Source organism: Ambystoma mexicanum, chromosome 1q (genome assembly GCF_040938575.1).
Source record: "Ambystoma mexicanum isolate Mex_15411 chromosome 1q, UKY_AmexF1_1, whole genome shotgun sequence".
Classification (NCBI taxonomy): domain Eukaryota; kingdom Metazoa; phylum Chordata; class Amphibia; order Caudata; family Ambystomatidae; genus Ambystoma; species Ambystoma mexicanum.
The window spans coordinates 910,674,654-910,746,742 of NC_090922.1; positions in this window are offsets into that span (position 1 = coordinate 910,674,654).

Genomic DNA, 72,089 nt, shown 5'->3' on the forward strand with positions numbered 1-72,089 from the left:
CAAACTCCTCAACATAGAGAACTTTACTACATGTGCCTACTCCAACTTTTTAAACCATGGAGAAAAGAAGAAGATTTATTAGGCACCCATTACTCCTTTGAAGAAGTGTTCAATGCAAATGAAAGCAGTATGACAAATAGCAATTTCAAACAGTACAAACACACAATGGACAATGAACACCAACAAGAGGAAGAAGTTCAAGAACAACTAAATGAAGACACTCCTGAGGGCAGTCAACCTTCTTTTACAGGAACCCAAGAACCACTTGGAGAGGTACTCATAGTAAATGAAGCAGAATCAGCCATGACTGAAGTAGAAAACACCATATGTCAATATGACGAATCAGAAGAAAACTTTTGTCTGCTGAAATCACAACTGACTGATGAGCAATGCAGCATTTTCCTAGCAGTAACTAAAGGAATTGAACATGCTTTGCGGCATGAAAGTAAAACTTGTAGCTGTCAACATTTTACACCCGTACTCCTCTATGTAAGTGGTGAAGCTGGTTCAGGCAAAACATTCTTAATAAAAATCATCATCAAATTCCTCCAAAAACTAACAAACAAGCTTGTAACAGCCCCCACAGGTTTTGTTGACCACAACATAGGAGGTGCTACTTTACATGGACTGCTGCTCCTTCCAGTAGAACCCCAAAACAAATTAGAGTACTACAAACTTTCAACAGAAACTGCTGTAGAGCTATGCAGGATTCTGAAACAAATGAAAATGCTCCTAATAGATGAGGTTAGCATGGTCTCCAATCTAATGTTGTCTTTGATTCACCTCAGATAACAAGAGGTCCTTAAAACTTTTGGAAATCTCCTATAATTAACACCAGTAAAAGGTGAACCTATTTTTAAAACCTTAGGCCACAAACAGTGCCATAACATACTTGATAGCATAGTAAATGTAAATCTCTGGCTACATTTCCAATACAGAGAACTAACTCAAAACATGCGTCAGTCTGCAGAACCTATGCTATTATTCTAAAAAACATTCGGATTGGTCTTCTTTCTAAAGATGCACAGTCTATCTAACATAGTAGACTCATACATGAGCTGTATGTGCATGACTGCTCCTGATGTCATGGAACAATTAGCACACAAAATGTGAAATGTATGTCCTTAATGCCAACCCTAGCAAGCTGTACACAATTCAATGAAACATTGTTAAAAAAAGAAATGCAACCACTAGTGCATATTAACTCCACAGAAAAACTGGAAGTGCACAGCATGACACTCCCTATGTGTCAACACGCAACAGCACAACTGAATAGCTTAGAAAACTGTTTCTCCAACACAGCTGGTTTGGAGAAAATGATAACATTGTGTTTAAACTGTAGAGTAATTCTGAAACGTAACATTGATTTGGAGCAATGTTCAGTTTTAGGCTTCCAGACATATCCACGTCACAACAGCATTCAGTTTGTCAACATCCACTTTGACAAACTTTCAGAAGTTAAAAGATAGGACGCTCAACGGCACAATCACTTCCTTTCAAAGACATGTATGTACGCAGAGAACAATTCTCTCTGTCTCTTGCATATACAGTTACTATCACAAATCGCAAGGTATAATCCTAGATCAAGCATTGATTGACAATGGCAGCGCAGTCTTTAAAGAAAGTATGAGTTACATAGCACTGTCACATCTACGACACTCAAAGGACTATTTCGAGTTCCTCCAGATCCAAATGCTCACACTACTCTAACCAACTGAACATCCCTACCATCAAACATGCCAAGGCGGGTGGCAACAGCTTCTCCTTCATAGCTCAAAAACAATGGAATGCCCTCCTAAATACCCTAAGGAACGAGACTTCTCACCTGTCCTTCCACAAAGCCTTCAAAACAAGGTTTTCAACTAGTTCACTCTACAACACCAGGCTTGCCCTCTCGATACCTGTGTTCATAAGGTACTAGGTGTAACTGGCTCTACTGTAACCCTTCATCCTTAGAGCCCCTCTTCCTCTGTAAACAGTTCACGCTTACCCGTTACCTATCTGTCATTAGGTTCACTGTAACTACGAACCACATACAGGCTGTACTTCTTACTGTCTCCTGTAACTAAGTCTGCATGTTACAGCACCACAACGCCTTACGGCTGCTTTGTGCGCTTTATAAATGTAAAAAATAAAATAAATAAATATTCAATTTTGATACAAAGTCAAGGGTGACATTCCTTGCATCGTGGAGTACAACAGACAATGTGCCCTCTACACACCCCATCTCGATATATATCATGTTCCTCAAAAAGGAAAACTTGTTAAAAGAAAAGTAATGCAAACAGAACTTATAAGAGATCTGTCAACAGTACACCAAAGAAAGTGAAAGCAGCTGCTACTCCATCAAGTAGCACAACTGAACAACTATGTAGTGCAAATGCAAATGCACATCCAACAACATAAACAAAGAGGAAGATGTCTTTTAAAAAAAACAAGTGGAGTTTGAGCAAATGATCCAGACACAGAACTCTCTGGTTGATTTACATTTTCCAACACAACTGGTGTAAATTGCTATGCAAATGTAGCAATGAATTTTCTGTTCCAATTGCCAACAATTGTTCAAAAGATTTACTTAAACGGTGCAGACCAGTTGTGCTTTTTGAAATGCTCCTCATTCATAGAAAGGCAGCAAACAATCCTGAAAACACTTACATTGCCTGAAGAATAAGGCATGAATTGGACTACTGTGTAGGTATGGTAAGATTCACCATTAACAGACAGGAAGATCCACAAGAATTTCTAATGTATTTACTGCAAGTGCTAGAACGCAAAAATATACCTATAAATGATATACTCTAGATTTCATATAGGTGGAAACATGCATGCACTCTCTGCAACCATCTTGCGCAGGAGCAAGTCCCTAATGAACGATATGTGTATGTATCTATACCTAATTGTGAATCCATTCCAATTGAACAGCTTGTGCAAAAAAATGCAAATCATGCCATATTATGTACAGTTTGCAATTTAGACAATCATTCCACCTTACACATAAACTCACATAGCCAATATGTAATAGTAATGCTTTTAAGATATAACACAAATTGTACCAAAACGAACGGCAAGCTTACTAGCTTCACACATAGGCAAGTATTACTTGGCAAGAAAACCTTCACAAGAGTAGGCACAATCTACCACACAGGTGCTACAACCAGTGAAGGTAACTATACTGCATACATTTTAAAACAATGTGGTTGGTTTGAATGCAATGACACTTCCATTACTCCAAAACATAGATCACCAGCAAATCTAATGAATGCTTACTTAATATTCCTTAAACTAAAATGTACTCACTGACATGTAAAACCAGCATACGTCACTGCACGATAGACACCAACATTCAAGTAAGCGTTAAAGAAAAACACCCTTCTGAACTGTAAAAGTATAAAAAAGTTAGCATACACCAACTGGTATGTGAGTGCATCCATACCGCTACAATGCTGTCTGTGAAATGGAAAACAGTTTCAATATGGCAACAGATGTGCATGTTGTACACTTTTGATAATGCTATACAGTTTTGTCCCCAATGATTATGCACACAGAAACAACTGTGCAAAACACGCACGAATATTGTTTCACCCATAGTACTTAAAAAGTACTGATTAGGAGGGTCTACAAACTTTAGGCACTAACCTGTAAAACTATCAACTGTTGTCTAACTGCACCCATACCACTGCAATGTTACTTTCCAATAGTGAAATAGTTGGAATCCACCATCAGCAATGAAAGTGCTTCAAAACTATAAAAGTAGCATCAGGTAGAATACACCAACTGGTATCTAACTGCAGCCATAATACTGCAATATCACGTTCCAGTAGTGAAAGACTTGCAATCCACCAACAGGAATGAATGTGCTTGAAAACATACCCCGAAAAACGTTAAAACTGTGAACAGTTAGAATACACCAACCGGTATCTAACTGCACCTATAATACTGCAATATTAGTTTCCAATACTGGGAAAGTTAAAATCCACCAGCAAGAAGGTAAGTGCTTCAAAGCATTGCCTTCCAGACTCTTAAACTATCAACAGTCAGAATACGCCCACTGTTATCTGACTACACGCATAGTACTGCAATATTACTTCCAATAGTGAAACAGGTAAAATCCACCATCAGGATTGAAAGTGCTTCAGAACATACCCTTGAAAACTGTAAAACTATCAACAGTTACAATATGCCAACTGGTATCTAACAGCACCCACAGTACTACAATATTAGTTTTCAATAGTAAAGTACTTAAAATGCACCAACAGGAATCAAGCTGCAACAAATGATATTCATAAAAATTGCAAAAACGATAACTAGTATCTAACTACAACTATACCACCACTACTTTCGAAAAGCAAAACACATGCACCATTTCAATTCCTCCTACTGTAACAGTGCTTGTAACAGCAAAAGTTCACAAGCCACTACATACTAATTGACTTAGACCTTTGGAACGCCAAGTTCTGGCGCATTGCATTTCAATTGGCATTGATATTTAGGGGGTAATTCATAGAATTTAGCGCACAAGTGGTGCAAGCGGCTAGTGCACAGTGTGCGCGTGCGAACCTCTGTGCCAGCCACGTGCGCTAAAATCCATTTCTGCGAAGAGCGTATTCATGGATTTCAGCTACCAAAACCAGCCGTGGCGCACAGTGGCCCAAAGACCCTGCAGCAGTGCCAGTTACGTCCCCAAGAATGCCCCTCGCGCAGGTAAAAGCCATCAAAATCCCCAATCCAGCGCAAACGGCTGCGCTAACCCTGTACCAGCACGGCAAGCGGGATACGTGTATTACTGGGGTTCGCGGGAAGTTTCACACGAGATTGGCCCTGTGCGAGCGGGGTACGTGTATTTCAGGGGTGCGCAGGACGTTTCACACGCGATTTCAGCAGGGTACATGTATTTCAGGGGTGCGCGGGAAGTTTTATACGCGATTGGCCTGGGTACGTGTGTTTCAGGGGTGCGCGTGAAGTGTTACACGCAATTTCAGCAGGGTACGTGTATTTCAGGGGTGCGCGGGAAGTTTACACGCGATTGGCCTGGGTACGTGTATTTCAGGGGTGCGCGGGAAGTTTCACACGCAATTTCAGCAGGGTACGTGTATTTCAGGGGTGTGCAGGAAGTTTCACACGCGATTTCAGCAGGGTACATGTATTTCAGGGGTGCGCGGGAAGTTTTACACGCGATTGGCCTGGGTACGTGTATTTCAGGGGTGCGCGTGAAGTGTTTCACGCGATTTCAGCAGGGTACGTGTATTTCAGGGGTGCACGGGAAGTTTCACATGTGATAGGCCCTGTGCGTGTGGGGTACATGTATAACTGGGGTTCGCGGGAAGTTTCACCCGCGATCTCAGCAGGGTACGTGTATAACTGGGGTTTGCGTGAGGTTTCACACGCGATTGGAGCATGGTACATGTATTACGGTGTTCGCGGGAAGTTTCACACGCAATTTCAGCAGGGTACGTGTATTTCGGGGGTGCCTGGGAGTCCTACACGTGATTTGGGAGTGTGGGTCCTCCCATGTGTTCCCTCTACACCCTCCACGGCCCCTGCAGGCAGCCCACACCACAGGGGACTACCCTGCACCCCTGGTCATGTCCCGCAGGCAGCCCACCCAACATGGGCATGTCCACCAGCAAAGCCACATGTCTCCTTGCACTACGGATCACCAACACATGTCCCTTTGCACCCCCACCTCCCAGCAGTGCAGGGAACCTGCCAGCAGGACCCCACTCATGTCCCCCTGAACCCCCACCCCCCAGCAGTGCAGGGCACCTGCCAGCAGGCCCCCACTCATGTCCCCTTGCACCCCCACCCCCCAGCAGTGCAGGGCACCTGCCAGCAGGCCCCCACTCATGTCCCACTCATGTCCCCCGGCACCCCCACCCCCCAGCAGTGCAGGGCACCTGCCAGCAGGCCCCCACTCATGTCCCCTTGCACCCCCACCCCCCAGCAGTGTGGGGCAACTGCCAGCAGGCCCCCACTCATGTCCCCTTGGACCCCCATCCCCCAGCAGTGCAGGGCACCTGCCAGCAGGCCCCCACTCATGTCCCCTTGCACCCCCACCCCCCAGCAGTGCAGGGCACCTGCCAGCAGGCCCCCACTCATGTCCCCCACAACATGTCATCACAATCCACAATCATGGGCCTAATGGCCACCCAAATCCCACCCCACGCCACCCCAGTCGAAACACACAACCAAGTATTACATACACCCCACATTGAAATCCCCATCACATGAAACATCCCAAATAGCAAGTATGCACATCAATACATGTCCATCACACACAATGGGTGCAAGTGAATGAGAACACATGCATCGTGACATGCAGGAAACCAAGGAAAGCATACCACACAATGCAGTATCAAATAAAAATGTATTAGACACAAAGGCAAGGGAATGAAATGACATCACACAATAATGTAAATAATAAATAAAAAGCTGCATGTCCAAAATATGAAAAAGAAGATGTGTAAAACCAGAATAAAAATCAATCCAAATGCAAATGGGTCCAAAGAGTCTGTCCGTCAAATCAAATCCAAAGTGCAAAATAAGAAAAATCCATTGATCCATGGTTAAAAAAAATGGCAAATGAAGTGAAATCCATTGTGGAACTATATACAAAGTACAAATCCAGGGTCCATGAGCCCAACCATTGAAAGGAAACCTACAAAAACCCTACATAATGAACAATTATATACACAAAGGTGGGGCATTGTCCAAGTGCCCCAAATGAAAAGAAAAACAAAGGAAACCTAACACTATATAACTATTTACAATGGCAGCGGGCTAGTCCAACGGCTCACTTTCTGATTTCCCGGGCCAGGGCATCATCGAACTCCTGCTCGATGTCCCGGAGGCGTTGCTCTTCCATGGCCTTGAGTGTTCGCAGGGACGATGACATCTGGACCTCCAGGTCCCTGCGAATGGCCTCAAGGAACTCGGCCCGCCTCAGGGCTCTATGCATGAAGTTCTCCGCTCTGACCATCGTGAGCCGTGCCTCTTCCGCCCGCTGCCGCTCCGCATCTATAGTATGGCCCAACCGCTGCCACACGAAGACACTTCCCGTCCTGGGTCCTCCTGCACTCTGGCTGATGCCTGCCCCTCCGATGTTGAAGGCCCCGAGCCATCATGGCTCCCACCTTGTTGCTGCTGCTGCTGTGCCTCTGCCTGTGCCCTGGCTCCTGCTGCCTGCACATCCTCCTCCAGCTGGGGTGCAGTTGTTGATGTGGCCACCCCTGCTGGACGTCCGACTCCTGACTGTGGAAGGGATGTGTCCTCCACCAGCCTGGCCGCAGGGTCAGAGGCAGCTCCACAGGGCACCCAGGTGACACATGAGTGGGATGATGGCACGGAGGACGACTGGCGCATAGGGGGTTCAGTTGAGGAGGGGGTCAGAACAAGGTCCAGAAAACGGAGAAATCCGGCCCTGGTGAGCTGTCCCAGTGGGTCAACGCGGTCAACGAGCCATGCGAGAAGACGTGCAGTCTCCTCATGAAAAGGCTGCATTCAGCTTGCATGGCACGTTGACGCAACGCCACCCCACCCAGGACAGGTTCAACCCGGTGCCGGAGAGCCACATCCGCAGGGAGAGGAAGGCCAGTTGGTGTAAGCCGATCCCCTCCCTGAGAACGGGTCTGGACGTAGGCATCCCTGCTGGTGTGGGATGATGCAGTGACAGGATCGGGGACAGGATTACACACAGGCACCTCCGCGGCGGCCTGTGCTGGCTCCTGTCCCTGCCCCTGCACTGCACCACTAGCAGCAGTGGAATCCCCACCTCCAGACCCCGTCTCTGTCCCTTGCATGGCCTCCTCCTCTACCAAACCCCCCAGCAACCTGGATGACTCCATGCCATCTTCCTCCGTCGGGCCCTGTGGGGTCTCAGCTGCCCCTTCTGCTGCCTAGGAGTCCAACTCCGACCTCTGCCTCTTGGACCTACCCTCGACAGCTGCGGCCTGGGATGCGGCACCGAACTCCTCACTCCCCAACGAGATCACAACCTGGGAGGGGAGCCGGGCCTTGCGTCTCCGGCTGGTGGTGCGATCCCTGCCGCTGGGCTCCACAGCACCCTCTCCGCCCTCTTCATCAGTTGATGCTGCAGACAGGGAGAGATAGGAGACAGGCATCAGGGCACTGTACAATGGACTGATACACACATGACAGTTCCACATGAGTGGCAGTGTCAAACTTCAGACATGGCATCACAATCCCCAACACACATGTCATTTGAAATCACACACATGAGCTATTCCACAGCCATATCCCAACGGCCAGCACCATCCATACACATACAACAGCATGAGCAGCCAAAGATGAGCCAGACATCACATGAAACACAGGGAATGCACTAGACATGCACACACGCCACCACACTTACATGCATGTGTACACCTCCACCAACTGTCACAGTGATGAGATCGGCATCCATGTCACATCTGGCAAGAAGCCTTCTACATATCAGTGTCACATGCATCCATGTTGCATCACTGTTGCACCCTTGTCAAATACACACACATGCACATGTATACGGTGCAGATACATGCAGCTGGAACCAACATCCATGTGTGACACCACTACCATGCCAACTTACATACACAGTCATTCAAACAGGTGTGCTCACACATATGCATTTGGCCTGCATGCTTACCCACACATACACCATCCATGTGTCTCACACATGAGAGGACTCACATGTGTTAGCCTCACGGCCCTATACATACACATCCATACATGGCCCTACAAAACCACATGTGCAACCTGCACACTACTGGCACACAACCACACGCACAGCTTCCAATCAGTATGCATGTTCACTTACCGCTCGACTCCAGACGGGTCTGCCTCTCAAGGACCTGGACATGGAGCACTGGGCATATGCGTTCCAGGACCCTCATCTGGTGTTCCGACAGGTGGCCCCGGCACCCCTTAGCATCCGCTGCCTTCAAGAGGTGCCGGGCCTTCCTGAGGGTCATGGACCTGAAGTCCTCCCAGCGCTTCTTGACATGTTGGAATTTGCGGACTGGCACCCCCTCCGCGTTGATGGCAGTCACGATGTCCGTCCAGATCCTGGTCCATCCTTCCTTGTCGGCGCGCAAACTTCCGAAGAGGGCATCATACTGCCCCAGGACTTGCTCCACCAGGACACCAACTTCGGTGGCAGTGAAGCTGGTGGCCCTCTGCCTCTCTGGCTGGGGTTTGCCAGTGGTCTCAGATGGTGGTGTGCCCGACATGGCAACCCCAGAGGCAGGTGTGGGTGGGCAACTGGGTCCTGGGGCTGGGCTGTGGAGCGATGGTATCCCAGTCGGGAGTCTTCAGTTCCAGCAGGGGTGGTCACAGCAACTGCACCCCTGGCTGATGTGCAGGCAGCAAATAGCAGGGCAAGTGGGCAGCAGGCAGGCAGGCAGCAGCAGATGGCAGGTGGGAGCGTGCTCGGGGCTCTGGGGGGCAGGAAAATGGCCTTCAGGGAAGGAGCGTGGTCTTCCGTGTGTTTTCGCGTGGCCAGCTTGATACGGAGTGATTTGGCACGTGAACATTTTGCACGTCAGCGTGTAATTCGAGGAAAGACCCTTAGCGTGTGAGCATGTCAGCGATTTCATTGGACCAAAGGCCCTTTGCGTGTAAGCGCTTCTGTGACGTGAGGCGCGGGGGCGTGCGTGGGCGTTTCCCCCATGACGTGGGCATAGTGGATTAGCACGCGCGCAAAAAAATGCACGTCCCTGTGTGAATGTGTGTAATCCGAGGAAAGGGCCTACGTGCGTAAGTGACGTGACACGCGTGGGCATTTCCCTCAGCATGGGTTAAAGGTGAGCAGGGCCAGCAGTTCGCTGTTCGTGCCTTTCTTGGAGACCGACGTGTGTTGCTGCTTCGTGTTGTTTAGCGCGCCATCACAACTTCACAGCTATCAAGGACGTATCTCTTATTTTGGCGGGGGTATTGGCTACACGTGTTTTTCTGCATCACGCTAGTCAGACGGTGAGTCGCGCACGCTGTTTTTCCCACTGCTGGTGCCCCTGTGTATCACACCGTTTTTTATGTCATAGCGTGTCCCACGCGTACGCGATTTCCGTGTTACTGGGTGCCATTGCGTACTGCGGGAGGTTGATTCCACGCACGTAGGCTGCAGGGTTGCGTGCACGGTTTTCCAGCATTTTTGAGGTGCCTGAGCGTTGCGTGACCCGTCACTACATCACCGGGGTCACATACAGCCGTGCAGGTGCAGGGGGGCTGTTAACATCTTTCTTCCTACCCCCTTCCCCCAATTGCCCAGGTCAATTGTGGTGTACACCTCCCATTGGCACTACTCCATCTGTGACGGCACTACTACATCTGTGCCATGGTTGGGAGGACACCAAAGGTGAGGGGCACCTCAGCTGGGCGTACTCGTCGTGGCGGGTGTGGTCAGGGACATGGCCGGGGTGACCAGGGAGTAGGGGGACTCCAGGGTGTCCAGGGCAGCCGCAGATGGGGAAGAGGCAGGGGTGCGCCACTTGAGCACGATGTCGTGCCATGTGTCAGTGCAGTCATGCCACCACCCCCTGTGGTTCCGGGAGATGCAGCTTCTGCATCTGGCACTGGTGCCCATGTGACCCGACAGTCCGTTCCATCGACTGCCATGGGCCCAAGGGTAGTGGTAGATGCAGGTGCAGCTGTGGACACCGCCACCCAGGCTCAGGGTCTGCCAGCGCAGCCTGCGTTGGCACTGGAGGAGCCCTTGGAAGATTTCCAACAGGCCAGGAGGGAAACCGTAGGGGCACGCAGGGCTGCCCTGACCAAGACACGTGTCCCTGGGGCAGTTATGTCATCTGCTGCCCCAAACAGCCGGGTGTTGGCAAGTGCAGGGGTAGATGCACCCAACAACACCCCGGTTGTGAGTCTGCTAACCAGGACAGTTGCGGTCAATGACCCTGCCACAGCGGATGTTGCTGCGCAGGGTCCATTAGAGGGCAGAAGTCAGGCCTTTGGTCGTCCCTCCACCTGCCACTCCCTTGGCTCAATCCACAGAACTCACTGGCCATACTGGTCAGGGCGGCGTTAGCCAGCCAGGGTCTGAGCCACAATCCAAGAGGAGGAAGGTTGCACCTGCAGCACAGGCTGGGACCTCACACACAGCCACGACCTCCTGCACGTCGAGGAAGAAGCCTTTCTGCAACCAGGAAATGGACTTCCTTGTGGGCTACGTGCGGGGCACAGCCGTGACATGCTAGTGGGTGCCAATAGTCAGACTACGGCTGCCCAACGTGATACCCACTGGAAGCATGTTGCGGAAAATGTCAGTGCATTCGGCCATGGGGTGCGCATGGCGCAAGAGTGCAAAAAGCATTGGAATGACATCAAACGCAGCGCTAAGGCTAAGCATGCCTCAAATTACAACTTGACTCTGGTGACTGGCGGTGGGCCTGCACCAGAGGAGGAAGTCCCTACTCTGCATGAGTCACTTGTTGCGGAGTTCATACTATCTGAATCAGTCGAAGGAGTGGGAGAGATGCCGGACTTTGATGCCTAGTCCAGTGAGTGTTGATGCGTGTTTGTTGAGGACGTGTGTGTTTTACTTGTGGGATGTGTTGTGCATGATTGCCACTACATGTGAGGTGTACATGGTTCGGATGTGCAAGTAATGCAATGCTTCCGTGATGCATGTCTGCTCTGCTGGATGGTGGACATGTGGAGCAGACGGGAACTGTCGGCATCAACACTATTGCACCCTACTCACATGCTGGTTACCAGTATGCCCCTCCGGTCCATGTCCCAGCTCACTGGCCCTTCTGCATGTAGCGTGGGGTGACCTTCCTCTCAGCCCAGGCACGATGTCATAGCATGACTGATGTGCATGTGTCCTCAGCCTGCATGCGGGTACCCCATGTAGGCATGCTCCCTTGCCCCTCCACCCCTCGCTCTGCACCCCAATTCCACCTTTGCACTGGTCTGCTTCAAGATTACTGTTGAGTACTTCCCTGTTAATGCATCCTGTGTACATGCTAACTTCCCGCAACCAATCTGCCAGACGTATGCTGTGTGGTACAGCATTAGTTCTTGATGCAGGGTATCTCACTTGTACTGTGCAGAGGGCAGCTGCCCCGCAGGGACATGAGTGCCATTCATGCTCCATGTGCATTGCACGCATGCCCCTATGTGTCCTTGACTGGATGATCACTGTAATACAAGTCCTGGCTGACATACATTGCATGGCATTTCATCAGCCTTCCCATGTCTACTGTGGCTCAGTACTGCGTTGCACACATGTTTAGGGTCTGACAATCTGGGTGGGTCACAGGCCTCAGCCTGTTTAATGGCCAATGACTCTGTTCAACTGGTGTAGTGTCCTCTTCCCACGTCGGTGGCCTCCAGACATTTCATCATGTGTCCTGCTTACTGTCCCATCATCATTTGCAGTGTTGTCACTTGACTCACATGAAGCTGTTGATGCTAGTTAACACTGTCTGTCAATGCACAAGTCTATGGTCAGCCTTTTGATACCATGCTATGCATCCATGCTTTTGCACTTGGGTGGAGGGGTGCTTTGCTTGTAGATATGCTACCCATTGAATGCACATTGCACGTGATGCCTGAAGTTGACCTTGCACTGTCTTCACATTTTCTGACACACACCATGAAGTACTTGTACATGTAGGTAGTGAGTGACATACACATTGGCTGCACTGCATAGACCCACTTCAATGCAAACTGCCACCTTTCAACAGGTCTGATCACAGAAGCAATTCCAAGTTGAACCAGCATGCATTCCAGGTTCTATTTTGTGTGTCACATGTCTGCCTGATGTTCAGTGTGTGTGTGTGTGTTGTATGCTTCTAAACATGTGTAGTGATCTTTTTTCTCTCTATTTTTCAGATGATGACGCAATGGAGCCGGAGGATGGTGTTGTCATGCCAGGCACAAGGTTGGTATCACTACACCAATCCGGCACAAGTGGGGGTCGTGGGGTGGCAGGCCACGAAACCCCGCACGTGCTACAGGCCATCTTGTCTCTGGCCGCCTATGAGTCCAGCCCTGATGACGACTCTGACGTCCATGTCTAGTTGGATGAGCATCAGGTCCATGTGTCAGGGGTGAATGATTCTGATGTGGACACTCCTCTGTCCGCGACACCTGCACTGAGGGGTCAGACAGTCTTGGAACCTCTGCCCGTGGTGGATCGGGATGCAGGGTCCCCCTCCACACCAGTCACTGATGTGCCTGGGACATCACGTTGACGGGGGCATGTAGTTGTGCAACCGCGGGCGGTGCCAACACGACGAGGACAACTGGTCCTTGGGTCCCGCAAGGGTCAAGCCCAGCAACGCGGTCGCCGCACGCAACCGCTGTATACTGATTGGGAGCAAGACATGACTGCCAATTCAGAACGGCAGGGGGCAGCAATGGAGAACATCGCTGAGAGCATGGAGCGTGTGGACCGATCCGTGTTCCCCCCTGCTAGGCAGGTGCTTCTCCAGCAGCAGGCGGCACGGTCCACGGCCCGCTCGCTCAGGCTGGGCATGGCGGCCTCAGACAGGGCACGCCAGGCTGAAATGTCGTCTCTGCGTCAAGCAATTGCTGCTCACGCAGAGGCACACATGGAGGCCCTGAGGGAGGAGTATGCTTCCCTCAGATCCACTCTGGGTTTCCTTCTGATGTCCCAGAGGGAGCGGTCAGAGGAGAGGTTTGCACAGCTTGAGCGTACCATCTCGGCTGAGCTACAGGCTTGCTGGGAGGTGCAGCGGTTGTCCAGCCAGGCCTTGCAGGAGGAACTCCGTGTTACACATGCTACCTTGCAAGAGGAAGCACGTGTATCACGGGAGGTTCTGCATGCAGACCTACGTGTCATCGCCACACAGACCAGGCTCACCCGTCCGGCAGACTTGCTGCCGACGAGGGGCAAGCTGCGGCTAGGTGTGGCCAGGCTACTGTGCCACGTCCTCCATTCCAGGATGAGCCAGACTCGGGCGACCATCTATCTCCCACATAGGTCGGGCTGTGCAGGCGTTGAGCCCATGGAGGGTTTTTTTTTGGCTTAGCATCATCGCATGTGGGTGTTGAGCAGCACCCTGTACCTCCCCCCTCTTGGGTGCCTCCCCCATCGGGTCGTATGTGGCCATTTTTTCTTTTTCTTTTAGTTTAGTTAGTTAAGTTTCTGTTTGATAGTTAGTTTAATTAGGTAAAGTAGGTTTTTTCGTAGTTAGTGTAATTAGTTAATATAGTTTCAAATTGCTTGTCTATTGTGCTTTCATGTGACAGTGTGGTGCTTTGTGGCTTTTGAAATCATCCACTGTCTGTTCCAGCTGGGCCCTTCAGGCTTGTCTTGTGTATGTGTTTGCTGCTTGGGGACCTTGACTCACATATGCCACTCCTGCTTCCCTTATCAATGGGCTTGCAAGGATGGTCCGGTGTAACAGCCTATTACACAAGGGCTTTGGACTGTCATATCTGTGGCATGTCTGTTTCTGTGGAACTTGTGTTAACACCCCTAGTGGGGATGATTGTGGTGTTATTGACCACTGTTCTGCTTTTGCTAGATGGGGTGTTTCATGATTCATGTGTCCATTCATTGCTATGCATCGTTCCACACTTTGGCTGTAAAAGACGGACTGTGGTGTGATTTCTGATGTCGTCTCTGACATGGTCCAGTGATGTGATGCCTGAAGAGACACACACAGATGAATCTAATGCATTAATCATGTGTTTCATGCCCTTTCTGCAGGGGTATGAGCCTCCAGACCACCTTTGCCAGCAGACATGGGCCATTGGACGTCTGGAATCTGGACAGGTTTGGTGGTGCCCACATGCACATGTGTGCGCAAGCAGAGGCACAGGGATTGCAATCATACATCCGAAAACTGCTGACGTGTTTCAAGGGACTCCAGGCAAGGTGAGCAGCACAGGGGGGCCACAACACAGCAAACCTTCCATCAGGCCAGTTGCACATGCATGCTTAGTAGCAGCACTGAGGGTGAGCTTGGACGAATATTGGTGTTGAAAAGCACAATACAGCTCAGATGTGTTGGTGGACTCATGGCTAGTTGATTGTAACGTTGTCTGGGGCACCTGCAGGGGCAGTGGCACATTCCATCCGGTCCACCATAGTCCATTGAGGCACTTGTATCACCCAAGTAGCGTTCCGAGACATGGAAAGAAGCAGCTGACAGGGACAGACGGCAAGGGACAGACTCGGGTGCAGTGCATTTCATTTCCATGTAGAATTTGAAACATGCACTGCCTACTTTATTTGGGTCATGGTGGAACACGACTTGTTTGGAAGTCATACCTTGCTATATGCATCTGTCTGCTTACCCAGGGAACATTGCATGTTGTGTGATTCATGACACATTCGTGTTCCATTTGCCACGCACCCACCGGCGCCTGACTTACTGCATTGACTGTGTATGAACCATCACAGGGGTAATGTTACGTATGGGTACGAAGCATCCACACCAGATTGTCTGTTTGTAGAGTAGTTTGCTACTTTGGGGCATATTTGGTGGTGTGTGTGTGTGTTATGGGCATGCACAGATTTTTAACTGTGGCTCTCTTTGCCGCATTGAGGTGCTCCTGTTACCGGACCTGAGAGTGCGCAGGCAGGAGGCCAGCACTCACCCCAGAGATAAGTTTCTCTTTGACTTCCATTTCAGTGAATTGCTGCTATGTTTATGATGAACAAGTTTGGTATGATTGTGTATGTGTTAATGTGAGTACTACATTCTTGGCCATTCCCTACTTTCCTGTGTCAATCCTACTCCCCTCTCCTGCCCCTCATTCCGGTTATCCAGTATTCCAACACCTGACCCTCCTTCCCCACCAGGGTCTCAGAGGCCTGTGTGAGTTTGACCTTGCAGCCACCCAGAGCACAGTGGGGGTGGTTGGTTCGTGCCACTCCTGCACCTGTACACGGGAGCAGTGACAGTACACATCCGTTTGTGGTGCTTCTTTCTATGTTATGTATCACACATGGTACACATCCTGTTGTGACATTGTTTTACTGTGCTACCTTGGTTGTTATGTCATTGTGGTAGTACTTGGCCTTTGTGAGGTACTGCTACTTCAAGTCATCTACTGGAGGCTGTTCTGGTTAGTTTTTCTGCCTGCAGGCCTTTTGCTTGGCTTCTGTGTTAGCCTTCTTTGAGTTCTCTTGGATGTAGTGTTTTTGCAAATCAAGGTGGACTCTGAGGGTGCAGGCAACTTTTTACACACAAGGTGGGAGATGGTGACAAAGGGGAAGGGTGATCCTGTGGCCAGGTGAAATTCAAGGATGTAGGCTCCATAACCCTGGTGCAGTTGTTCAGTGAGTCATGATGATTTGTGAGGGAGGGGTGGTGTTTGGTTGGTGATAGTTGCCTTGCCCTGCAGTGTGATGGGCACCCTGACATTGTAATTGTGGTATCCTATGTACATGATGTATTCTGCTGATCAATGCCTGTTCATGTGTTGTGTTTACCTTTCAGGTGTGAGGGGATAGTTGTGGTTTGACATGCTGGGATGTACACATGGTGAATCTTCACATGTGATGTGTCGAGGACACTGATGGTCACTTGATTGCACATGCATATGTTGAGTGCATGTCCCTACTGACCCACACACTCGCACTATAATGCACTACATGTACAACCACCCTTCCATGTCCACTTGTACACTCTGTTTTCCTTCTGGTGCCCACTGTGTCCCTGCAGCACATGTCCTATGATTGTGGATCCTGTACATGCCTAAGTTGCTTTTTGATGTGGTTTGTCGCTTAGATGTGATGCTCAGGGTGTGCATCACACGCAATGGCTGTTAACTGTGCTGTGCACTGAGCAGTGTGTTGCAGGAGGTGGACACGGCACACAGAAGCTGCAGTGTTGATTTTTCAATGCACAATGTGCTTGTAGACAGGCATTCATTGTTATGTTACAACTTCAACTTACTTTTGGAAAGCCTTTGGGTATGACTTCTTTTGGGTGAGAGGTTGTTGGTCAGTCATTTCATCTGATTCCATGTCAGGCATCATTGTATGATGGCAATTTACATTTTTCACATGGCATTGTGTACCTTATTGGTACTGTGTTGGTGTATGGCTATTGCTTCCATGTCATGGTGTGCTTTGGGAGGGTTTGAGTGACATACCAGTGATAGTCATGGCCTGTTTTGCAGGTGTGTGTGATTTACACCTATGCATGTGTGCCTTTTGGTCACACAGGATTGCTTGTGTTTAAGTAGCTAGGGATGCACACAATGTGGCACTTCCATGGCAACAATGAAAGGGTGGTAAGGTTGTGACAGTTGACTGTCTCTTTGTCACCATAGATTGTCACGTGGTATGTGCCAGGCCTGTGGGCACTCCACAGGGATGGGCGTTTAGGTGAAAAATGTGTCCACAAGCTGGGTCCGGGCATCCTCGCCACGTGCCCTATCCCCACCCATAGGCAGCGCCTGTGTCTGTGGTTGGGGATGTGGGGGCACCACCATGTACAACGGTATGCCCTGCCGTGTTGCAACATTGTGCAGGACACATGCTGCCACAATGATCCTGCACACTACTGGGGGTGCATAGAGGAGCTGCCCACCAGAGCAGTCAAGGGAGCGGAAGCGTGACTTGAGCACTCTGAATGTGCACTCCACTATGGCCCTGGTTGCAATATGCGCCGCGTTGTATCTTACCTGGGGTGGTGTGGTGGGGTTTCGGATTGGCGTCACCTTGTGGTTGCTCAGAGGGTAGGCACTGTCCCCTGGAGAGGTGATAATGGTTGTGATTATTGGGGTTTGTGTATTTGTTTGTGTGTGTGTGTGTGTGTGTGTGTGTGTGTGTGTGACAGGCATGCATGTGCAAGGGCATTTGTACTCACCTAGGAGCCATGTGTCGCCATGCTGCCCAGCTTCCAGAGCCCGGCTCAGGGCAGACATTCTGTATATGAAACTGTCATGGGTGGAGCCAGGGTAGTTTGCATAGACAGAGGTGATGATTCCCTTTGCATCGCATACCACCTGTACATTGATGGAATGCCAGTGCTTGCGGTTTCAGTAGATGTGCTCAGTGGCCCTAGTTGGACGTAGGGCCACATGGGTGCAAGCTAGGGCACCGAGCACTTTGGTGAAGTGTGCCACCCTGTAAAAGTCCAGGACAACGTCCTGCCTTTCTGCGGGTGTTCTGGGCATGTATATGTGTCATGATCTCTGCTTCCAAAAGGTCAGGGTTTTCCCAACTCCCTTGGAAGCAGATCCATAACCCAGGTTCCGAGTGCCAACCAGTCCCAATTGGGACCTTTTGGACCCAGTCCTGGCACCAGTGGCACCAGGCCCATAAATATGCCCAGTCCCAGCGCTGGAAGCGCTGGGCTCATAATGCTTGGGTGGACTTACCTTCAGCAGACCATGCTGCTTACTTGCCTGCCAGTTGAGCCTCTGATCCTCTTCTGTTTGGAACTACTTTTCCTGTTGGGTGGGGCTGGAGCCACTCCCTAGATTCAGAACACTGGAACTCTTCTGGAAGGCAGGCACTCTTTTCTTACCAGGAACTCTTTTCTTACTTAGGCGTGGCTGTGGAAGGAGGCACCTAAGCACTACAGGAGGCTATTTAAACCACACCCGGTGGATGAATCTTGCTTTGCGTTATTCTGCAACCTCTGCAGCAGAACGCTCATCGTGTCTTCTGCATCCGGTCCTGGGCCTAAGGAAAAAGGCTTACCATCCTGAATCCAGGCTTCAGCAACACCTATAAAGACAAGAAAGAACAGGTTAGCATTCCGGCATCTGAAAGGCAAAGGCTTACCATCCTGAATCCAGTCTTCAGCAACACCTATAAAGACAAGAAAGAACAGGTTAGCATTCCGGCATCTGAAAGGCAAAGGCTTACCTACTCTTCGTGCGCTCCGGAGGTCTTCACACTGCATTCCGGCATCTGAAAGACAAAGGTTTACCAACTCTTCGCACGCTCCGGAGGCCTTCGGCGCTGCATCCCGCATCTGAAAGACAAAACAAGGTGCGTTTAAAGACATTGGGGAACTTTAATACTCACGTGCCATTACTCCTTTCCACATCTAATCCAGTGGGTATTCCGGCACCCTGCAGCCGCTCCGAACTCGTACCTGCAAAATAAAAAGACAGTTAGAGCGCATAGTGAAGCAGGCAACAAGCGCTTACTTACGTGCTTCCAGGCGCTTCTATTTATCACACGGGCTCCATCTTCAACTCACTTCAGCCCGTCATCCGCCATCGCCGGAACCCTGCAAAACAAGAGACATCATTACTAAAGACTTTAAAGACATTTGAATGACTCGAAACTTACCGTTCGTGCAGTAAACGACGGACAGCAGTCCTCTGAAGTCAAGAGGCCTGCGCTACCTATCCAGTGAAGAAACTGGTTACAGCACCCTGCCCCGAGGCAGATGGAGAGCTCGGCATTCACTTACCTAAGGTGAGAGCGTTAACCTTTGGGGGTCTACAGGAGAGGAGAAGAGGAAAGAGATAGGGACACCCCAATAACCCCAGTTCATTAACCCCATATTTTCTATCTGCAGACATCTTACTCTACACGTCAGGCATACAGTGCACAGAGGTCCAGCCCAAAGAGCCAACCGGGTGCTACACATCACCTTTGAAGATACGGTAGTCGCCCAGTCAAGACCGGCGCCTCTGCGAGAATCAGGTGAGCGTTACAATATGTGCCTGCAGACTGAGGGGCGCGCTGTCATGATTGCCAAGATCTGGTGTAGGCAGCGTGACTGTGTGGCCTGTGAGACCCCCCCACTATGGCAGTAGTCCGCTGAAATGACCCAGTGGCCAACAAATGCAGGACATTGAGCACCTTCCCCAAGGGGCTCAATGCTTGGGAGCAAAGGGTGGGGGATTTAAGGTCATCTTCCCACTCCCTGACCAGGTCTAGGATGATACAGGGTGGAAACCTATACCTGCCATAGACCTGGTTGTCAGGCATCCCAAAAAGGCTTGTCCGTAGTGAAAAAATGCATGCCCTGGCTATTCTCCTCCTCCTGCGGTGTCCCACGATCAGTGCTGCGACAAATGGGGCATTAATCGTAGCTGTATATACGTGTTTGTTGTTTGCGCGCACTTTTATACTGTGCGCGGGGACGCTTCCGCCTGCCTTCGTGTGGCGGACGCATTCACGCCTGTGTGCGTCTTTTGCTGTGCGCGGGTTTCCTGTATTCGTATCCATGAATACGGGTTGTTCGATTGCGTGTGGGCATTCTGTGTAGTTCCCTGCAGTATTTCCCCAGTTACGCCTTCTTTTTCACGCGTTATTCCCCATTCTGCATGTTACACCCACTGCCCCGACCTACTTTTGTTCTGTGAGCTGCGCTATGTGCGCTTTTTCTGTGCGCATAGCGCACGCCGTTTGATGACGTGTGTGCCCGCATGCGACATGCACCGATTTGGCGCACAACCAGTGGGAAACAAGCGCAGCGCCTTCCTTGAATCGCACGCTTTCTCACACTTGCGCCACCTTGCGCCTGCTTGTGCTCGAATTTTCGGTGCACGTTTGTTCCATGAATCGGCCCCTTAATCTTCATGCACCAGAAAACTTCCTTACCGCTATTTCTAAAGCAGCAATTTCAGTTGATCACTCAACCATAAGAAGATATCCTTGATAACAACGCTTTGGTCGAAACACGTGTTGGCTGACGCAATTAAACAATAAAAAAACAGACTTGATTGGAACAAGAATCTGATTGTACTTATAAATGTTAACAGTAATATAAAAGGGAAGAGCGCGATGCATGTCACAATCCAATACAGTTGGTTAATGACATCACTATCTAGATGTGACACATGCTAAACTTCCCAATTCTATCTAGATGTGACTAATGCTAATCTTCACATTTATATCTAGATGTGACACATGCTAATTTCTAAAATTCTATCTAGAAATGATGCATGCTAATCTCCAAAATTCTATCTAGATGCGTGTCATGCTAATCTTGACAGTTCTATCTAGATGTAATGCATACTAATCTCCTAAATTCTATCTAGATGTGATGCATGCTAATCTGCACAATTATATTTAGATGTGACGCAAGATGATCTTCACAGTTCTATCTAGATGTGACGCATGCTAATCTCCAAAATTCTATTTAGATGTGACTCATGCTAATGTCCACAATTCTATTTAGATGTAATGCAAGATTATCTTCACAATTCTATATAGGTGTGACGCATGCTAATTTCCAAAATTCTATCTAGATACGAGTCATGTTAATCTCCAGAATTCTAACTGGATGTGACGCAAGGTTATCTTCACAATACCATTTAGATGTGACACTAGGTTATCTTCACAGTTCTATCTAGATGAGACGCAAGATTATCTTCACAGTTCTATCGAGATGAGATGCATGCTAATCTCAGAAATTCTGTCTAAATATGACTCATGCTAATCTCCACAATTCCATCTAGATGTGACGCAAGGTTATCTTCACAATTCTATCTAGATGTGACACAAGATTATCTTCACAGTTCACAGGCCAAAGGACAGGCAAAGAACCATCTGACACGGCCACGTTTGGACAGTAGCCACAGTTAGTAGCCAAACACAAGCTAATCTTCACTGTTTAGATGTGATGCAGGCTAATCTATACAATCATGTCTAGGTGTGGTGCAAGATGACATTCACAATTCTCTCTAGACATGATGCAAGCAAATCTTCACAATTCTGCCTAGATGTGATGGAGGCTAATCTTTACAATCCTGGCTAGGTGTGGTGCAAGCTGACATTCACAATTCTGTCTAGATGTGATGCAATGCTAATCTTCACATTTCTGTCTAGATGTAACACAATACTAATCTTCAAATTCTGTCTAGGTGTGATGCAATGCTAATATTCACAATTATTTCGAGATATGATGCAATGCTAGTTTTCACAATTCTGTATAGATGTGACAGAGGCTAATCTTCACAAATCTGTCTAGCTATGATGCAAGCTAGTATTACAGTTGTTAGATATGACACAATGTTAATTTTTACAATTCTGTCTAGATATGACACAACTCTAATCTTCCCAGTTCTGTCTAGATTTGATGCAATGCTTCACAAATCTGTCTAGATGTGACACAAGGTTAATCTTCACAATTCTGTCCACATGTGACACAATGCTAGATTCACAATTCGGTCTAGATGTGACAGAAGCAAATCTTCCCATTTCTGTCCAGATATGACACAATGCTAGTCTTCACAATTCTGTTTAGATGTGACGCGTGCTAGTATTACAATACTCTCTAGATGTGATGCAAGATAATCTTCACAATTCTGTCTAGATATGATGCAGGCTAGTATTACAGTCCTGTCAAGATATGATGCAATGTTAATCTTCGCAATTCTGTCCAGTTGTGACAGAGACTAATCTTCACAATTTTGTCTAGATATAATGCAGGCTAGTATTACAGTGCTGTCTAGACTGACATAATACTAATCTCCATAATTCTTCTTGTGACACATGGCTAAACTTCACCTGGACAGAGTGTTAATGCCTACATTAGAGGCACAACAGTAAGTGCAAAACACCTAGTTTGAGGTATCTGGATAGAGGGAGAATGCCTATGTATGGGACACAACAGTAAATAACACCACTGAACAGTTGGTACACAGCGGTAGTGATAGGGGGCTATTCTTTAATAGCTGACTGATTTTTATGTGCTATGTTGTGCAGGTAATAAGAGAGGCAGGGCTTTTTGGGATACTGTGATAGGTGTACTCTACACCCAGACCACACTTACCTTGTCAGTCGCTGCTGGTTGATGACTGGCTACTGGCATCTCAGGTGAACACGGGCAAACATGGTCTGGAGATGCTTCTTTGGTTGATTAAAATAAATAAATAGACACTTATTCACTATGAGAAAATGGATCAATAAAATTTAATAAAAATGTGTCTTATACAATAATAATGATCTGTTTACCAATAAGACTTAAAACATGCAGAGCCTAAAAAGTGCTATTACTTTTAAACGTGAAATAAAACCCAGTCCTCCTATTGGTCCCTAGGACCACTATTCGAAGTGCAAATGCAATAACCAAAACCACTGTATCCAAATCTACTGGGATACCCTCGAAGTACCCCCTAGAATCATCCAGCAAAATAGCAGGGTCCCACATAAAGTAGGCAACTGGAGCAAGGTACAAACCAAAAGCCTCTTCTAAGCACTAGCCTCGGAGTGAGGCATGCCCGACAGCTCAAGTGGGTGCCATAGACCGATCCCCCCACCCACCCCTAGAGCACTAAGCCAGCTCCTATAACCTTAGGATGGAATAATGGTACACCGCAATGCACCTGTTGAGCACTCCCATCTTCAGGTGCAGCTTCAGAACAGCCAGAAATAGTGAAGTGAAAGTGTTTTTCAAATGTTCTTTACACACAGCCATTGTTGCAATAAAAACACAGCTGGCAATTTAATAGGCCTTCTATAACTGTGAGAGTGTTCCCCTTGTGGATTGCTATAAATGCATCCCGAACAATTCACAATCCACAGCCCCAAATGGGTTACAACAGGCCCTATGGACCTTAAGGCCAACTGCCCGCCAGCTTTACCTTCGGTCAATGCCGGAAATGTTGCTGCTCCCATGCCCCGGGTCCCGTTCCTTATTCCATTTGTCTAGATTGCTGCTAAAACAAAGTGGGGATGTCAGTAGTTGCAGAACAACAAGAATGGCTGGGACTGCAGTGCTGGGTTGCAGTGACTCTGACAAGGATGCAATAACTAACAGGTCCCCTGCTCCTTCACCCCCAGCGGGACACCAACACCCTGCACCCTTTTCCCTTGTGGGGGAACTTGCTACTTTTAACAACACAGGTGAGGTGGTGGGCAGGGTAATTTGTGTGAAGAGTCTAGGCTCAAACACTCATCTACATGGGCCTGATTTACTTTTTGAATCAATTCTCATGGATTACAGAATCACTTTCTTGTATGAGCTGATCTCTGTTGTTTTATTATGATTCATTTGATCAAATTCAGTTTGGTGCTCAACTTCTTTAAGAACTAGCAATGTTTGTCAGTCAATGGCACTGCACCTGTCTAAAGGATTAAGGTTATTATGGAGCAACTAGCTGCAGGGTGAGTAGGACACAGCCAAGAGCTACATATACCTAAAATGAGTGTAAAGAAATTCAGCCTGGTTAGGCACTCAGTACTCAAAATTGTATTGTCTTAATTAAGATTTACATAGGCACTAAGACCATCTTCAGTGAACGTGTTAGTAAGTGACTTATGGTGAATTAGCCAGTAATTACTATTGTGGGTATGAATCTGTTAGGTTAGGTAGAATCGCATGCAGTACCCTCTGGGACCACCACACACAATTAGGACTACAGGTGTAAGCAAGACCAACCTTTGGTATGAGTCTGTACCACACAGTTTGCTGGTAGTGAGCTGAGCAGGCAGTCTTATCTCAAGAGTGAATGTGAGCAGTACAAGCAGTTACACAAAGGACTTTCAATCCCAGTGGTTAAAGTAGACACTTATACGCTAGGGTTCTTGGTAAAACACTGATTAATTTATTTACACAATCATTTATAAAACATTTCACTAGAAGAAGGCAACTTAATATTATAGAGCAATACACGTCAATAACAAACTCTAAGTTTTTAAGACAGTTTGAGCTCCCTTGAAAAAGGAGCCAAATGGCAGTTCAGTTACTTAGCACTGAGCAAAAAGGACAAAAGTAGAATAGATTATATGTACTTTGTAGGCAGTACAAATAGTTTCAGTTCACCAGAATAGTTCAATTCAAGTCAATAGGCCAGGCCAAAGTAAATGGGCTAGTGTTCTGGATAGGAAAGAGTAGTTCTGGTATCAAACGGTAAAGTCTTTGCAAAAGTTCTCAGAAGTAGTTTAGGTGAAAAAGTATCATTTGTGGAGTGACAAGTTGATTAGGCCTGCAAGTTGGGAAAGTTTCATGAACTTTCTCCATGAGAGAGGTGTTCTCTCAATAGGGTTGGCACAGTGTTAAACTGTATTCGTATAATACCGCCTTGTTATGAATATTGACCTAAGCCCATTCGCGTTCCACAGAAAACCGCGTTCATAATGTACTGATTTTTGGTCAACTTTGCCGCCATTTTAAGGATCATCCGCCATTTTGATTTCAACTCCGGCGTTGTGTTCCGAATGACCTTTGAGATTTGTTAACGTTTAGGGTGACAGAGAGCAGACTGTTCGATGCAAAGAAACCTTGTGACTCAAATGAACTGCAATCCAAGTGTTGTCTGCGCTCACAAGCCTCATCCTCATATAAACAACGAGACAATGTAGAACAAACTCAGATCGTGTGCTTTTGCCGAACTGCATTGTAGCGACTCTTGGAACAAGGCTTACTGTGGATCAAAGAACCAATGGCATCATTGTAACTTCATGGACATGCAAACATGCTTTCTCAGTTGTACAATATTATAATATGTGGCATGTGAACTGTGCACGAATCCTAGCATGTAACTTATTAGTTCGGAGAGGGGCTGGACGATGTTTGAAAACTGTTTAAAAGTGTCTGTGTTAAGATGTCCAGCACTTTCACCCCTCACTGTTTCTGCTGGTACACACTGCAAGGTGTTGGGAGCCAGATAGCTATGTGTTTGCTTTGTAACTGTATAGAATAAAAGATACTTGTATCTTTTTGACCCGTGATTGGCGTATTTCATTTTGTTGTACTAAGCCTCGATATTTCTTTGGTCTTTCAGATGGCACCCGAATAGGGACCCTCAAGATTGATGTCTCCTCACAGAAAAGAAGAAGCGGCTATCAGACCAGGATCAGAGAGTGAGAAAAAGGGGACCCCTTTGTATGAGACATGACACCTCAACAGTACTGCACGATCCAATCCCTGAACGGTAAGCACGTGGTTCGAGATGACATTTTGACGAGGGTCCCCATATCGAGGCAGGCTCTTTGCCGAAATCTGGAACCATGAGGATCCTTTGTAATCCGATCGGACCTCCTATGAATTTTGTAATCAGGTCAGTTGTGCCCCGATACCTAATTATCCTGATATTTGATTGTAGATTTGCACTTGCGAGTTCAAACAATGCCAGGTAACGCCAGTGATCTGACATGCCTGGGAAATTGTCTGCCTGTTTCAGGGGTTTATTCCGCAGAGACAGACAATCTTTGGAATAAGGCTGACCGGTGCCACCTGAGGGTTCGCCCGTGTGTACTATGTACTGTAAGTACGGTCTTGGTAGTATAGTATTCAACAATATTTGGCACAGACAAACTAGACATGCTTCTGAATTTCAGTGGCCAGTTCATGGTCGTTTTGAAATTGCCCAAATAGAGTATTTAGAGTCTATAATGTTAAAGAAAAATGCTAGGCTATCAGCATTTGATGTAATTACGAGTTGGAGAAAGGAAGCTATGCATCAACTTAAGAGTAAAGAGAAACACGCACGTCGACATATATCTAACTGTGAGAAAGCATTATTGTATGACCAACAGAAACAGTTGGAATCTGTTAGAAGTATTGATAGGGCTTTTGAACCTGGGTTACAGAAAATGTATTCGTCTCAGGATTATCATACCTCAGTCAAATTAATCGATAAGCTTTTGAATGAACGTAGGACTGTTGCCACTGCACCACCTCCTTATGTGACTCTCCCTGCTGTTTTAACTCTTTCTGCTATTGCACCCCCTCCCGTTGTTATTGCTGTTCCTCCCGTTGTTGCTCCTCCTCCAGTCGTTGCTCCTCTTCCTGTTGTTGTCCCCCCTTCTTCATCTCTGTCCTTAGCAACAGTAGCTGTTCCCGTAATTCTGTCTATACCGCCAGCGGTAGTATCTCCACTACCTGTTGTAAAAGATTTGTCTGAACTTCCTTTTCCAAGTGGTTCTGCTCCACTTGTAGCGATCGAAGGAGTGACTGCCGTTCCAAAAGTAGTGACTCGTAGTACAGTATCAAAGGCTAGAAAAAGAGAATTGTATGGATGGGCTAAGAGATGTATAGAAGAAGGTGAAAAAACAGCTGCCTTAGCTGCAATTTCTGACCAAGAAAGGATTCTCAAACAGAATATTTTGATAGAATGGATGGGAATGCATTTGGCTGAAATGTGGAGTGACTTGACGGACATGGATGTCCCACAAGGGTTGAGGGATTTGAATGTCTTAGCTTATTCAAGAGACACTGCAGAAGAAGTACATGAACATGTTGAGAGGGTTTTTGAGTTTAAGAGGGAGTTAGATTGGTTACAGAACTATGATATGGATGGCGATAGATTGGACGCTTCGTATGTGCAAAAAGGATTTCTTCCTTCTTGCAAACCAATGAGTGAAGAGATGCTATTTGCACAAGAGACGCGCTTAGATGGATTTCGGATGTTTCAATTTCTCCCATTGAAGTATATGGCACGTTTAGTCAGTATACTCCGGCAATGCAAAGGAAAGTGTTACAGGTAATGGTGGAGTACCTGCAGGATGAGTGTATGAATAAAAAGGCTTGTTGTCCCGCAGATTTGTTGGTCATTTATAGGAGAGCATTTCCGCCCGATACTGCTTTGACTACTTTGTCGCTAGATTTAGCTTTGCTGCTTAATGAACGTTCAGAATTGCCTACTTCTCAATTGCCGAGGAGGGAAGTTCCTCCGACATTTGTTCCTAAAGTAGAAATTCCAGCTAATGCCGCAACTGGCACAGCAGCAACTGCTATTGAAGCTCATTATGTCTCACAGTTTGTTCATGTCCCATTTTCTAGACAGGAAGTGAATACCATTAGACAGACGATTCAAGATATTAGGAAAAATCCAACAGGATTTTATAAATAAATTGAATCTGTCTTTCATTCGTCAGTGTTCACGCTGGGTGATATAGACGTATTGTTCCCTGTGATCCTACCTGCTGATTTATGGAAACAGATTAGAACTGTAGATGATTTGGCAGAATTGGGTGACACATGGGTTAACTTAGTACAGATAGATGGAGAAAGGTAGGCTGGTGAGAGACCGCCACAGATGATATTGACACTGTCAGACAGAATAGTAACTCAATTGAAGACATTGGTTCCAGAAAGAAGACTATTTTGGGACAAGTTTACAGCTTGCATTCAGGGGAAATCTGAGGGCGCTCCTGAGTTTTTTAATCAGTTTGAATAAGTGTTTTCGGATTTTAGCAGTCAGGATTTGAGTACTGAATCAGGAAAAAGGTTGTTTGTGGACAAATTTGTGCGTAGATTGTTGCCTGATATCCAAACACAAATTATGACTTCCGAAAGCGCCTGGCAAGCAAAATCTCAGTCTGAAGTGACGCATATGGCTCAGTATTACGAAAATAGGGTCAATAATGAAAAAGAGAGGATATAAAATAAGAAGGGAGACTTGAAGACAAAAGTATTGTTGTAGCAAATAGTAAGAGAAACTAGAGATGGAAATACACAGTTTAGAGGACAATTTGTCCCACAGAGTAATGTGCAGATGGGATTCAACAAAGGTAGCAGGCGCCCCTCTCTAGGAAGAACAAGGCATGATAACCTGTTCAGTGGTAGTTAACCACATTGAGAGTTCGCAGCCATCTGCTTTTTGCTCACTGTACCTTTCACAGATGGGAAATATCCATTTGCATATCAGTCTTTGTCCCGCCCACATGGGCAGTCCAGCACCGAAATGCTATGGCAATTCCTCTCTGAACAAGAGTACCACCAGCAACCCCATACACGTGTTTCAGCCTTGTTGGGCATCATCAGTGAGGTGAAGCTGAGCCTCTCTAAGCACAGTGAGCAGGGAGTCCACGTCTGGTTGCCCCCAGGTAACCTAGGGTGACCAACCCCAAGTTCCTTCAAAGAATTCAACAAAGGTAGCAGGCGCCCCTCTCTAGGAAGAACAAGGCATGATAACCTGTTCAGTGGTAGTTAACCACATTGAGAGTTCGCAGCCATCTGCTTTTTGCTCACTGTACCTTTCACAGATGGGAAATATCCATTTGCATATCAGTCTTTGTCCCGCCCACATGGGCAGTCCAGCACCGAAATGCTATGGCAATTCCTCTCTGAACAAGAGTACCACCAGCAACCCCATACACGTGTTTCAGCCTTGTTGGGCATCATCAGTGAGGTGAAGCTGAGCCTCTCTAAGCACAGTGAGCAGGGAGTCCACGTCTGGTTGCCCCCAGGTAACCTAGGGTGACCAACCCCAAGTTCCTTCAAAGAATTCAACAAAGGTAGCAGGCGCCCCTCTCTAGGAAGAACAAGGCATGATAACCTGTTCAGTGGTAGTTAACCACATTGAGAGTTCGCAGCCATCTGCTTTTTGCTCACTGTACCTTTCACAGATGGGAAATATCCATTTGCATATCAGTCTTTGTCCCGCCCACATGGGCAGTCCAGCACCGAAATGCTATGGCAATTCCTCTCTGAACAAGAGTACCACCAGCAACCCCATACACGTGTTTCAGCCTTGTTGGGCATCATCAGTGAGGTGAAGCTGAGCCTCTCTAAGCACAGTAATGTGCAGATGGGTCCTGTACACATGAAACAATGTGCTTATTACAGGCAAGAAGGTCATTGGTAAGCACAATGCCCGATCATGCCTGATCCTTCAGCAGTGATCGAATAACACATATAGTACCACGGGTAGACGATCCAGAGGTCGTCCTGACTCTCTGCTTTTATCTGTTTCTTGAGAATGGGTGTGTGTGTTGCATCACTAGACTTGCCCCTCTCATTCGTCATTGGTCAGGCTTCCATTCCTCCGCTTGATTGGCAAACTGAACTGTGAGTCAGATTGATGTCATTTTATGATCTCTTGAAACAACCTCCCTTGTCATCTGTGCACCCAAATATATATATGATCAAAATCCATACTTCAGAGTTACACAGTTGTTTGAAATTACATATACATGGTGTGGCTGAATTTAGCCATGTCTATGTCCAAATCTGCTCATTCTCGGAGCTTGCATTCAAAGAGTGTACATAATTGACTTTTTAACTGCTTTTTCAATTTCCGACATGGACCCAACTTTACATACATGTGTGCAGGGGGTAGGGACATTAACTGATGAAGTTTCAGATTTTTAACATGCACACATTTAGAGTAATATCCACTTTTCCGCTAAAACCCCCCTGAACATACCACCGGTTCCTACCACGTCTTAAACTGTGGGCAGAAAAATCACAAGAATTATGGTATCATTTATAAAATTTTCACATGTCCGCACTATGAATTATCCCCCTTTTTATAAAACCATATCCTTGCTGCAGGGGTGTGTCTTTTCAGGTCACATGGTACAGAAACCAGTCTTTCCAGTTTCTGCCAAGCCAGCTTGCTTCTCACAGGCAGTGCCCCTCCCAGCTTCTGCCAAGAGGAAGCTACAATTTACGACTGCGGTAATAAAAACCTTTGCCTGAGTGAAGAGGGCTTTGTTCACTCTCTTGCAGAGCCCAGGTAATTCAATTATCAGATAGATGGCATATCCTCAGTGGGGGCAGCAAAAGGAAGGTTGGCCTGGGAACACAGTGGTGACTCAAGTTTCACTCCTGATGGGTAGTTGCTAGGCAAAATCAAGTTCCTTAAGCCAGACCTTCAGCTAACTGGCAGGTTTTTTTGTTGCTTTTTAACTTAACTTGCAATTTTACACATGCAGCTAGAATGCTGATTCTAAGTGCAAAACTATGACATTTCAACAGTTACAAAGGCATGTGACACCAAACATAGGTCACTCATTTAATCTAAACATTTTCGATTTTAGTGTCTTTAAATCCAGTGCAACTTAAACTGCTGCAATCCACAGCTCAGCCAGTCTTGTTATAAACCTTGTCTTATGATCTTCATTTCCCAGATTCTGTAGGCACACAAAACTCCATTCTGCCAATGTCTGCTGGTGTTCAGTAAATATTTTGCACATGTTGCACTGTTAGAAATAGGCATTTTGACTTGCCTTCAGAAACACACAGAGTGGTTTTAAAACGCCGGCTTTTGGATAGTGGTGAGTACTGGTACTGCACTCATTTTTGGGATTTAAGAAATGAATTCCCCACACTTCTAGGTTGCATTTGGCAATCAGCATTGCCATTCCCAATGGTTTCAGACTACTGTGCGGGTAGTCCAATGGTGGTTTTAAAGCGCTTTGAAGCTAACCGGCGCTACTGTTTTTCCTTTGGCAACCCATTTCCCTCATGCCAACCCGCCCTTTCATTCTCGCACTGGTGGGTGGCAAGTGAGGCAACCATTTTGGTGGGCGCACAAACTGCGCAGCTTTCCTGGATTTCGGCGCACATGTGGGTTTTTCCGCCATCTTGAATTTCCTAAGCCCACAGCACCAAATGTTGTAGCAGGATAGCTTAAACGTGGGTCAGGACACCCAACAAGTCCCCCCCACGCGACTGCACTTTGAATTTGAGTCGATGGGGAGTCGCGTGCACAAGGGTTTTGACCCATGCACCGGTCTGTCCGCATAATCTTCTTCCTCTTCGGTAGATGGCACAGTTCAGCATTTTCTTCTCCATCCGGTACTGATCGATGGGTTCTCCTCGCCGGTCCTGATGGGAAGATTGGGCGGTACACTGGGCCCATTGGATCTCCGTTCCCGGTCTCCGGATCGTCCTTCTTGGTCATCCTTCATGGTTTCATCTCTCCTAGGATGATAAAGCAAAAGCGGCAATATCTACTCATAGGCGATTTTTTCCACCACTGTTGAGATAGTGGGGCAGCATATGCATTTTATCATAACGAAACATTACATTCTTATTTTAATAAAAACAGTATGACTAAGAGACAGTTTCATACAATCACAGTATGTTAGAGACTAGATGTGGTATGTTTTATGATTGGAACTGAATTAGTCTGATACAGTACCTGCTAGGATTCCAGAGGATTCCTCCAGTTGTTGCAGAGTGTGCCTGGGATGGCAACATTTCAACTGGTTTATGTGGACCCACTTGTCTTCCCCCTCTGCCGAACCACCTTTGGGGATGCGGATCTTGTAGGCCACAGGGGAGATCTTATCGACGATCTCAAAGGGTCCCTTCCATGTAGGCAAAAATTTGCGCTGCTTGGCCTGGTTCCTTTGGAAGTTGTATAGATAGACCCGGTCTCCCACCTGATATTCCTTCCTGGAAGTTTTCAGGTCATAATGGGTCTTCATGCTATCAGTCGATCTTTCTAGATTCCGCTGAGCATAAGCAAAAGCATGTTGGAGGTGTTTCCTTAAATTCTCTACATACTCATGAGTAGTGGAGGCATTTATCAGTGTCTGCTCTTGGGTCCTGTAGAGCAAATGCTGCGGAAGCACCATCTTGCGCCCAGTCATCAACTCAAATGGTGACATTTTGGTTGCAGATGAAGGGGTAGATCTGATGGCCATTAGGACCAGAGGTAATCGGATATCCCAACTTGGCCCAGAATCTGCCAAGTTGGGATATCCGATTACCTCTGGTGAGCAGGGAGTCCACGTCTGGTTGCCCCCAGGTAACCTAGGGTGACCAACCCCAAGTTCCTTCAAAGAATTCAACAAAGGTAGCAGGCGCCCCTCTCTAGGAAGAACAAGGCATGATAACCTGTTCAGTGGTAGTTAACCACATTGAGAGTTCGCAGCCATCTGCTTTTTGCTCACTGTACCTTTCACAGATGGGAAATATCCATTTGCATATCAGTCTTTGTCCCGCCCACATGGGCAGTCCAGCACCGAAATGCTATGGCAATTCCTCTCTGAACAAGAGTACCACCAGCAACCCCATACACGTGTTTCAGCCTTGTTGGGCATCATCAGTGAGGTGAAGCTGAGCCTCTCTAAGCACAGTAATGTGCAGATGGGTCCTGTACACATGAAACAATGTGCTTATTACAGGCAAGAAGGTCATTGGTAAGCACAATGCCCGATCATGCCTGATCCTTCAGCAGTGATCGAATAACACATATAGTACCACGGGTAGACGATCCAGAGGTCGTCCTGGGATAGGCGGTCCTAGTAGAAGTCAGTTCACTGAGAACCAACAGTCATTTTCACGAGATATTCAGCAGCAAAGTGTTGATAACAGGAACATTTTTGATAATCCTTCGACTCTCTATCTTTCTGAGGATTGTAAGAGGATTCAATTCAGCACTACAGCTAAGTTAACGCCTAGTCTAGAATACTGAATGAAAACCCTTATTGATATATCTTTAGGTCCAGTTCATGCGTTCTGGATGACTACCCTTATATAACACCCCTCTCTTGGAATCCCCCTGACCCCACTGAGCCAAGAAGTAGTTCTGTTTTGCAAGTTAAAAGGGTTTATTTGATGATTTAAACAATAGATATATATATGACACTTTATAATAAATTAATAATTGAATAGCACACTTAATCTGATATGATAAAGATTAACAACGGAGAATCTGGCACTAGCACACTTCTTATAATCACTAATGAGTTGACATGAAATGGATAAGGTAGCACACTGGTAAATAGGAACAAAAGTATAATGTGGTAGAGGATGCTTTATGTAGTTCAAATGGATGCAAGGTTGAATGAATGAAATGCAGTATAGAAATACTCAATATGATTTCAACAAAACAATGTAATCACTTTTCTCTGGCAATCCCCTCCCCCCCTTGATGCAAGGCAAGGAAATGGAAGGAAGCACACAGTTCTCAGAAATGCAATCAAATGTGATTCAGTTCAATCCCAGCAAGCTTACAGAAAACAGATAGGAGTTTTGAAAACACAGGCCCAAATGCTTTGATATGTGCTAGCAATGGATGAGAAATATGCTGGAAATGCTTTTTAATTCCCTTTCAGAGGTTCAGGGTGAGTGGTATCTAGTTAATATTAGTCCAGGCTCACACTAGCAATGATGCAGGGATAGTTAGCAGGTTAAACGAATTTCTGGCAAATGAAATCAGGCAGCAGCAGTTTTTACATGTGAAGAAATTGCAAATCGAGGCAAAATTTGCGGATGCGCCGAGCGCTATTACAAAGGAACCGCAAGGACTATCTCTACCGTTTTGGGGTCCTAGGAAAGCCTGGGATCTCAGCTTCCAAATGAAAGTTATTGCAAGTCTCTAGCCCAAACGGTTGCGGAGATATGAGTAATTTAGTAAAGGTCGTTTTTGGTTTTGTAAATTTTAAACGCACACTTTTTCAAAATGACAAATTTTACTAGAAATGACAGGTGACAGATAGGAGGCAGTTCTACTTAGGTTAAATAGATTGAATTAGATGAATTTAAACTAAGAGATGTGTTCTGAGTTTTGCTAAGTACTCACAAGAGATTTTGAACAGGAAAGCGACTTGGTCACGATCTTCAGTCTGGTCAGGTCTTTCCGGATTCTGCTCACAGCGCCTGGTCTGGTCTCGGCTAGGCACAGCACTGCTTTCTCTCTGGTCTGGTCTCTGCTAGGCACAGCACTGCTTTCTCTCTGGTCTGGTCTCTGCTCTGGATAGATTGAAGTCTCTAGTTTGGCTTTCTGGAGTTTGATGGAGGTAAGTATGGATTTTTCCGGCAGGGCTTCCAGCGGCAGATGAAATTGAATGTCTCTATGTGTCCTGACTCTCTGCTTTTATCTGTTTCTTGAGAATGGGTGTGTGTGTTGCATCACTAGACTTGCCCCTCTCATTCGTCATTGGTCAGGCTTCCATTCCTCCGCTTGATTGGCAAACTGAACTGTGAGTCAGATTGATGTCATTTTATGATCTCTTGAAACAACCTCCCTTGTCATCTGTGCACCCAAATATATATATGATCAAAATCCATACTTCAGAGTTACACAGTTGTTTGAAATTACATATACATGGTGTGGCTGAATTTAGCCATGTCTATGTCCAAATCTGCTCATTCTCGGAGCTTGCATTCAAAGAGTGTACATAATTGACTTTTTAACTGCTTTTTCAATTTCCGACATGGACCCAACTTTACATACATGTGTGCAGGGGGTAGGGACATTAACTGATGAAGTTTCAGATTTTTAACATGCACACATTTAGAGTAATATCCACTTTTCCGCTAAAACCCCCCTGAACATACCACCGGTTCCTACCACGTCTTAAACTGTGGGCAGAAAAATCACAAGAATTATGGTATCATTTATAAAATTTTCACATGTCCGCACTATGAATTATCCCCCTTTTTATAAAACCATATCCTTGCTGCAGGGGTGTGTCTTTTCAGGTCACATGGTACAGAAACCAGTCTTTCCAGTTTCTGCCAAGCCAGCTTGCTTCTCACAGGCAGTGCCCCTCCCAGCTTCTGCCAAGAGGAAGCTACAATTTACGACTGCGGTAATAAAAACCTTTGCCTGAGTGAAGAGGGCTTTGTTCACTCTCTTGCAGAGCCCAGGTAATTCAATTATCAGATAGATGGCATATCCTCAGTGGGGGCAGCAAAAGGAAGGTTGGCCTGGGAACACAGTGGTGACTCAAGTTTCACTCCTGATGGGTAGTTGCTAGGCAAAATCAAGTTCCTTAAGCCAGACCTTCAGCTAACTGGCAGGTTTTTTTGTTGCTTTTTAACTTAACTTGCAATTTTACACATGCAGCTAGAATGCTGATTCTAAGTGCAAAACTATGACATTTCAACAGTTACAAAGGCATGTGACACCAAACATAGGTCACTCATTTAATCTAAACATTTTCGATTTTAGTGTCTTTAAATCCAGTGCAACTTAAACTGCTGCAATCCACAGCTCAGCCAGTCTTGTTATAAACCTTGTCTTATGATCTTCATTTCCCAGATTCTGTAGGCACACAAAACTCCATTCTGCCAATGTCTGCTGGTGTTCAGTAAATATTTTGCACATGTTGCACTGTTAGAAATAGGCATTTTGACTTGCCTTCAGAAACACACAGAGTGGTTTTAAAACGCCGGCTTTTGGATAGTGGTGAGTACTGGTACTGCACTCATTTTTGGGATTTAAGAAATGAATTCCCCACACTTCTAGGTTGCATTTGGCAATCAGCATTGCCATTCCCAATGGTTTCAGACTACTGTGCGGGTAGTCCAATGGTGGTTTTAAAGCGCTTTGAAGCTAACCGGCGCTACTGTTTTTCCTTTGGCAACCCATTTCCCTCATGCCAACCCGCCCTTTCATTCTCGCACTGGTGGGTGGCAAGTGAGGCAACCATTTTGGTGGGCGCACAAACTGCGCAGCTTTCCTGGATTTCGGCGCACATGTGGGTTTTTCCGCCATCTTGAATTTCCTAAGCCCACAGCACCAAATGTTGTAGCAGGATAGCTTAAACGTGGGTCAGGACACCCAACAAGTCCCCCCCACGCGACTGCACTTTGAATTTGAGTCGATGGGGAGTCGCGTGCACAAGGGTTTTGACCCATGCACCGGTCTGTCCGCATAATCTTCTTCCTCTTCGGTAGATGGCACAGTTCAGCATTTTCTTCTCCATCCGGTACTGATCGATGGGTTCTCCTCGCCGGTCCTGATGGGAAGATTGGGCGGTACACTGGGCCCATTGGATCTCCGTTCCCGGTCTCCGGATCGTCCTTCTTGGTCATCCTTCATGGTTTCATCTCTCCTAGGATGATAAAGCAAAAGCGGCAATATCTACTCATAGGCGATTTTTTCCACCACTGTTGAGATAGTGGGGCAGCATATGCATTTTATCATAACGAAACATTACATTCTTATTTTAATAAAAACAGTATGACTAAGAGACAGTTTCATACAATCACAGTATGTTAGAGACTAGATGTGGTATGTTTTATGATTGGAACTGAATTAGTCTGATACAGTACCTGCTAGGATTCCAGAGGATTCCTCCAGTTGTTGCAGAGTGTGCCTGGGATGGCAACATTTCAACTGGTTTATGTGGACCCACTTGTCTTCCCCCTCTGCCGAACCACCTTTGGGGATGCGGATCTTGTAGGCCACAGGGGAGATCTTATCGACGATCTCAAAGGGTCCCTTCCATGTAGGCAAAAATTTGCGCTGCTTGGCCTGGTTCCTTTGGAAGTTGTATAGATAGACCCGGTCTCCCACCTGATATTCCTTCCTGGAAGTTTTCAGGTCATAATGGGTCTTCATGCTATCAGTCGATCTTTCTAGATTCCGCTGAGCATAAGCAAAAGCATGTTGGAGGTGTTTCCTTAAATTCTCTACATACTCATGAGTAGTGGAGGCATTTATCAGTGTCTGCTCTTGGGTCCTGTAGAGCAAATGCTGCGGAAGCACCATCTTGCGCCCAGTCATCAACTCAAATGGTGACATTTTGGTTGCAGATGAAGGGGTAGATCTGATGGCCATTAGGACCAGAGGTAATCGGATATCCCAACTTGGCCCAGAATCTGCCACAAACTTCTTTAATATGCTCACAATTGTCCGGTTATATCTCTCTACTGCCCCAGAAGAAGCTGGTCTATAAGCAATATGCAGCTTTCTCTTGACCCCCAGTATCTCCCACATCTTTGTCATTACTTCACTGGTGAAGTGGCTACCTCTGTCTGACTCAATCCTTTGAGGTAGACCAAAACGGGAAAAGATGTGGTTAATCATCAAGGCAGCTGCAGTTTCTGCCTTGCAATTTGGGGCTGGGAGACATTCCACCCACTTGGTAAACAAGCATGTCACAGTCAACATGTACTTATTCCCCCTAGCCGAGCGAATCACAGGGCCCACAAAGTCGATTTGTAAATCTGACCATGGCAGTGTCATTCCCCGCTTTTGTAAAGGTGCCAGGTGTGTGAGGGATGTCGGCTGAAATTGTGCACACACAAGACACCCCTTCAAGTATTGGTCGAGGTCCTGCCCCATGTGTGGCCAGTATGCAACCTCTCTTAAGATTTCCAATGTTGTGTGAAACCCCCTATGACCGTCGGTGGCCGCATCATGGGCGTGACTTAACATCAGGCTTCGGAATGAGGTAGGAACCACCCACTGATCGTGGCCAGCTTTGGATTTCCTTACCAGCAAACCGTCTTGGATCCGGAACATTTTTGGACATTTCATCAACACTCTTAGGTCCTCTTTCCCAATGTAATCGGTATCCGTCAGGGGAAAGTTCTCAGGGTCCTCCAGGTGCTGGTAAAATTTACCAATAATTGGATCCCCCTTCTGAGCGGTAATCAAATCAGCATCAGGGGTCTCCTTACTCCATTGTGCAATTGAAAGGTCGTTGTGAGCATTTGTCTGGGACCTAGTGATAGCAGTGACCTGGATTTCCCCCAACAGGGACTCAATCTCAATTAGATCCCCTTGGATGGCCCCGGTTTTGGCCAGCTGATCAGCTAAGTCATTTCCAGTTTTGTCTGGTCCCTCTACTTTGGAATGACCCTTGATCTTCTTCCAATAGATGGTCATCTCATTCGAGGTGACCAAATCATCAATGTTTTGGATCAACTTCCCATGTTTCAAGGGTTTGTTGTTAGCACATAACATGCCTCTGGTTTTCCAATTAACCAGGTGCTCCACGAACCCGTTCCGTACATAATCCGAATCTGTGATTATGACCAGTTCGTGGAGTTGATGCTGGACAGCAGTGAGGATGGCCTGATGCACAGCCATCAATTCTGCCACCTGACTACTTCGGGGACCAATTTTGTATCCAGCGGAGGGTTCTGGGGACTCATTCACCCATGCATTCCCTACGCCGGCCACCAGTTCTTTCTCCCCGTTGTTGTCGACATGGTAAGAGCATCCATCCACATACACAGTGGGCATTCCCTCACACTTGTCTTCTTCAAAGACTTTGTGGGGGGAATTAAGGTATGCCTCCATGTTGTCCTTTATTTTTAGACTTTCGTCCTCGAGACAGTTTTCTCTGGCACAATCATGCAAGTCAGCCAGACCTTGCGCGAGGGGACTCTTCTTGTTTTGGCCATATCTGACCTCCACAGGAAAGCCTTGCATTGACAGAATCCAGGAAGTAATTCGGGAATTACTCACATTTCCGGCCCGGATTCTGTCACTTTGGAGATATTGCAGAGGCTGGTGTGGAGTCTCCACTATGATGTGTTCCCCCTGGATAAACGGGCGGTAATTCTTCAATGCCCACACCGTTGCCAGGAGTGCCTTCTCACAATCGTTGAATTTTTCCTCCACAAAGGATAAAGTTTTGCTCGCATAGGAGATTACTTTATTGACCTTGTCATGCTTTTGATATAATACTGCCGTCAAGCACGTATTAGAGAACCCCGTCTCCAGGAAGAACTCCTTGTTTCTGACAGGGTAAACTAGGCAAGGCGCTTGTGAGAGGCTTCTTTTGAGTTGTTTTACTGCCTCGGCTTGTTCTGGACCCCATTCCCACTTGACCCCCCCCTTCAGGAGATGAATCAGGGGTCTGGTGATCTCTGCGTAGCCCTCAATGAACTTTCTGCTGTAATTAGTCAGTCCAAGGAGGCTCCTTAGTTCCCGCAGAGTTGTGGGGTCTTTCAGTTTCTGAAGTGCTTCCACTTTCTTTTCCTGGGGACAGAGACCCTGAGGAGTAATCTCATGCCCCAAGAAATTAACACGGGTTCTACACCACTGTGCTTTCTGAAAGGAAAGTTTTGCTCCGGCGGCCCTCAACTGTGTCAGAACATAACGGATCTCTGCTATGTGTTCCTCCACAGATGAACTTTTGATGAGGACATCATCTACATAAGCCAGGTTACCCCTCGTACCCAGGTCGGGCATGGCCTTATGTAGGAAAATATTGAACTCATTACCGGAGTTAAGGTATCCGAAGGGAGTCCGGGTCCATGTGTACTGCTGGCCCCCAAAGGTAAAAGCCAGCTTGTATTGGTCCTCCCTACTGACAGGCACGGTCCAGTATCCATTGGTCAGGTCTATTGCAGTGAATACCTGTGACCCCTGAATCTGGGCCAGCCCTTGGTCAATGTAGGGAAGAGGCCATCGGGAAGTTTGGACCCGTTTGTTGAGCTCCCTGAGGTCAGCGCAGAGTCTCCACTGGCCGTTTGGCTTCAATATTCCCAGCACCGGATTATTGAAGGTGCTGTGGACTGGACGGATTATTCCCCGGGACTCAAGGTTCTTAATTATTTCAGTAAGGGACTCCATTGATGCGAGAGGCAAGCGATATTGCTTCACAAACACTGGAGTCATGCCAGGGTCCGTGGGGATTGTTGTGGTGTGGATGTCGGTGCGACCACAGTCATATGAGTCTACCGCAAAGAGATCTTGGAAATCCAAGAAAACTTGTTTCAACTTTTGCTTTTGTTCCAGAGTCACACAGGCATCAGCTAGGTTGACTCTCTCTTCCACCATCTGCCTGAAGCCTGGAAAGACTTCTGGTTTGGCTATCTCCGCGGCCTCCTCCAGCTGGGTGGAGAAGTCCCTGGTCAGAGTGCTGATTTGGACCGGAGGCTTCAGGTGGGAAAGGCAGCCCTCATGGACCTGGAAAATCACCTCATCCCTCCTGAAGTCACAGGTTACATCTTCCTTACCATAGGGGCAGGAAGTGTACACCAGGAAGTTCCCCCCATGCCGGGTAAAAATCCTGTCTGGTGTTGCGTTGTCATCACTGTCACTGTCAAAACAGTCCTTGGGGATGGGTCCTAACAGTTCATTTACAAGATCAATGGAGAAATGTCGGTCATCAACCGCCATTCCAATAATGGTGCCTGCGGCTAGAGTAATACTCTTTAAGTCGCTGTTATCCACCTCTATTAGAATGGGGTCATGTTCTATGTTGACTAATGGAGTCGGGTTTACCCCCAACCCTTGCTGTTGGAGAGAAGCATTTAGATGTATGTAAGCATCAGGGTTTTTCAACTCTTGTCCCCTTTTAACTTTCACTTCCAGGGAGAATTGTCGGGTCCTTTCTGGGATGGTGACTTCCTCATTAACCTGAATTTCAACTGCATAAGGTAGCAATTGAGCTGACCTAAATGCTTTTTCTGGATCATCAAAGCCCATGGGATTATCCGCTAATCGGGACCAAGCTTTGAAGTTTATTAGGTCCAAACTAATGGCAAAGCGATTGAGAATGTCACTGCCTAAGTAAAAGGCGGCAGTGACGTCTCGCACGACCCAACAATTATGGACTATGCTCTTGTTGCCAATGGAGATTTTGAGCATACACCTGCTTGGCAGGAGATGTTTGGAGTCAGGTGCTTCCAGGTCCATTTCCCATTTGTCTATCAGTTTGAAGGTGGGAATGGCTGGATCTTTTGGGAGTTGGCGGAACATGGCTTCGCTGATGAAGCTCTTACCGTTGTTCACCCACACTCGAGCGAGAACAGAGTCCTTCCCATCATTTAACTGAACAGGGATGAACAACTGCTCTCCAATTTGCTGAATATCAGCCAGGCTTTGAGCTGATTTCACATCTTTCTGGACTATAGGAGTGGGAGTTTCTGATTGTGGATTAGTATAGAATTTCAGAGTGTTTCCTTCCAGCGTGGAATACCACTTTAGACTGGAAGGAAGGTTGATTTTCAGAAATAGAGAGGACCCCCCATCACCAGTCTGTTGTCCTACTGCTATTACTGTCACGTCTGGAATTTGGTTGTTCTGGAAGTGAAATTCTACTTGGTCAGATTTTTGTTCAACCATGTGGCATGTGCCGTTTAAACTAACATGGTTGACACTCTGTTTTAATTTTATGGGTCGGCTAGTCTGAGTCCAGAGGACCTTGTTTACGCAATCTATTAGGGGTGACAACCTTCTCAGGAGGTCATTCCCTAGTAAACAAGGGGTGCCCTCTGGGGTCACAACTATGACCGGGTGTTTCAACTTATGTCGCCCAATCTTAATGTCCAAGTCTGCCGTCCCCTCGACGGGAATTTCCTTCCTGTCAAAGTTCTGCAGTTGTCCAGGAAGAGAGGTGAGAGGAATTTGGTAATTCTCTCCCCTTCCTGCATTCAGTTCGTCAAAGGCCCTTCTGGACAGAAGGGTAGCTTGAGATCCAGTGTCCACTAGTGCTGAGATTGTACCCTGCCCCTGTACTTGTACCGGGGCATAATATCTTCCCTCCTTCTCCTCAAGGGGGCACAGATAATGTACATTTTTGGACAACTGGTGGGCTAATTTTCTGGTTTTGGACATCGCTAGCGAGGAGATTTGGGCAGAATTCTGTGGAGAGTCTTGGGAATCTGAAAGAAAAAATTTGCAACTGGAGATCAGAGCCATTGTGGGTTCCCCTGGCTCCGTTTCTGGGCCGCCCCCCCCTTTTTGGAGGCAGTCGCCAGGATGGGTTTGAACCAGGGGATTTTCTTGCTGTTGGTTCTGGGATGAGATGGTGGGCGGCGGTAGCTCAGTCTCCACATCTCCCCAGTCTGGATTTGCATCCCTAGGGACCCATTTTTCTTTGGGAGGAGTTCCCCCCTCTCTGAAGGAGAAGATCCTTTTCCCAGGATCCTCTGGGGATCCCTCTCCCTCAAATTGGAAGACCTGTACCTCCTCCTCAAACTGAGTCTGTTTGGGTCTTTTGTTTCTCCTACCCCCCCTCTGCTCCTTAGGAGGCAGACTTTCAGGGGCAAGAGATTTCGTTTCCGGTTCCTGGGTATCCAGGGGCTGTTTACAAGTGAGGAAGGAAGCTTCCTCCAAGGCTTTACACCCCCCTTCCCTTTGTGCCTCCTCCCTGGGAACCGGTGAGTTATCGGGGTGCTGCCCCCGTCATTGTTCTGGAGCACCAGGTCCAGAGTTGGGTGCGTTCTGCGCCGGCACGCCCATCTGAGGGTTCTGCTGAGCCCTCAGTATGTGACCCAGATCCCGCGCCATGTTTTGAACCTGGCGCTCTAACTGGGAAACCCGCTCAGGCTGATACGGGGCCCTGTTTTCTCCCCTGGGCTGATCCCGGGAAGGGTAGCTGTCCCTCCTCTGGTAGTACCCCTGGTTGGGAAGATTTTGGTACCCCTCCACCCTTGGCCTCCCCTCTCCCGGATTCAGTGGTCTGGGCTCAGGGAATTGAGGAAAGAAGGATGGATGATTTTGGGGTTGGAAGTCGGGTGGATATCTGGGGAAAAAGTTCTGCCCAGGGTTTGGTAAATTTCTGCCCTCCTGTGGGAAGTTTGGAGGGAAGTTCCCTGGGTTAGGTGCTTGGCTGGATCCCCCCCCTTGGGCTGGAGGAGTCCACACATAACCCAGGATGGGTCTGTTACCTTTGTAGCGAGGACTTACATAGTCAGGAGAGCGAGGGACCCCATTTGTGGGGCTGCCTCCCTGGCTCCCTGTCTGCGACTGGCCCGAGGACCTTCTGGGCCTAGCATTATTAGGTGCAGGTAGGTTTTTAGGCCCCCCCATCTCCAGATCCAAAACGGGGGTGACCTTTACCTCTGCCACCTTGACAGCAGCAGGGGTGCTGTTGGCTTTGGGGTTTTTCTGGGCATTGCTTTTATTTTCTATGGGCTTCTGCACCTCATAGATCCGGGTAGCCTGTTCAATGACCCAGTCTAAAGATCTTTTCTCATGAAAATCTCTCACGAGCTGGGTCATTATATATTTGGGCAAGGCATGGAAAAATGTATTGACAAACTCTCTACTATCTGTGCGCACCCTTCTGGTGGTTTGCGCAAAAGCACGCTTTAACTCCTGCACAAATTCTCGTGGGGCCTGATCCTCCCCACATTGCAAATTGTAGGCCGCCTTGCGAGCCTCTTGAGGATTTCTGTGAACAGAAAAATGTTTCAGGATGGCCGCCTTATATGTGGACCATCTTAAATGATTTTGGTCCTCCAGCCCCGCAAAGAAACTGGAGTATTCCGGGGAGAATGTCCACTTTACATATTGAATACAGCTTTGGCTGTCCTTCAAATGGAAAGTCTCCATCATTTGTTCAAACAACTCTAAGTGCTCCCAAACAGAATACTTAGCGTTCTTATGGTAAGGCGTGATGACGCTCCTGATCGCCTTAATCTGCTTTAAGGGGTCCTTAAGCAAGGCCCTTTTTGCCTTATTGGCCTTTTTGGTTCGGGTAACCCTTGTCCATTCTTCCTCGGACTCAGAGGCACTGCTCCCAGAGGTTCCCGTCTGTTCTTCCAGGTTTTCCCGGATTCTGCGAGCCTGGGAATGGCTGGCAGAATGTGGGGACCTGGTCTCCTGTGTCCTGCGCAGTTCAGAGGAGTCTTCAGATTCCTCCTTGCTGCCAGGATTTGATGGGTACCCCCTCCACTGACCTAACTGGGCAGAGGTTTTCAGGATGCCCTTAATGGGCCTACTCTCCTGGGGTTCCCCATTGAACTGTACTGTACTTGGGTGCCCATACCCGGATGCCCACCCCTCCATTCCTGAGTGGTACTGGCCTATGAGCCCCATACTCTTAGCTGGATAGTAATCTGCCATCCCTGCGGCCCTGTGCTCATGTGCGCCAGGGGACATGGGGGTGGTAGAGTCCAGGGACTGGGGGAGATGAAGGCCCCTGGTGTTAGGGCTCCTGCGGTTATGGTCAGGAATCTCTCTTTCCCAGCGGACCTCATCTCTATCCGCCCCTGCTCCCTGTTGCAATGCAAGAGCCTGCATTTGTGCTTTCAGTTCCTCTGTTAAGGCCTTACTCGACTCTATCAGTTTCTCCTGCATCGCTACCTGTTGCTGGAGCCTATCATTGTGTTGACAGAGGGCCTCATTCTCCCTCTGTGCTTCCTGGTTGGTCCTGGAGAACTGGGCCAGTCTTTGCTGCAGGAGGTTTACCTCCTGGGCAATGTCCCTATTGGCCTGCTCCTTTCTTGCTAGAGCATCTTCCACCCTTCTGGTGTGCTCTACCAAGTTCTGGTTTTCTTTTTGGAGATCACCCAGCCCCTGGTGGGCCAGGTGATTTTCTTCCATTTTTCTTTTTAAATGGCAGACTTCCTGGCCTAAGGCGTCTCTTTCCTGACTAAGAGCCTGCATTTGTGCCGCCAGGTCGTCCCTTTGCCTTTGGAAGGCACCAGCTTTCTGGCGCTCCTCATCAAACTCTGCCTGGGTATCCAGGTCTTTCAAGATCAGCTTGTTGCTCTCTACCTTCACTCTATCTAGATGACTTTGCAGGGTGGCTACCTGCTCCGTGCATGCCCTGTTAAAGTCTAACTGTTGCTCCAGCTTTTTCTGGCTTTGCAGTAGGGAGTCCAAACCTTCTTGGTGTTCCTTCTGCAAGGCCAGAAATCTGGTATCCTGTTCTGACTTTTCCTTTTGCAGCACATCCATATCCTCCTTCATTTTAGTGATGTACAGTCTGCTGTCATTTTCTGACTCCTGGCTCCTCTGCAGCCTCTGCTCAGAAGAGTCCAGATCAGATTGGACCTTCTGTAATGCCATCTGTTGCCTATTTGCCAGATTTTGGCTTTCAGCACATCTATCCTGCATGTCTCCCATATATAGGTACAGGTATGCTGCTATCCTGGCAATCTTATTGTGTTCCTCTTTGGCTTTAGGAGCCATATATAGTTCACTCAGGGCCACATGTAAGGGACCCTGATCTCTATATATATCTGACCCTGTTTCAGTGACCTGTTGTGTGATGGCCTGCAACCACACATCCTGGCCCTGTTCGGTCCATTCACCTCTCACAAATAGCTTATGCAAGAGGTGCTCTCTGGCTATTTTCATGTCTACTAAGGTCGTCATTCTAGAGATTGGTCTCTGTCCTGACTTACAGAAGTTTGTATTTTATTTTTGCAGAACAGAACTTTTCTTGGAGTGTCCCTTTTGAGGAATGCTTCACAGCGTAATGCAGCGTGGTGATCCGACTGGATGTATGTATCCCGTCAGTTAGCACACTGTATTAAGCTGCACAAATGGTAAATCTAACCCAACGTCTCGGCTCGAGCCCCCACTTTGTAAGAGGATTCAATTCAGCACTACAGCTAAGTTAACGCCTAGTCTAGAATACTGAATGAAAACCCTTATTGATATATCTTTAGGTCCAGTTCATGCGTTCTGGATGACTACCCTTATATAACACCCCTCTCTTGGAATCCCCCTGACCCCACTGAGCCAAGAAGTAGTTCTGTTTTGCAAGTTAAAAGGGTTTATTTGATGATTTAAACAATAGATATATATATGACACTTTATAATAAATTAATAATTGAATAGCACACTTAATCTGATATGATAAAGATTAACAACGGAGAATCTGGCACTAGCACACTTCTTATAATCACTAATGAGTTGACATGAAATGGATAAGGTAGCACACTGGTAAATAGGAACAAAAGTATAATGTGGTAGAGGATGCTTTATGTAGTTCAAATGGATGCAAGGTTGAATGAATGAAATGCAGTATAGAAATACTCAATATGATTTCAACAAAACAATGTAATCACTTTTCTCTGGCAATCCCCTCCCCCCCTTGATGCAAGGCAAGGAAATGGAAGGAAGCACACAGTTCTCAGAAATGCAATCAAATGTGATTCAGTTCAATCCCAGCAAGCTTACAGAAAACAGATAGGAGTTTTGAAAACACAGGCCCAAATGCTTTGATATGTGCTAGCAATGGATGAGAAATATGCTGGAAATGCTTTTTAATTCCCTTTCAGAGGTTCAGGGTGAGTGGTATCTAGTTAATATTAGTCCAGGCTCACACTAGCAATGATGCAGGGATAGTTAGCAGGTTAAACGAATTTCTGGCAAATGAAATCAGGCAGCAGCAGTTTTTACATGTGAAGAAATTGCAAATCGCGGCAAAATTCGCGGATGCGCCGAGCGCTATTACAAAGGAACCGCAAGGACTATCTCTACTGTTTTGGGGTCCTAGGAAAGCCTGGGATCTCAGCTTCCAAATGAAAGTTATTGCAAGTCTCTAGCCCAAACGGTTGCGGAGATATGAGTAATTTAGTAAAGGTCGTTTTTGGTTTTGTAAATTTTAAACGCACACTTTTTCAAAATGACAAATTTTACTAGAAATGACAGGTGACAGATAGGAGGCAGTTCTACTTAGGTTAAATAGATTGAATTAGATGAATTTAAACTAAGAGATGTGTTCTGAGTTTTGCTAAGTACTCACAAGAGATTTTGAACAGGAAAGCGACTTGGTCACGATCTTCAGTCTGGTCAGGTCTTTCCGGATTCTGCTCACAGCGCCTGGTCTGGTCTCGGCTAGGCACAGCACTGCTTTCTCTCTGGTCTGGTCTCTGCTAGGCACAGCACTGCTTTCTCTCTGGTCTGGTCTCTGCTCTGGATAGATTGAAGTCTCTAGTTTGGCTTTCTGGAGTTTGATGGAGGTAAGTATGGATTTTTCCGGCAGGGCTTCCAGCGGCAGATGAAATTGAATGTCTCTATGTGTCCTGACTCTCTGCTTTTATCTGTTTCTTGAGAATGGGTGTGTGTGTTGCATCACTAGACTTGCCCCTCTCATTCGTCATTGGTCAGGCTTCCATTCCTCCGCTTGATTGGCAAACTGAACTGTGAGTCAGATTGATGTCATTTTATGATCTCTTGAAACAACCTCCCTTGTCATCTGTGCACCCAAATATATATATGATCAAAATCCATACTTCAGAGTTACACAGTTGTTTGAAATTACATATACATGGTGTGGCTGAATTTAGCCATGTCTATGTCCAAATCTGCTCATTCTCGGAGCTTGCATTCAAAGAGTGTACATAATTGACTTTTTAACTGCTTTTTCAATTTCCGACATGGACCCAACTTTACATACATGTGTGCAGGGGGTAGGGACATTAACTGATGAAGTTTCAGATTTTTAACATGCACACATTTAGAGTAATATCCACTTTTCCGCTAAAACCCCCCTGAACATACCACCGGTTCCTACCACGTCTTAAACTGTGGGCAGAAAAATCACAAGAATTATGGTATCATTTATAAAATTTTCACATGTCCGCACTATGAATTATCCCCCTTTTTATAAAACCATATCCTTGCTGCAGGGGTGTGTCTTTTCAGGTCACATGGTACAGAAACCAGTCTTTCCAGTTTCTGCCAAGCCAGCTTGCTTCTCACAGGCAGTGCCCCTCCCAGCTTCTGCCAAGAGGAAGCTACAATTTACGACTGCGGTAATAAAAACCTTTGCCTGAGTGAAGAGGGCTTTGTTCACTCTCTTGCAGAGCCCAGGTAATTCAATTATCAGATAGATGGCATATCCTCAGTGGGGGCAGCAAAAGGAAGGTTGGCCTGGGAACACAGTGGTGACTCAAGTTTCACTCCTGATGGGTAGTTGCTAGGCAAAATCAAGTTCCTTAAGCCAGACCTTCAGCTAACTGGCAGGTTTTTTTGTTGCTTTTTAACTTAACTTGCAATTTTACACATGCAGCTAGAATGCTGATTCTAAGTGCAAAACTATGACATTTCAACAGTTACAAAGGCATGTGACACCAAACATAGGTCACTCATTTAATCTAAACATTTTCGATTTTAGTGTCTTTAAATCCAGTGCAACTTAAACTGCTGCAATCCACAGCTCAGCCAGTCTTGTTATAAACCTTGTCTTATGATCTTCATTTCCCAGATTCTGTAGGCACACAAAACTCCATTCTGCCAATGTCTGCTGGTGTTCAGTAAATATTTTGCACATGTTGCACTGTTAGAAATAGGCATTTTGACTTGCCTTCAGAAACACACAGAGTGGTTTTAAAACGCCGGCTTTTGGATAGTGGTGAGTACTGGTACTGCACTCATTTTTGGGATTTAAGAAATGAATTCCCCACACTTCTAGGTTGCATTTGGCAATCAGCATTGCCATTCCCAATGGTTTCAGACTACTGTGCGGGTAGTCCAATGGTGGTTTTAAAGCGCTTTGAAGCTAACCGGCGCTACTGTTTTTCCTTTGGCAACCCATTTCCCTCATGCCAACCCGCCCTTTCATTCTCGCACTGGTGGGTGGCAAGTGAGGCAACCATTTTGGTGGGCGCACAAACTGCGCAGCTTTCCTGGATTTCGGCGCACATGTGGGTTTTTCCGCCATCTTGAATTTCCTAAGCCCACAGCACCAAATGTTGTAGCAGGATAGCTTAAACGTGGGTCAGGACACCCAACAGGATCTTGCATTTGATGATGTACTGTTCTGTTGGGACAGCCCGAAGCAGAGTTCTGAACCAGTACCTATTCCTGTCGATCAGAAGGGGCCGTATCTAGATATAAAGGTGGGGAATAGGAAGCATCTATTTTTGATAGATACAGGAGCACAGAAGTGTTCCGGTGATCATTTGCGGTTCCAGATATTCCACTGTCAGAGCAGAACAACATTTCTGTAGGGTTCTCTGGTACGCCAGTGATTAGTCCGGTTTCTCAGCCGGTACTGATTTCACTGGGGCCATTCACTGATTCATGTCCATTTCTTTTGATGACGAATTGTGGCGAGCATTTGTTGGGGTTGAATCTGTTGAAAGAATTGAATGCAGTAATTTATTGTTCTCCGGATGGGGTGCATTTGACTATTTCACCTCAACGAACTTCTGTTTCACAATTCTTGACTAGGTCTTTACCGACTGAATTGCATAAGGTTCCAGCATGTTTATGGGCGGTTGATGATAATGACGTTGGTATTTTATAAATTGAATCTGTTAAAATTGTGTTGGAACCAGGTGTTAAACTACCACGTATTCCACAGTATAAGATTTCAGTTGACGGTGAGCAAGCTTTAAAGAGTAAAGTTTCTGATTTTGTACATCGAGGAGTGATTGAGGAAATTGCAGGAAGTTTGTGTAATAGCCCGATTGTACCGGTGTATAAGAAAGGGGATAATGCGATCCCTTTCCGTTTTATTATTCATTTACATGCTAATAATAAGATTGTTGCTCCACAATTTCCAATTGTGCCTGATGTGACCACTATATTAACAATGATTCCAGCTTCAGCTACTCATTCCGGTGTCGTGGATCTAAAGAATGCTTTCTTTAGTATTCCTGTACATGTTGACAGTTTGTTTTGTTTGTTTGTTTGTTTATTAATTTGTATAGCGCACCTGACCCAAGGGTACATGGGCGCTTGAGCTTCGAGTTACAGGCAAAGTAGGTCACAATAGTACAGTGATGAAGCAAAGGTATACTTGACAGGACAGCAATTAGTGCATAGACAATAATATGCTGACATGCCTTCCCCATGTACACTGTTGCAGTATGTCGACAATCTTCTTTTAGCGGCATACTCAGAAGTTGCTTGCAAGGAGGGCAACGTGTTGCTGCTTATTCATCTAGTCGAACATGGGCACAAGGCTTCAGTGAAAAAGTTTCAGTATTGTCGACAGGAGGTCACCTATTTAGGCTATCTCTTGTCAAAGGAGTGGAGAAGACTGACACCTGAATGGATACAAAGCATATCTAGCATGTCTGTCCCAAACACACGGAAAGAGGTCAGAGCCTTGATAGGCATGGATTCGTACTATAGACAGTGGATCCCTAATTTTTCATTAATGATAAAACCAATGTTGGCATTGACAAAGAAATGCATTTCTGTACCTTTACTGTGGAACATGCATTGCCAGAAAGCTTTTGATCTACTCAAGGCTGCGTTGTGTTCAGCACCGGTTTTGGGCACACCAAATTACGATAAGGCATTTATTTTGTATGTGCATGAATGTGATGGATGTGCTTTGGCTGTGTTAACGGAGGAACATGGAAGGAAGAATAGACAGTGGAGTTATTTTTCCTCCACGCTTCACCTTGTTGCATGCGCTTTGCCGAGATGTTTGAGAGCTGTTGCTCCTGCTGCTGCATCTGTAAAGCAAAGTGAGGGTATGGTTCTGGGTCACTCCTTAACCGTGATGTTACCTCACTCTGTAAACGTTCTATTAAAAAGAAAGCAAACACAACATCTCACTTCAGCACGATTAAGATACGAGCTGATTCTATTTGCACCACGTATCCAAATTAGGAGATGTTGCACATTTTGGGCCTGATTCATGGATTATTTGCACCAAAAAAAAACGGGATTTGTGCGCCATTCTGCCCTCAAATCCCCATTAGTGAAACAGTGATTTGCGGGCAGAATCCTGGCACACAAATCCTGTTTTTTTGGCGCAAATAATCCATGAATCAGGAGCTAAATCCAGCCAAACTATTGCCTCTTTCAAAAGAAATTGCTTGCAGCGACAAACATCACATGACTGCCTCTATACCCCAGAACAAGACACTTAAGGCAGAATTGACTTAAATGATGCACTGTTAAAGGATTCACATGGGGAGCTGTTTTGCGATGGCTCCTGCTTCAAACTTCCGGATGGTACATCCACTGCTGCTTTTGCCATCACTACGTTAAGCACTATTGTGGAAACCAAAAGAATTCTGCATAACTCTGTGCAGGCCGCAGAGATTATTGCATTCACTTGTGCTTGTGAACTTTCTGCAGGGTTTAGTGTGAATATATTTACAGAAAGTCAGTATGCCTTTGGGGTGGTTCACAACTTTGATAGATTATGGGCAGAGAGAGGTTTCTTGACCTCACAAGAAACTAAGCAGCACACCAGAAAGTAACCAACGATGTGGGGAGAAGAAACACTTTTGCTGACAGAATAGCCAAACAGACTTGACACCGATTTGCATTCTGAAATGTATATAACGAGAGAAGTCACTAACACTTGTATAATAGATGAAGGAATTGATTGCATAAAAGACATTCAGGCTGATGCCACTCCAGAAGAGCTTAAGAAATGGGCTGGGGGTTTAGCAAATTTAGACGATGAAGGCTGTTAGGTAGATAATGCACAACAAAGGTGGGTTCTACCCGATGCTTATGTCACCGCTATGGTTACTATGGCTCATGGTCCAACTCACATAGGTGCTAGAAAGATTTGTAAACTGTTAGAACCTCTCTGGGAGAATGTAAATATCCTGAAAACTGCTGAGTGTTTGGTCCAAAATTGCATGGTATGTGGGGAAGGGTAAATCGACAACAAGGGGTAGTTTTGGTCCCCCCTCTGTGCCTTTTGAGGTTATACATTTCAATTTCATTGAAATGGAGTGTTGTCAGAATTAAAAATATGTTCTGTAGTTATGTGTGCTTTCAGCAAATGGGTCGAAGCTTTCCCTTTAAAAGATGCCACTGCAATGACGAAGGCCAAAACCATGCTGAAGGAATATTTTCTTAGGTTTGGTTTGCCGAGGGTCATTTGGTCGGACAATGGTCCACATTTTATTGCTGCTGTTATCATGGAAGTATGCACAGGATTACATATCGATAAGTGGTTCCATTCGGCTAGACACTCTCAGAGTGCCAGACTTGTAGAACGCCACAACGGTATATTGAAGAACAAATTGGCAAAAATCTGCACCAGCAGCAATTTGAAATGGCCAGATGCCTCACCGATAGCTCTACTGTCTATGCGGACGACCCCACAAACAAAGACTGGGCTCTCTCCCTATGAGATAATCATGGGGAGCCCAGCCAATATTTGGAACATACCCAAGCTTAAGCAGTTAAAAGATGTAGAGCATTTGCTCCTTTCTGAGTACTGTGACCAGTTAACTCAAAACTTGTATTTTAATTATCAACCGGTGCTAGAAGCCCTCCCAGTAAAATATGAGGTGCCAGGTCATCGACTCCGACCCAGCAACTGGGTGATCACCAAGGCATTTGAAAGAGCATCCTGTCTCGCACCTCGCTCGAAAGGACCGTTTCAAGTCCTATTGGCCACACAGACCACTGTACGAGTAGATGGAAAACGACACTGGATTGAAGCAACTCGCATCCAGAAGATACCTTTTCCTCTGCCTCATGGCGAAGGAGAAGAGAAGGAAATTGTTCACTCTGTTCTGTATCACAAATCTGTTCTAACCGACACCGGAGGTGTCCCGGAAATCATTCCTGAGCCCGTGAGGCCTGGGAAGACTGCCGCTTTGCCTTCAAGTTCTTCTTCAGATCTTTCTGCACCATCAAGCAATCTTGCTTCTGCTCCATCACTTCCTTCAGGAAGCGATGACACTCTGTTCACAGATTACACGGTAAATAGAGCCTTGAGGCACGATCTGTGTCCAAGGAATCAGACTTAGAGCACAGAATCGGCTGTGCCCAAGAGGAATCATCGTTGAGCCAGACCCTTGTCACTCTTTCGCCGGAAAGAAAACAAATAAGAAGCAGGGACTGGCAAAGTTATCTTCAAGCAAGATAGGGCACGTGGTCAGGCGGCACCAACGGATGAACTAAAAGAGCCTAACTGAGAGGCTTCTAAACGGACTCTGAGAAACAATGTACTTTCCTAAATATACTCGCTTGCAACAAGTTATTGGTCTTGTGGCTAACAAAGAATCTGTTCATCAGAGATCATGGTCCTTGAGGACCGATTGTTTTCTAATCACAGTATTGGTCTGTTTGATAATTGTATTTTTGCTTGGGTTTTGGTATATGGAGGGGGTGCGTCCGCCTGAGACTTTGTTACCCACTAAAATTATCTCCATTGTGTCTCCACCTTTCGTGCATCTGCACACTCTTTCTCCTCCCAACATAGACATGGTTATCATAATAACACTCTTCTATTGATCATGAATGCGACCCATGCGATTCTAAACAGAACAAATTGCTGGGTGTGTTCACACTTGCCACAACACGGGGAAAAGGGGTTGGGCTGGTATATTCATCCTCTTCCTCCAACTACTGCATGCTATGCCTCACTAAGGGCACTATTCGTTGGTCGTTGGAATGACAATATTTCTGGGAACTTCGATGGGGCTAATCTGAATGAGTTAGAAAAACGAGTCCTGACACCCTTGGGATGTTCCCTTTTTGTGAATAGAAGCAAACTCAATGTTGCTTCTTTTATGCCTTCTGATAGACTCTCTAGACCTTTTCAATCATTGATTTCTTTCAAGATGGCTCCATAGGCAACCGGATGCCATGCCTCCTTCCTATACTATCAATCATAGCACCGACTCAGTTTCCTTCTCTATACAAAGGAATGGTTCTCAGCCAATGGGTACATTTGAGGGTTGTAACAACATTGCAAATCTGACTAGTGAGGACAGACCGCTGTATGTAGGAGATCCCATTTACTTTGCTTGCGGCAATGAATCTTATCCTTGATTACCTAGAGATTGGCAGGGTACTTGTTATTTGGGTATCTTTTTATGAGGGGTATATGTGGCTAGCACCTCTGAAGTCTCTGGAGCTCGTCCAAGGTGGGATGAGAATGGTGATACTCCTTCACAAGTCATGGATGATGTAGCAACATCCTTTGTGCCATTTTGGGGACAAATAATGAATTCCGAGGATATTAGAAGATTAGCAAGGGTGCTGGAGAAGACCATCAACAGAACCACCGATATACTATACAACATGATGCTAGAGCAAAAGGCCATTAGATTAGTGGTCCTCCAAAATAGGATGGTGTTAGTCGTCATGCTAGCTGAGCGTGGTGGGGTATGTAAATTGGTGGGATCTGCGTGCTGTGTTTTTGTACCTGACTCCTCCCCTACCATATTCAAGGAAGTACAAAATCGGCATACCTTGAGTACCGAAGTACATGTCACTGAGGGAAACTGGGATCTTAGTGTTTGGTTCTGGGACTTGTTACGTTCATGGGGTTGGAAGCTCTTTGCAGTCCTAATGATAGTTCTTGGTGTATTACTGTTTTGTTGTTGTTGTATACAATGTCTTCCTGTCCTATGGTCGATGATAGGAGGATCTTGTGCAAAAACTATAAGTACATTAGGACCAAAGGTACATGCACCCAAGAAAACTGCTAATGCTTTTGTAATGCAGGATATCACTATCATGGAATTTATGGCGATTGATATTTCTGAAGAATGTGATTCAGGATATACGGACATTGAGACGTGGAGTTCTGAGTAAAACGAATGTTTGAGTAATGCTCTTGGCTTAGGCTTAGGTCGTATACTACCGCCTTGTTATGAATATTGGCCTAAGCCCATTCGCGTTCCACAGAAAACGGTGTTAAGGATCATCCACCATTTTGATTTCGACTCCAGCTTTGTATTCCGAATGACCTTTGAGTTTTGTTAAAGTTTAGGGTGACCAAGAGCAGACTGTTTGTTCAATGCAAAGAAACCTTGTGACTCGAATGAAATGCAATCCAAGTGTTGTCTGCGCTCACAAGTCTCAGCCTCATATAAACAATGAGACAATGTAGAACAAACTCAGATCGTGTGCTTTTGCCGAACTGCATTGTAGCGACTCTTGGAACAAGGCTTATTGTGGATCACAGAACCAATGGCATCATTGTAACTTCAATGACATGCAAACTTGTTTAATCCGTTGTGCAATATTCTAATATTTGGCACATGAACTGGGCACAAACCCTAGCATGTAACTTATTTGTTCGGAGAGGGGCTGGACAATGTTTGAAAACTGTATAAAAGTGTCAGTTCTAAGATGTCCAGCACTCTCACCCCTCACTGTGTCTGCTGGTACACACTGAGAGGTGTTGGGAGCCAGATAGCTATCTGTTTGCTTTGTAACTATACAGAATAAAAGATACTTGTATTTTTTCGACCCGTGATTAGAGTATTTCATTTTGTGGTAAAAGCCTCGATATTTCTTTGGTCTTTCAACAGTACCTTTTTGTGAAGAAAACAATTGTTGCTGAAGTCGTGGTTCCTGCAGTTCCTGCAGATCTCGCTGTTCCTGAGCCTCAGTCGTGGGGACAAGAGGGAGGACATTGGGGGACTCCTGCACTGCACGGGATCGTTGAAGAAAGCAAACAAAATGGAGTCACTTCAGTTTCCCGTAGCTGTAGATTCAAGAACACAAGCTGGTGTCCAGATGGTGTGTTCTAGGTCCATGCATTTGGAAAAGACTAGTAAAGTCAATTTCACTTTACATTCTCTGGGAAATAGTAGTTCATCCCAGAGAAGGTTTCTAAACCATTGGGAAGTCTCAAAGACATCCCTGTGTCACTGCACTGAAGGTGCTGTGTAACACACATGAAAAAATGATGCCTATGGAGTTATCTAAAACTCCATAATCAAAGAACACAAATGTAAAACACACATCAAAACACATGAAAAGGTGGGGGGAAAAAAGACTCACCCTCTTTCCAGGTAAAACAATCAAGTCCTCAAAATCCAGCAAAGTTGCTCGGGGTATCTAAGGTGAAGGGAATTAGCACATTTCTGAGACTTTTCCCTAGCAGAATCATATAGTTCACAAAAAACTGCCATTGTTAACTACATGGCCAGGAGTTTCGTCCATCTGGCCTTTAGCAAGACAATAATCCAAATCAACAATAGTGTTAAATGAATAGTGCTCTCCTAATAGGGGAGAGATATCAGAAAACCAGTAGTCCATTGAGGAAAAAAGGGGAGAAAAAACAATAAAACAAAATTAGGATATAATCACCAGTCTTTTACTGAACAACAGAGAGTGCAAGTAAGTGATGTCGAAAATGTACATCTTGTCAGGTAAGTGGAAAGAAAACTAGAACTCACTTGGCTATAATTGCAATCCCGATAGTGTCATGCTGAGTATGGGTGATGCTATCAAATTGGGGGCAGGTCCTGTTACGATAAAGAAAATTGGTGCCATTGTATGTGTCTCTTTTTTTGTGCCCTTCACAATGAACAGAGAAGAAAGCCTTAGACATGATTACAAATAAAAAGTGTACTCACTTCAAAAAGGGCTGGTTCCCACACCACACATTGCAGTGAGTTCCTTAAAGTCATTCCATTCATGACCTCTGCATAGAAAGAACAGTTTTTAATGTACTTGTGGGATGTACATTCTTGGGTTGTCACCGCTATGGGGCCTGATGTCCTGCAATAGTTTTTTTTCACTTTCCTAATACGATGCAGAATTGCAACCAGAGTTTCTTGGTGGGTTAAGCAGTGTCACAATTCTGCCCACTTGCGAGGGGCAGTCTTTCAAATTTGCCTTGCCAGGGATTGTTCCTCACATCATGCCACTTCTTTAAAGAAATCTCTGCACTCATCATTGGAACTCTTTTTCCAGTTTGAGAGTTAACTCATCAAGTGCTAAGTGCAAGTATGTTTGTCCTAAATTCCCATAGGAAATTATTGCAGGCTCCGCCCACTCCAGAAGTTAAATGTAGTACTTTTTCACTAATTTTCATAATGAGTGTCTAAGTCTATCAGCCCTTTAATGCAGATTAACAGTTTTATGGCAGTTAAAAGTAATTTACTCCGGATTCTGATGATAGTATGTTGTTAGTAAAATCTGAAAACAACAAGCAAGTCAAAGCACATGCTTGTGGTCGTTGTGGAAACCGTTTATACTACAGTGATCTAATACAGTATAGCCAGTGTATCCTTAGAAACATGTCATTCGCGGCTTGTATGCAGATAGCCGAGATCCACACGTTTAAGGTCATGCTCCAGTATACGTGACGGTTTCAAGCTTATACATTAATTCTGAATTGCTTGAACCACCATTTTTTTTCCAGTCCGAAGTTGAATGCATGCACAGTCTCTCTGTTTTCGATCGCTGCATTTTACACGTTGCTCCTTTTCGTGAAGGCACTTCTTAAAACCAGAGGTAAACGACTCAACAAAGGACCCTTATGTCTTTAGCAGATCATCGTTGAAGCCCCCTAGATCTGGTGTGCGGGCCTCTTCTCCCCTCGCTCCACTACAGATATTACGACAGAGAGTCATCTGTGATGAAGCCCAGCAGGGAAACGTGAGAAGAACCCTGGAAGGGCAAGGCCCCGTGATGACTCGCGCCGTTCAGAACTGGAATGAATGTGAAATAGATTTCACTCACTAACTGCACGGTCCTCACAGGCAGACTCTACATTCCTGTTGAAACGAGAACTTTCTTTCCCGGACTGGCACTGGCATTCCTGGGGACAAATCAGCCTTTTCAAACAGACGCTGAAATTTCACAGGTGTAGGGAGAGAAACCGACATTTGATCCTGCTCACAAGGAGCCATTTAGCGTTTGGAACAGAGAAGAGACGAGACCCCTGCGTACAAGCGCAGGCGGGTTGGGTTGTGGCAGCCTAGCTGCAAAAGCACAATCTTAACTTCCAACTCATCGGCTTACTGGGAAATGTAAAACCATGCTGAGGGTTTTCTGTTTTTTTTAAATGTTGGATGAGCTAGCCTCCTCACACAGCCGCAAAGACAGTGTGTTAAAGGCATTGCGTATTTAAAGGCGGTCATTAGGGGTCTTTAAAGTACAATTTCAAAGTCACGACTGCAAAACAATGAAAACCAGTGTAGGCGAGCCAGACAATATTGAAAGAAAGCTCGAATTTTGATAAATATGCAATAGTCTTTGACACAAACTAACCTGCGTATGTCATAGTTGCTGCTGCATAGAAAGTGATATGCAAAAAACTGGTTAATTTTTTTGCAACCTGTCAACCTCGCGGAAACTTTTCACATAAGATTTGAGGATCACTTGTGTATTACTGGCGCCCATCATACCTCCATAAAAGTGCAGATTTTGATAATTTGCATAGCGGCACCTACCACACTAAAGGGCACATTTCGCTGTTAAACCACCTCATTGAGAACACAGTTCGCTAAGATTTATCTAGATTGATTGATTGAAGAGGCACTTTTTTACAGAGTAAACGGTCCTGCAGCCTCCGTAGTTCCGATAAGTGCATAATTTAGCCAAGCACTATTGATGTGATGACGTGGTCACGTTACACCCGCGACAAATTGACGTAACTCTGTCGTGGGGAATAAATGGGGCAGTCCTGTGCATTAGCTGTAGAGTGCAGGCAGAGCTCGGACGGAATCCCGCGTGTGTGTCCGTCTTTGGGGGGCCAACGGGCTACCGTATTGACAGGCAAGGTGGCAATAGAAGAATGGCGACGAGGCGGTCGCTTACCCTAGCCCATGTTCTGCATCAGTTGAACTAATGGAGGTGTCAAGGAGTGAGCGTTCCGCTTGCCAGCTGTGTCGGCATATGAGGGGAAGGTGAGACACGCCGTATAACGCCAGGGAAGTGCACGTGCACCTCTAGAACAATTCTTGGAGCACTTGAAGGTGCGCAATTTTGGAGAAAAAAAGAGAGAGGGATTTGTTTTTCTTCTGTTTTCTATTTTCCCCTGTCCTGAAAGAGGAGTTTTTGAGGTTTTTTTCTCCTCCTCCTGAATTTTTGGAAGCTTTGTATCTGCTGATTGTTTTTTTGGACCATACTGCGCAGATCCCCTAGGTGGTGACACTGAGTTGCACCCCTCTTTTTACTGGGGGGTGCCTGGACACACGGTATCACACTTCCAAGTGGGGTGCTGTGTCAGCATGGGGGATGACCAGGTGACTTCTGCAGGTGCTCCGGTGGTGGTCAGGAAGGGGCACTGGCTCCCATGCCAGAGTTTGATGTGTCTAGGGCACCAGCGGCTCTGGGCCCCAGGTGGAACTTGTGGCTGAAGCACCTGGAGAGGTACTTTGCTGCAGTTGAGGAGGTGGATGATCAGGCAAATAGGTTGAGCCTTCTGTATGCTGTGGGGCCAGCTTTGTTGAATCTTTTTGAGATATTGCGGCATGTGGATGACTCCGATGGGGCGGCTAAGGACTCCCTGAGGGACCATTTCATCCTGTTGGTGTAATAGGATTACGAAAAGGTTCATGATGTGCGCGACCAAGCAGAAGGACAATGAGTCGCTGATTCATTACACGGCAGACTGAGGCAACTGGCGGCCACGTGTGCATGGGTCAGTGAAGAGGAGATGGTGCACAACAAGTTCCGTCAGGGGTGTGCCTCAGGAAAGCTGTAGCAACAGATCATAAGGGAGCCGGGGCTCACACTGGTGCAGATTCTAGAATTAGGGTGATCCTATTAGCTGGTAGACACAAGGGCTTCTAGAATGGATGAGGCCATGAAGATAGTGAAGTTGGAGGATGCCTGAGTGGTGGTCGCGCAGAATAGAAGAGATATGGGACCAGAAACACCAAAGGGCAAGTGTGTGGGAGATCATTTTGCACACATTTGCAAAGCCCGGGGCAAGTCATCACACCAAGAGGCCCTGCCAAGATGGGCATGTTTTCTGAGAGACGATTCTCGAGGCTAGCCCAGGTCGATCAAGATGAAGACCAGCCAAATCATGATCCTGACCCAGATGATAAAGAGGAAGATGTGTTCTTCATCTCCAGTCTCAATGACCCCAAAGGCAAGAAGTAGAGGGACCCGAGATATGCAGTGTCAGTGGATGGATGTGAGCTCCTGGTACTGATAGACACAAACACGTCTGTGAGCCTGGTGGCTTTGGAACATTATAAGGGAATGCCAGACCCGTCGGCCTGGCCCGGGTGAAAGTGAGAATCTTCACCTTCCGTGGTAAAGCGCTGCTGCCGCTAAAAGGAGCGTTTTTCTCGAGAGTGCGTCATGGTCATTGTCCTCCCTGGCTCTCTCTGTCTTGAGCCGGAACACCTAAAGTTCTGGAAACTCCTCAAGACCTTCTTTTTCTCTTCCTCCTTCTCTCTCCCTCTCTGTTGCTAACCTGCTTTCCTTTCTCTCCTCCCTCCTGCCCCCTCCAACTCTCTGCACTTTGTTCTGCATTACTGCACTTTTAGCTTATGCTCCATGAGTGGGGCAATCTCTCTGCACTTAACCCAGGGCCCTGCTGGACCAGACTCGTTTTGATCTCCCCACCCCACCATGTCCCTGCACCTCTGTATGTACGTATACATTACCTAAATGTTCTAGGACCAGTTAATGGTCTGTCTTGTCTCCCCCCACTGTTTCTCGTCTCCCCCTCACGAGCTTGGTCACAACTATAACACTTCATGCACTTAGACTACGAGAAATGTCATCAGGCCTAGAACTCTAGTTTTCTTTTCTCTGTTTTGACCATTTGAAATCTTCAAGCATTAAGAATGATTACTGTATTCCCTTGTTCCCTTCCCGCCTTGAAATGATTTGAAGCACTTCACCTGTGTATAAGCGCCGTGTTGGGGACGGACCCCCATGTATGGCCGAGGGACACTGGAAGTCTGCGGACTTAGAGAACCCAACTCCCTCCTTCCTAAGATACACAGAGGACTCAGTCATCAGCAAGTTTAAACCATGGTTTATTACAGGCAAAACCAACATGGATCAGCATAGGAACACGGAAAATTCATGCATATCTCACTCTTCCTCAGCCCACAGGCCGGTTTTACACCCATATCATGTCAGAGAGACCTCACAACCTGTGCCCTTCTCCAGAAAACCTATCAGACCACTCAATTGGGTATTGAGTATTATACAACCTATAGCGGACTATATAGAAGTTATTCTACTGGCTCTCACATATCAGGTGGCTGACCTGGCCCCATCCCCAAGTTACTCGCTATAACAATGTTTCAGTGTAGTGAACTTACCATTGGTTCTTGCTTGTTGCTATCCACCCATAGGGTACTAGGCTGTGATTGCCTAGATCTGACGAACCCCAGGCCTGGCACCTGCAAAGGTTCTCAGCTCTCTGTGTACCTCTTCAAGGTAACAAGAATGACTATATGTTGGCATTGTACCTGTGTACACCACCTTAGCTCATGAGAGTGCTCATCTTATCAGTGCAACACTTGTAGTACATTGTTACTGACATGACGCTATCTGTGCCTAGCAGCCTGGGACCGGTGCTCCTTTCCCACCACTGATCGCTGTCTATTGTCTGCTTTGGCTGAGTCACGTGCTCAGAGACCACAAATTTGATCTGTGCAACTCTGTTTCTGCAGCTGGTCCCCTTGTTGTCTGTTGATTGAAATGTCATCCTTATCTTTTGGTCTTGACTGTGGGTTCTGTCTCACACGTCTTGCTCTTTGTGCAGCCTGAATTTCAGCTCAGCTGGTCTCTTGCAGAAGGGCCTGTGGCCTGCTGTACCTATCCTAAACCTTACATGCGTTTTCCACAGTGTCCATACTATACTACATTACCATAGGTTAGGCACTCTTGGTTCTGTCACATCCTGTGGGTGCTCCTGCAGTTCCATAGGGTTAACTGCATGTAAGCATCTGCAAGCTGTGCTCAGGATCTCTTGCCTCTTGTGGTTCCTGCGTTGCTGTGTTTGGCTAATGGCAAAAATAATAAAAGCAATGACAGTATGTATATGTATCTGTCTACTAACTATAGAACTGTATGCTTGTATTCAAGTGCGTGCTTATGTCCCAAAGTGAGAATGGCATGTGTGCTTCATGTCTAACGCTGCTATGTTGTGGTGTCTCTAACAACATCAGCAACATGGCTTCTTGGTGCTTAGATTAAAAAATAAAGGGGTGTACCTGCTTTTAATCCCTGGTCCCGCATATTATCGCACATTTTAATCAATAAACACATAGTATAATGTTATATGCAATGTTTTAAAATCATGAATAACAATTCATCATCATATACTTCATATATATGTCTCTCGTTCCAAACTCACTCATTCATACAAAATTCTCCCTGAAAAAACAAATTTGGCTCTTTCCACATAATGTATTGTTCACTTAATACATATAATTCTGAAGACATAAATCAAGGTATTTTCTGCCCAGTTTTTGCTTTCAGGTGTCGTATTTTTCTGGTCAAACAGTCAACCAGAATATCTTGTATAGTCGTCGACACCTGTTTCGGTCCACATTTAACAGAACTTTGTCTTTCATTCTTAAGACCTTCTTCAGGACGTAAGGCGCAGACAATTGCGTCTGCCCTTATGTTTTGGAAAAATATGCACCAAATGTCAAATCCCTATGTGTCAATTCACAGGTTGGCGAGTAAGTATACGGAATAAATCCTTCACGGTATCAGTGATATAATCAAGACCAGTTCTTCAGTATTGAGCATCTCATCGATAGAATTTTATGCTTTGAATTTCTTGAAATCAAGATTTTTAAGATTTTGGCTCCACAGACCGTGAGATGTCTACGGACCGTATGGTAGTGGTTAATCTTCCAGCCTATTTCCCTGAAACCGTCTTTGTTGGTTGAATGCACAGAACTGCTCAGAGTGTAATAATCACTTCTTCGGTGTAGACAATCGACGATTTTGTCTGGGCTATGGTGACATTTATCTACACCGAGACTGCACTCTTTCACATTTGAGGCTCCACCTAGCTCCCACTGTTCTCCAAAATATGCTGTGCACTTGGCCTCAAAATCTGCTGCTTCGTTTCCCCTTGAGATGTGTGCTTGGCACTACACTATTGCTACCTGTGTTGGATAAGCAATTACTTTGATCAGTCTGCCCAATGAATGTTCATGTTGCACTAGGGTCATGTCTTCTCTCCTGAACCATAGTGCCAGTCCTGAATGTACTGTTGGCGTCACATTCCTTCTCTATGCTGTTTTCCAGTGCTAGTATTAGAGCCAATAGTTCTGGTTTTTGTGCTGAATAATGGTATGGCAGCCACGCACTAGCTACCACTTCACCTGTCCCGTCTTCCTTCAGTCTTACCACTGCAGTCCCAGTATGTCTGACCGCATCTGTGTGGTTAATTGTGTAAGACCTTGTGAGTGCCACTGAGCATCTCTATGTTTGCTGTATAGTTGTTTGCAAAATCTTCTACCTTTAGAACGTCTGCTAGGCATGTGGCTAGGTTGACAGTACTGCATCTCCCTATTTTCAGGCCTACATTGGATAGTATCACCTCATATCCTGATGCTCCCTGTCTGGTCAAAGTGCTCTTTGATTCCTGCAGTATTGCAAAAAGGGTGTTCTCCATGAAAAAAAGTGGTTGTGCGCCCCATGGTTATTTCTGCTGACTTTTCCACTGCAAATTCGGCAGCTGCCAAATCTTCTTTGCACTGATAGTGTCCTCTCATTACTGAGTCAAGTTGCCCTCTGTAATTGGCTATTGATATTTGTTTGTTTGTTTATTTATTGTGCGCGCCGGACCCTGAGGTAGCAGGGCGCATTTGACAAGAGGGCTTACAGCTTGGTCACAGAAGTTACAAAAATACAGAGCGTACATGCTCGTCTTTTGTGTCAGTACTGCCTTCATCAATGTACCATAAGTGTGTGAGAACAGGAAGAATTCCTTTAGTTCCTCGAAGGCCTCAGTCATCTCTGTGGTCCATGTCAGTGCATTTGTTCCTCGAAGGCCTCAGTCATCTTTGTGGTCCATGTCAGTGCATTTGTTCCTCGAAGGCCTCAGTCATCTCTGTGGGCCATGTCAGTGGATTTGTTCCTTTCTGTGCTCCTTTCAGTACACCTAGTAGTGGCCTCATGCATGTGCTGTAGTCAAACACCCGTGCGGTGCAGTAGTTTCATAACCCTAAGAACGTTTGCATTTCCCTCACTGTCGTTGGCTTAGGCGTCTTGCATACTGTCTCTGCTCTCTCTGGGGTGATCCGTCGGCCATTTTTGGAGATCAATGTATAGCACCTCCTTCTGACAGTACTGTAACTTGGCCTTGACATCTTGTACCCCTTGTCAGCTAACACAGTCAGCATGTGTACTGAGTCCTTTCTACATTGGTCCTCTGTCGTGCTGCAGATCAAAATGTCAACTACATATTGCAAAACTGTGCTCTCCATCTACATGTTGCTCAAGTCCACCTGTATCACCATGTTGAAGATAGATGGTGACTCACAGTACCCTTGTGGTAAATTAGTGTGTTTCCATTTCTGATTTCTATACATAAAGCTGGTACATAAAGCTGGTGAAGTCTTGTGAGTCTGTGTGTATGGGTACTGAGAAGAATGCATTCTTCAAATCAATGACCGTGAAGCAGGCAGTTTCCACTGGAATGCTGCACAAAATGGTGCTGGCATCGCAACTAAAGGATGATCTGCTTCTACAATGTGGTTAAGAGGCCTTACGTCCTGTATGAAACGCCATGGCATTCCCTTTGCCTTGCGCACTGGGTACACTGCAGTGTTACATGGGGATGGTACAAAAATGCCTCTCTCAATCAGTGCTGTGATGGTTTCATAAACGCCCTTATCTGCCTCTTTGGTTATGGGATACTGTTTTACTCTTGGTAAAATGGCTCCAGGCTTTAGCTTGATCTTCACCCCCCTATGCTCTTTATGCAACCCACATAATAGGTACTTGTAGTCCATAGTGTGCTGGGTACCTTGGCCATGTCCTCCTCCCAAAATGCTGGTGGCGCCTCCAGCGCCAGTGCCATTAGCTGTGGCACTTCTCTGTAATGGATTTGTAACCAGTAGGTCACACTCATTTCGAACACCATCTCTTTTTCTAGCCACTCTTCCGTGAACAGTTCTTTGTCTGTCACTGTTGTCAACCTGCATCACTATGCCACTGCAATCACTGCTCACTATCCTTGTCTTGTGTCATCCATCCAATGCACTGCAATCCAATCCTCTCTTGCAACCACTGCCTCTATTTCTTTTGGCACTATGGTTCCCTCTGGCTCGTCCATTGTCGCCGCTGTGTCCACGTGTGCTGGTGCATCATTGTTCTGTATCTGTGCTAATTGCTGTGTGTTCCCACAAATCTATGGTGCTTGTAGATACTGTGGTACTTGTGCTCGCATCTGTGGTACCTGCATCAGTGTTGGAGCTTGTATTTGTGCTTTTGGCATCTGCTATATGTGCCCTGCATCTGCCCTTGCTGTTGCTGGTCCTGTGCATAATAATCATTTTGCTCCTCTTGGTCGGGCTGCTGGCCCTGCCCTCCCCAATTCTGCTGCATCCCCCTATAAATGCACACCCTTGAAATGTGTCCTGTCTGCCCACAAGTCCAACACTGTGGCGGCCCCCTCCCTTGCCCCTGGAATCCCCCAGAAACATCCCCTGGTTTCTGCTGCATCTGGACCCATATACTCAAAACCCCCCTAGTATACCACTTTGGTTGTGATGCATCTGTGGCCTAAAACCATGCCCTCTCTGTTGGCCTCCCCTTCCTCGGAACCCTTGCCGTGGGCCACCCCTCCCTATGTGCCCTTCTCCCATGGGCAGTTATAACCACCCCCTCCATTGCATACTTCAACAGTTTCTTCTGTACTAGTTTCACTTCATCTGCCTTCCTGTCCTCTGCTTTTTTCTTGATCTTCTCCTGCAACAGCCTAAAGTGATGAACTATCGTGAGCTGTATTTCTGGCCATCATTTCACCTCTATCCCTACCAGCTTCCTTAAACTCTTCTGCACTGGCTCTGGAAGCCTCTGCACTAGTATGTGGTATAATATTGCTACTGTTTTGTCCCAAGGCTCCAAAGCTCTTGGATCTCCTGAATGTACTGCATGGGGTCTTCATCTTGCCTCACTTTACGTCACATAATCACCCCAATGTCTAGAGTGTCTGGGTACTGTGTCTTCTAGGCGTTCCATACTGCTTCCCTGCAGTTTGCAAATGGCGAACCGTCATGTGCTGTGTTTTGTGTCATCACACCCAGGAACCCCACCCTTTGCGTACATCATCAGCTGCATCTCCTAAGATTGATACTAATAGTCCCTTTATGCCTCCCACTGCTAGCCTATGGCCCACTGTCATTTTCTTCATCTCATGAATCCACTTCCCAGCCCCTGCACTCAATGATGGTAACCTAGACTTCACATTCTCCTTGTACTTAGGTCACACATGTCCTTTCTCAAATAAGGGCATTTGTGTGTATGCTGCCTCTTCGTCATGTGTCCTCCTAGTCAGTCTGACCTGTGGATCCCCTCTCTTGGCCTCGATGCCTGTGCAAAGATCTATTGGCTCCATTATGGGTGTTCTCCTGCTATCATCATAATTTCTCATCATTCTTCACCTCAAACAAGCCATTGCTGTCTCCCCCTTCCTTCGTCCTGGGAGGTCTCTAAGTCTATCGATATATGTGGTGGTGTCCTGTTGAGTGTTGAAGTCGGTTGTCAGTCTGTGCTCATGTGAGCTACCCCCTCCTCTGACCCTGTGTGCTTCCTAAACTCCCATGCCACTTGCTTACTTTTTCCTGCCCCCATTGACTGGAATTGGACCTGCTCCCCACTCTCATCCCCACTGTACTTGTCCTCATTGTTGGACCCTGTGTCCACATTACTACAGAAATTTACTGCAAAACTCAGCCTCCTTGATGTCAAGTCTGTGTTAGGTTTCATACTTAGGTCAATGTCCCTCAGGTCGTACCTGCTTCCTCCTGCCCACATCACAAGGCCTGCTCCCTCCCTACCTATCGTGCTCCTGCCTCATGAGCTGGTGCTGTCCGGTTCAGTCCATCCATCCTCTTCACATCTGCCACTTCCCCTGTCTGGGGCTACTTGTGTCTTTACCACCCTAATTGCTTGCTTGTCCTCTTCCCTGCACGCCCTTTCCCTTGCTAGTCTATCCAGCTGTAATTTCCTCTTCTCCCATTCTGCTAACCTACATTTTCTTGCTCTGCTCCCTCTCTTCATCTTTCGATCTTTACCAGCTCCCTTTCCCTTTTCTCTGTCATCTCTCTTTCCACTCTCTTGCTTTCCTTAAGGTCTCTCTCGATCTTTTTTTCCTGTTCCCTCTACATTTGCTTCTTCTCCTCCTCCTTCCTTCGTTCCCTATGCTCCTTTCCTAATGTTTCTTCTTGCCTTCTTTCTCTGTCCTCCTGTGCCAATCCCTCTTTCCTGTCCTTCTCCTTCCTGTCCACCTCGTCCATTACTTCTTCCCAGTCTACTGCCTCACTGCTTCTCTTCAGGCCCTCCATTGCCTTAGTTGCCCCTTTTGCCTCCCCATCTGTCTCCCCTTGCAACTTCAGGAGTACCTGTCCTTCTATCCATTCGTTCATGGCTATGCCCTTGAGCTCCTCCTTCACTCCCTGCTCGCCTCTGGATCAATAGTTGGCTGCCATGCGCCTTTCAGCTTCTCTTCCTTAGAGTAGGGTGGTGGCTTACATGTCGGATAGAAGTACCCTTCTGCTGCCATCAATTCTCCCATTAGGAACTACCCAGCTCATTGTCTGCATCATCGGATGCTACACTTGGAGGGACATGGGGAAGTGCAGAGGGATGAGTAACTGGGTCCTTCACCTCCTGCTGGCTCAGCATCCACTAACGCCTCACAGCATCCCCCTCACCCTTCTGAGACATGTGCCACAACTCGAATATGGCCATGCGTTTGGTCAATTTCTTCCGCTTGTAGGTGCCCTGTATTTGTGTCAGTAGTGATTGCTGCACGTCTTTGGAGAAACTTCCACAAGGTGTCCATGGTTTGGTTAACTTCCCCTCTGTATTTTTGGACCATTCTATGCTATATTTACATATTTTCTCTCAAATAGTGATAATGTCTTACACAAGTGCTGAAGGGGCATGTGTGTCCCCACGCATTTTCCCTGATAACATTATTCAGTACCTTTACCTGACCTCAAGTCGTGGATTTCTATAGTTTGCTGTTAACGGAGAAAGGCACAATGTAGTAACAATACTTTTCAGTTTCTCCAAACCTCTCGAGCACCACAACTTAACAGGCATACTCAGCGCACCGTCCCTCCTTCACACTCATTGCCTCCTTAGGCACACCCACAATCATACGCATGCACCTTTCGCGCACCGCTGCTGGTTCACCTTGTCTGCCAATCCCAGGTTTCCAATGCTAGCTCCTCACCGTCTTGAGCTCTCCATGTCACTGCATAAGCTGTAATGTAACGACCAATTGTACCAGCTGTAATATCAGTATTTTGCTTGCAGTATTCATATTGGGCCATTGAATGCTACTATTCCTGTATCCTTGTAACTAAGCTCTTGCAAGTAACAGCGCCCCAATGCCCTTGGGCTGTTTGCGCACTATATAAATATAAATAGATATGTGCAAACCTAAGGGTGACGTCACCAGTTCTAAACAAGGTAGTACACAAACAGATACAGCACACATACCATAATAGTCTGTTACTCCCAAACCACACAAAACCCCACAGCTGTCTTCCCACACTCCAGGCAGAATATACTAAAATTCTCTTGTGATCTAACTGCACCCACTACGTCGCCTAGCATGCAAAATGTCTCACTACAGGAGACTTAACCAGTGAACTCACCTTCCGCAATCTAGGCCAACTCCCTTGCTAACCCATGGAGTGATACTGTCATCTATGACCCGAGCTAACAGGAATACCAATATTTACATATTTACACATCCAAGTCCTCAAGTCAATAGTCTAGGTTATTCACCAGAACCTTTTATTTCTAAGACTGAATACCCTAAACATAGAAAAGGGACTTCCACCTGTTCTCCTGTCCCTACTGTAGACAACTTTGACAATACTCGACACTACTAAACAACACTGCACAATACTCAACACCCTCCCACACCCACAGTTGCTATTAGACTAAGTCAATACTTACACTCTGTGGTGTGATGTTGCTGCTCGGCTGGTAACTCCTCCTCAAGGCGCTCACTTCCCCGTCCTGGTCTGCCTGGACAACTTGCTGACTTCGGGCAGGACGATTTCCAAGTGGCTCCTGACGACCTTTACACAGGCACGCATTTTTCCGTCTTCTAGAAATATGCGAGGGTCCTGAAGATCAGGTTTGGCGGTGAAGGAGACGGCCTGCTGCCGGGCTCACACAGCGAAACATCACCTCTGCTATCAACTTGTTAGGGATGGACCCCCAGGTATGCCAGAGGGACACTAGAAGTCTGCGGACTAGGAAAGCCCAATTCCCTCCTTCCCAAGATACATGGAGGACTCAGTCATCGGCAAGTTCAAACTATGGTTTATTACAGGCAAAATCAACAGGGATCAGCACAGGAACAGGAACAGGGAAAACCCATGCACATCTTGCTCTTCCTCAGCTCTCAGGCTGGTTTTATTCTCTGATTACGTCAGAGAGATGTCACAAACTGGGACCACACAATTTGATATTGAGTATTATACCACCTATAGCAGACTATATGGAAGTTATTCTACTGGCTCGTGCATGTCAGGTGGCTGACCTGGCCCCATCCCCAAGTTACTAGCTATAACAATGTTGCAGGGTGGTGGATTTACCATTGGTTCTTGCTTGTTGCTCTCCACCCCTAGGGTACTAAGCTGTGATTGGCTAGAGCTGACATCCCTAGGCCTAAGACCCGCAAAGGTTCTCACCTCTCTGTGTACCTCTTTAAGGTAACAAGAATGACTATGTGTCTGCATTGTAACTTGTTTACACCACCTTAGCTCATGAGAGTGCTCTCCTGATCAGCACAATACTTGTGGTCCATTGTTGCAGACTTGTTGCTGTCTGTGCCTAGCAGCCTGAGACCAGTGCTCCTTTCCCATCGCTGATCGCTGTCCATTGTCTGCTTCGGCTGCATCGCTTGTTCAGAGACCTTGAATTTGAGCTGTGCAGCTCTGAATTATGGGGATTTAATAGCTGTTTCTGTAGCTGGTCTCCTTGTCATCTTTGGATTGGAATGCCATCCGTATATCTTGGTCTTGGGTGAGGGTCCTGTCTGAATTTCAGCTCAGCTCATCTCTTACTGAAGGGCCTGCGGTCTGCTGTACTTTTCCTAAACCTGTTTATGCAGTTTCTACACTGTCCATACTATACTACATTTCCATAGGTTAGTCACTCTTGGTTCTGTTAGCTCCCGTGGGTGCTCCTGCAGTTCCATAGGGTTAGTTGCATGTAAGCATCTGCAAGCTGTGCTCAGGTTCTCTTGCCTCTTGTGGTTTCTGTGTTGCTGCATTTGGCTAATGGCAAAAATAATGAAAGCAATATGTATATGTACCTGCTCACTAACTTTAGAAGTGTATGCTCATATTCTTCATGTAATCGAGTGCGTGTTTGTGTCCCGAAGTGCAGATGGCACATGTACTTCATGTCTAAAGTTGCTATGTTGTGGTGTCTCTAATGACATCAGCAACATGACTTCTTGGTGCTTAGTCCAGGCTGTCAATTGAGGTGTTTTGATTCATGGAATGTGGATCTTCATCAATGCTGTGATAGATTCGCACTGCACCTCATCTGTAGGGCTGGTTGACAGGGTATGGCTGGCTGAGGGGATATCTCTTGACATACTTATCAATCATAGGACACTGTGAATTGGTCCAAAAAAGAATGGGTGCTTGCCGTGTTTCCGGGCCTTCTTGTTATGAGTTTAGTAGGTGGGGGAGGGGGTGGCACACTTCCACATACCTCTTCAGCTGTATAAATAAACTATAAATAAATAAATAAATAAATTGGACAAACACCATCAAGGTGAGATTTTTCATCCCTGATGTCAACAAGGACACTCTACTAAGTTGTGCCGAGGCGCTCAAGATTGTAAGCTTCACATATGGAGTCTACATGGAGGACATTCACAAGCGGCTGTGGAAGTTTGAAGAGGTATTTGTGGGCATGGGAAAACTGGTAGGGGATCCAGTAAAACTGTCCATTGATGAGTCCATCCACCCGGTGGCCCTTAAGCACAGTAGTGTCCTGTTTCATCTTAGGGACCAGGTGGACAAGGAGATAGAACGCCTAATGGAGATGGATATCATTGAGACAGTAGAGGGGCAAACCCCACGGGTGTCACTGATAGTGGTTGCACTGAAGCCAGAGTCAGTTAGGATTTGTGTAGAGATGCGCCTACCCAACAAGGCTATCAAGCAGGAAAGGTACCTCACACCCACACTAGATGACATCATTGCAGCATTACAAGATTATTCTCCAAACTGGACCTGAGGGCAGGCTATCATCAGGTGGTCCTGCACCCCGAGTCGCGATACATCACAACCTTTACAACTCACAAGGGCTTATACAGATACAAGCGGCTCAGTTTTGGTGTATCACCGGCCACAGGGGTCTGCCAAAACATCAGACCTGGGGTGCTGGCCGACCTGGCCGGAGTGATTAACATCAGTGATGACATTTTGGTGTTCGCCGGGTGTGAGCCTGAGCACATGGAGAGTCTAGAGAAGACAATGGAGAGGATCCGGTTGCTGGGACTAAATCTCCACAAGGAGAAATATGAATTCTTCAAGGAAAATATTGTGTTTTTCAGATTTGTATTTCAGCAAGGAGGTGTGTAACCAGATCCCAGGAAAGTGAAGGACATCAAGGAGGCAATACCACTGGAGTCAGTCACACAGTTGAGAAGCTTCCTTGGTATGGTAACATACTGTGGGGGATTTTTACGGAATCTAGCGATGCTGTCCGAGCCACTGCGAAATCTGATGAAGAAAGAGTGTGCATGGCAGTGGGGCCCACTGGAACAGAATGTGTTTGAGTAGATCAAGACAGCTCTGATGGATGATAGTACTACAATGTTTTTCAGCCCCGCTGTAAGATCAGAGATTGTGGTGGATTCAAGCCCTTTTGGACCTGGAGCAGTGCTGACCCAGCAGAACTCGAAGGGTGATGCACAGCCCGTGGAATTTGCAAGCAGAGCCTTGACGAACACAGAGCAGTAGTGTTCCCAGATTGAGTGGGAGGCACTGGAGGTGCTCTGGGGGTGCTCGGTTTTCAGGCTCTATGTGTTGGGGAAACCGGTGATGGTGGTGACTGACCATAAGCCGTTGTTACCAATTGTTGTAGGATCTTCATCGAAGCCCCCTGCTCGTATTGAGTGGTGGATACTAGCCTTGTTGGATTACTATGTCTGTCTGATGTGGGCAAACAACACTGCTAATTACCTGTTCAGATATCCTAGGAAGTCTGGAGCACATTCTGGGAATGGAGAGATTGAAGTCGAGGAATTTGCCAGGCTGGTGGTGGAGTCCAAGACTGCAAACTCC